General features: G+C 42.9%; 3 protein-coding genes across 6 annotated transcripts; 1 reads left to right on the top strand and 2 right to left on the bottom strand.

Moving 5' to 3' along the window:
- Window positions 1-4422: 4422 nt before the first annotated feature.
- Window positions 4423-14793, top strand: PDZK1 (PDZ domain containing 1). The gene is made up of 9 exons (XM_035315301.1): window positions 4423-4492; window positions 8305-8516; window positions 8749-9001; window positions 9910-10046; window positions 11368-11563; window positions 11812-12008; window positions 12386-12580; window positions 13377-13676; window positions 14657-14793. Exons 2-9 carry the CDS (start codon window positions 8307-8309, stop codon window positions 14726-14728), a joined length of 1560 nt encoding a protein of 519 aa, XP_035171192.1. The 5' UTR covers window positions 4423-4492; window positions 8305-8306; the 3' UTR covers window positions 14729-14793.
- GPR89B (G protein-coupled receptor 89B) lies at window positions 14253-32001 on the bottom strand. Of its 2 annotated transcripts, none has more exons than XM_035315302.1 (14): window positions 31814-32001; window positions 29997-30056; window positions 29024-29127; window positions 27528-27634; window positions 26579-26680; window positions 23465-23585; window positions 23098-23178; window positions 20398-20507; window positions 19095-19192; window positions 18636-18728; window positions 18199-18294; window positions 17539-17628; window positions 16829-16894; window positions 14253-16672 (listed from the first exon to the last, which is right to left on the bottom strand). In XM_035315302.1, the coding sequence occupies exons 1-14, from the start codon at window positions 31853-31855 to the stop codon at window positions 16466-16468; spliced, it is 1377 nt and encodes a 458-aa protein (XP_035171193.1). In that variant the 5' UTR covers window positions 31856-32001; the 3' UTR covers window positions 14253-16465. The 2 variants fall into 2 exon arrangements, with proteins under 2 accessions (XP_035171193.1, XP_035171194.1); XM_035315303.1 differs by having other exon boundaries at window positions 15610-16672; window positions 19095-19183; window positions 31814-31999.
- A 4933-nt stretch (window positions 32002-36934) lies between these two features.
- Window positions 36935-68397, bottom strand: GJA8 (gap junction protein alpha 8). 3 transcript variants are annotated; one of them, XM_035315541.1, is made up of 5 exons: window positions 68275-68393; window positions 67286-67693; window positions 66774-66866; window positions 41458-42651; window positions 36935-38150 (listed from the first exon to the last, which is right to left on the bottom strand). In XM_035315541.1, the coding sequence occupies exons 4-5, from the start codon at window positions 42639-42641 to the stop codon at window positions 38135-38137; spliced, it is 1200 nt and encodes a 399-aa protein (XP_035171432.1). In that variant the 5' UTR covers window positions 42642-42651; window positions 66774-66866; window positions 67286-67693; window positions 68275-68393; the 3' UTR covers window positions 36935-38134. The 3 variants fall into 3 exon arrangements, with proteins under 3 accessions (XP_035171432.1, XP_035171430.1, XP_035171429.1); XM_035315539.1 differs by lacking the exon at window positions 36935-38150 and having other exon boundaries at window positions 39499-42651; window positions 67286-67409; window positions 67500-67693; XM_035315538.1 differs by lacking the exon at window positions 36935-38150 and having other exon boundaries at window positions 39499-42651; window positions 68284-68397.
- Window positions 68398-71107: the final 2710 nt, after the last annotated feature.

Below are 71107 nucleotides of genomic sequence, written 5' to 3'. Positions count from 1 at the left end.
ATGACACTCACTAAACTATGTCCCTAAGCACCACGTTCAACCTCTCCTTGAACACCCCCAGGGACGGTGATGCCACCACCTCACTGGGCAACCCATCCCAAAGCCTGACTGATCTTTCTGAGAAGAAATGTCTCCTCATTTCTAACCTAAACCTCCCCTGCTGCAACTTGAGGCCATTCCCTATAGCCCTATCACTGGTTACCTGTGAAAAGAGGCCGACCCCCAGCTCCCCACCACATCCATTCGGGTAGTTGTAGAGAGCAATAAGGTCTCCCCTGAGCCTCCTCTTCTCCAGACTGAACAACCCTCAGCTGCTTCTCACAGGACTTGTGTTCCAGGCCCATCATCAGCTTCGTAGCCCTTCTCTGGACACACTCGAGCACCTTGATGTCCTTCTTCTAGTGAGGGGCCCAAAGCTGAACACAGTACTCGAGGTGCGGCCTCACCAGAGCTTAGTACAGGGGAACGATCACTTCCCTGGTCCTGCTGGGAAGCCTTCAGACAACAAAAATAAGGTGCCTCAGACATATGATCCCAAAACATCTATAGGTATAATGTTACTATACCTGATGGCCTGCTGGAAGCAAAGGACAGTGCTAACTTTTTGCTTTGGGGATTTGCTTTATGAGGACAAAACTAGGAATTCTCAAAAGCTATGAATTTAGGTAAAGTCAGAGATTCTAGTAAGCACCAATCTTAAAAATAAAGGTGCTTTTATTTTTTTACCAACAGCTGGGAAAACCATGTGACTACTTACAACTGATAGAAAATGTTTATTTCCAATATAAAACTTAACAGATAAACAAATGTCTCCTTTGTTAACACAGAGTTTCTTCTGAGTGAATATCAGAAAGGTCTTGCAAAAAGAACAACTGTATTTTGTCATTGTTACTCCTATCAAGGAAGGGAACAAAGGTCCTTATATTACCACAACCACGCTATAGATGAAGAGGAACATACCTTGGAGAAAGCATGCCCTCAAACTCTAGTCCCTGTGCTAACAGAACCACACCCCTTAAGTCACTGTGACTAACTCCTGCAATATAAGAGTCCTGCAAATTCAGAGTTTTGCCCAGAGATCCATATGCTTCAAAATTTTAAAAGATATTTATATATATATATTTTTTTTAAGTTAGGTTCCTCATTTTTGTAGCTGTGTGAATATGCTTGAGAACACACTTCCAAATGCCTGAAGGACCAGAACAGGAGATGCTGTAAGCCACCCTTAAACCACCTTTATTCTGCTCCTGTCTTAAATATTTTTTATTTTGCTGGTGGAAATGTAGGAGGTTTTGAATTTCTGGCCTCAAGAGCCTGTCAGCATTGGATGTACTAGAACAACTTCCACACAGTTTACACCTCAGTCCCACAAATGTGAACTCAAACGCATGAAGGGTCCTGTTCTTGAGCATACATGGAGATATCCTCTTTGTGACTTGTCATCAGCATCCCATCCAACTTCTTGTCCAGGACTAACCTTCTAGGACTAACCATCTGCCCCAACTCAAAGAACCTTCCCCTCCCCATTCTCATTTACCAGCCTTGGTAATTTACCTCACCAGCATAACAACCTCAGCCAACTATCACAGTGGCACTACAACCACAAAATACCTTCTGACATCATTTCATATGCTCTGCTGTTTCCTTATGTGCTGACCTGAAATCCTTGTATGTGTTCCCATCCTCCCTGTGCTTAGCTGCAAAACTGTGAGCTGCTGTGATTCCTATGCTACTGTGAGCTCTATGTTCCTCCTTATGAGATCTTTGTCTCACTTGTCTGAAAGACTGCCAAGCCACCTTATGCAGGGTCTGACTACATTTGTCTAGTGCTTACAACATTAGAGTTCACTCGCATAGGTTTCTAGAGTACAAGTTATACAAAGAGGAACAACTCGCAGTCACAACAGGCTTGCAAATCCATTTAGAGTAAGTGGATTACATTAAGGTTTTTAGAGCGTTGATGCCTTTCCTGTTGCTGCACACATAGATTATGCTTATTTCTACTACCTTTCCTCTGAATTGAACAGACAGCCATGGAAAACACAGGTGTTATTTCTAATAATCCATTTCCACAGCAAACTAATGAGGGAAACCAGTCATTTTAAAGCTTTCTAAAACTGAATGAGACTTTGTAATACAAACTTCACACCATCAATAGCTAAGTACCTTAGCATAGCAAGATTTCCGATTAGGCTTCTCCCACTTCAGAAACACCATCAGTTCAGTTCCAGTCTATCAGCATATCCTGCAAATGTTTTTGTCCAGTGGATAAGGTATTTTCAGTGGGTTGACCCCAGCCAACAGCCAAACACACAACCTGCCCCTCCACCATGGGACAGGGAGAAAACAAAAGGCAAGACTCAGATATTGAGGTAACGACAGTTTTATGTGCAGCAAAAGTTGTGCGTGCAAACAAATCAAAAAGAAAAATTCATTTGCTACTTCCCATGGGCAGGCAGAACTTTAGCCACTTGCTGAGAAGCAGGATATCAACAAGCATAAAAGTTGTTTGGGAATACAAATACCATAATCAAATACGTCCCTTCTCCCTCCTCCTTTCCCCAAGATTTTAATGGTGAGTGTGACCTCAAATGGCATGAAACATCCCTTCAGTCACTCTGTGTCAGCTCTCTCAGCTCTGTCCTCTCCCAGCAACTTGTTCAACCCAGCCTACTCATTTTTAGGGTTGAGAGGTGGAGCAAGTCTTGACAATCTGCACACAGTTCAACAACAGCCAAATCACTGGTGTGTTCTCAACACTGTTTCAACCACATATGCAAAGCACAGCACCATACAGGCTGCTAATGAAGAAAGTTAGCTCTGTCCCACCCAGACTCCACACAATCTCAACCCCTAATCCCATGCCATTTGCATCATGCTCAGGTCCCACATAATCTGATACAGCTACATGTCTTCTGGACTTTCATGCCATTTGTCAAGGACATCACTCAAGACAGAAGTATCATATTGGTTCATTGGGCACGAAGACCAGCTTGGTCTGGGTCACTACTGTACTCACACAGTTCCCTGAGAGGCTCATTCCTTTTTGGTTCAGATAGTTCCTGCTGTATTGCTTACTATATCATGTAAGTCAAATCACACATTGTTTTCCAACAAGGACAAATATCCTTGAGGTGCGCACCAAATTTCCCCATCATTCCACATTGACTACCAAGCACACCTCGATCCATGAGCAAATACAGTAACACAAATGGCTTTTCCTTTCCCCAAAGGAGAGCAACCCACACTGTCTTTCCTGTGTACCTACACGCACTACAGGGACCTCATCTCCTCCCACTGTATGAAGGGATTTTATTTTGGCAGGACCAGGACTGTTAGCAGATCCACCAGTTAACACTGGCCATGTGGCTTCTGCCATATGCTGCCATTCCCAGAGCTCAATGCTCACACCACAGTCTTCAACAGTCCATTGTATCAGTCAGTCCTTCGAGAGGTTTGTGCGTGATACAAGATGTGATTCACCAAATTAATTCCTTGATTCTTGCCCTAGGTGTAAAAAAAAAAAAAAAAGTTTGTTTGTTTAGGGTTTGGTTTAGGGTTTTAGAACTGAGTAGCACTGACTCAGTTCTTTCTGGGGTACTGTGCCATAGAACCTGACTTGCAAGGCTCAGGATGGTGTTTTAAGCAGTGGCATGGTTTACAGAGTGTGCTTCTGGCCACCTAGTAGCTGCATGCACCAGGCTCATGTAGCACGTGCCTTGGCAGGTTCATGGAAGTGGTCCTATTCAGCCAATCTGCCAAGCCTCACCATATCAATATCCCAGGCACCACCCTCTATACCAAGGACACTTTACTCACATGGGTTACTTGATTGCAATGCATGTTTTACATCCAAAGGTAACCTGTGTGATGTCTTCAGTGGTGAATCACCACCTCTCTGTACATTGCCTCTCTCACAACTACTCTCAATATTTCAGATTCCTCACACTTTTTCATCCTATTTTCTTCCCCTGTCCCGCTGAAGAGGGAAGTGAGAGAGCAACTAGATGGACATCTGACTGCTGGCCAAGGTTAACCCTTCACAGTCCTTTATTTGGCACCCAAGATGGGTGATCTGAACAGGGAACATCTTGATCTGGTGTCAAATACTAACTAGCCAGGGTCAACCCACCACAGTCCAAATGCTGCTCTCTTTTAGACATTTCTTATAGCTGGAGAAGGTTCATGCCCAGAGCAAAGATCAGGCTTGCCTCAGATCACCTCCTTGACTGAGTTTCTGAATATAGTTATGAGTAGAAGAGAATCCAAAGCTGCTGCAAAATGCATGTGATTTGCAATTCTGCAGGCAAGGACAAGGCGGCTTATCAAGGCATTAAACATATTCAGTGAAACTTGGTTAAATAAATCAGCTTTTAAATCAACCTTTGCCCAATCAAAGTCCATACCTACCTATAGGTACAGCCACAGAAGGGAGAGGAGCAAAAGAGAATTCCTGTGAAGGCTGCTCCACGCAGACATCACAGACATACAGGTAAGATATTTCTTTTTTATTTCTTTTTTGGTAATCTCTCTTCCCCTATAAAACTCCATTTTATGAACCTGACAATCTTGCATGTAAAGCTTGCATGAAGTGAAAATAGTAGTAGGCAGCCGAATGTAACTTTCTACATATGAAGAAATAATTTTCCTCTAAAAGCTTACTGTTCCTTCACCTTTGTGTACCACTGGCTTTATGTGTAAACTGCAGTAATTAATACAAGGTCCCAGTGTTTGTCAAGAAAAACTGCTTTGAGCTGTAGTTGAGGCCAATACAATTTGACACATACCAATGTCCAAAGAATAGGGCAGGCCATTCCTGTGTGGAGTTAGTCCCAATGCAACTCTGCGTGGACTCAAAACAGCACTAAACACCTCATCATGGGGAACAAGTCATGATCTGCAGCCTTCCTAACCATGCATGATGAAATTCCCCATATTCTCCAGCTTCAGTGACATCTGCGTCAACTCTCTCACCTTCACACTTTTCTATGTGCTGCCCAACCAACCTTAACAATGCACTTTTGGCTTCAAAAACAATCTGTGGCACTGGTAGGCAGAGAGGTGCTTCAGCAGAAGGCTGCTGTCTAGATCATGGAAAGACTTGATGGATTTTTCTAAAAAAAAATAATAATAAAAATAAATTCCCACATATATTATTCATATGAATGATATAAATAAAAGAAAAAAAAAATATATAGAATTGTAAAGAAATCTGTGCATGCAGACATGAATTTTCTTAGCATTCATTAGGCTGTGATTAATGTCTAATCTCTGCAGCAGAACTTTGGCCTCCTCACAAACTTCTATCTGGAGAGAGAAAAAAAAATCCACCCAGTAAAACACAGATCATCAAGTTTGCTAATTACCTGGACTTTCCAACCACAGAAAGTAGTCATCATTCATCTTGTTCCTATGCCATCACAGATCTTTGGCAGGAAGTCCTAAGACAGTGAACTTTGGAGTTGTTACTTGGCCACAGCTATCTCTTACTTTCCAAATCTAATACCTACCCTAATGATACACATCACCTAAAATGGAGTTTCACTATATAATAAAAGCATAGAATAGGTTAGGTTGGAATGGACTTCTGGAGGTTGTCTGGTCCAATACCCCATGCAAAACCAGGCCAGCTTAGATAAGGTTGCTCAGGGCCTCATCCAGGTATCTCCAAGGATGGAGATTCCACAGCCTCTCTGGGCACTTGTTCTAGTATCTGACAGCACCCAAGATTAAACAGCTGCCCTTATGACTGTCTAATTGGAATTATTACAGGCAATCTGCATCTGTTGCCTCTCATCCTATCAGTATTAACTTGCAAGAAGAATGTGTATCTGTGCTGTCTACACAATCCATTTAGGTAGTTGAAGACTACCTAAAGATCATCTCTATACTTTCTTTTCCCAAGACCGAATGAACTCAGCTCTCTCAGCCTCTCTTGAAATATCTTGTGCTCCAAAACCTAAATCACCTCAGTGCACAAGCTCCAATATCTTAATGACTCAGAGAGCTCAAAACTGGAGACAGTACTCACAAGTGCCAAAAAGAGGGGAGCAATGCCTCTACTGACCTGCTGGCTACACTCTGATACTGCCCACTATACAGTTGACCTTCTTCACTGAAAAGCTACACCACTGACTTATGTTCAGCTTTTGCATTTGTGTGTTGTCCTGCAAAACTGTCTTCTGGACAGCCAGAAGCCAGCCTGTATTGTTACGCATGGTCTAGATACAGATTTTTTCCCACTTTTCTTTGTTGAACTTCAAGAGTTTTTTGTCAGGCCATTTTTCCGGACTGTTGAGGTCTCTCTAAATTGGTCCTTCCCTATCCTCCATTCTATTGACCCTTGTCCCTCTGTTTGATATCATCCATCAGTTTGTTGAGGATCTATTCTGTTTCACTGTCCATGTCATAAAGATATTAAACGGCATCAGCCACAGTTAACAGCCCTAAACAATGCCACTAATAACCAGCCAACAGCTGGATTAAATATTACTGATCAAAACCCCCTGAACCTAATGGCCCAGCCAATTTTCTGCCCATCTAATTGTCTGCTTATCCAGTCCATATGTCACCAAATCAGCTACATTGACTGTACAAGAGACTGTCACAAAGGTGTTGCAAAAGCTAAGGAGAACAGCATCCACTGTTCTCTGCCTGTCACAGAGCCAGTCCACTCATCATGGAGTTATCAGGTTCATCAGGCGCTGTAAAAAACAGTAATACTGTACTGCATGTCCTCAAACAACTTCCTGGCCTTGACATGTACCTTGACATAGCCTCTAGGAAGATTTGCTCCTAAACATTCAGAGGACAAAGGTCAAGCCTAATAGCAGTTCAGTAGCAATCCCCAGCATCAAGTCCTTAACCAGCTGGCCTCAACTTCTCTGGGAAAGTAACACAGCACCCTGGAGACACCAACTGGAAATTCTGCTCCTAGTTTCACAAATTCATTGGGAAATCATTTGAATCAAACTACCACCACCATTTCAGCAGCCTGCCATTTCCAAAACCAAATTTAATTTCATCCCTTTCTTTCCCATACAGTGTCACATTTTTATATTGATTGACATCTCATTGCCTTGTTAAGGTCATTAGGGTTGGAGACAGAGTTTTGCAGTTAGACAGGCAGCAAACTGAAGCTTTATGGTCATTTCAGGATTCATTTGAGAATAGGAAGATAAGAATAGGAGCCCAAGTCCTGTTTCATTCCACACAGACAGACAGTATTAAATTACCTCTCCTCCAAGTGATTACCAGATGGCACATTCACACTGTCAGTAGGTGTATGCCTGAATATTCCACGCTTTTGTTAGACTTCTTAATACAAACCTACATTAATATCTTACCGAAGTCTCACATATAACAATATACCTTGGTAAAATGGCTCTGTTAGCTCCTCTTCATAACAGGATCAGTTTTTTTATTAAGATTCTGAGGCAGAGGAAAACACAGGCAACTCCAAGATCTTTGACTCTACCAGTAACTTCTAAAGAAAACTGAAATAAAAAATTAAGTACACCATTTTGTATGGAAACTGAGATGTAGAGCTAACAAACAGCTGGAAGAGCTTTGTAGCTCTTGGAGACAAAGGTCTATCTAGTTCCTTTGAAGTCTTTCCCTTCAACCTTCCAATGCAAGTCTCACCCTCATCAACAGTTAAAATGTTTTTTCCTGAAGTTTAATTTTGTTTAGCTAAAATAACTAAGAGAAGTAATGCCTCGTTAGTATGAGGTCCTTCCTTTATTCCACCTGCTCTTCTGTCTGCACAGGTTGCCCAAAGAGGTTGTGGAGTCTCCCACCTTTGATATATTCAAATGTCACCTGGACATGGTCTCGGGCAACCTGCTTTAGGTAGCCCAGTTTGAGCAGGAGTTGGACAAGATGACCTCCAGACACACCTTCCAACATCAATCATCCTGTGAAATCCCAGTCTGTCACTTCTCTATAGTGTTCCAATATTTTTGTGTAGCCATTAATTTTCCTCTGTAAGACTTCATTCTGTTGTTAAATTCTCACCTCAGTTTTCACCATATTACTACAGGCAGACAACTGCTTTCTTCCAGCTCTTCATCTTGCTTAATTTGCTTTTAGATAGGGAGACACGATAAGTGAGGACCGGGATGGAAAAAGAAGGAGCGGGAGGGAAAAAGGATTAATTTCTTCTCCCTTTGCACAGTTGGAATTCTAGGGAAACAAAACCCCAAGAATTCTGAAGCAAACCGTCTCGGTATATATTTAGAGGGAACACATCTAGGTCAGCTTGCTATTTTTGCTCACCCTTACCTTTTCCATCCTGTTTGGTAGAGATGACTTCTGTTCTCCACCCCCGAGAATGTAAAGTGACCAGAAAAAAACAAAAGAGCTACGGATTCTCCCTGCGTATTGAGAAGGACACAGCAGGACATCTCATCCGCAATGTGGAAAAGAACAGTCCAGCTGAAAAGGCTGGCTTGAAGGATGGAGACAGAGTCCTCAGGGTTAACGGCTTGTTTGTAGACAAGGAGGAACATACACAGGTACATCTCTGTTTAATCTGGGATCACCCCTCCATGACCCAGATCTGCTACCACTATGGAAAGCCTTCTCTCCAATTTTTATGGCATTTTCAGCTAGGAAGCCCAAGAGCTGAGTGATTTGATCTGGCTATCTCCCTGCATCATTTATTGCCCACCATGGGCAATAAATCTTTCAGGTCAATCACTCCAATCACTCTAGCACCTGCTTGACATTTCACCTTCTTCACTACAGGTGGTGGAGATTGTGAAGAACAGTGGGAATTCTGTTGTACTTCTTGTTCTGGACGAAGCATCCTATAAAAAGGCAGAAAAGGAGGGAGTGAACTTGGAAGACCTGGGTCAAAAGGTGTCAAAAGGACAGCAGCAGAAGCAGCAGGCCACACAGCCCATAGCCAATGGAGCAATCACTCCAGCTCCACAACCCCGGCTCTGCTACTTAGTGAAGGAGGAAAAGGGCTACGGCTTCTCCCTGAAAACCACAGAAGGTGAGTGCTGAGGGAGGGGAGATGGCATATATATGACAACAGAGACAGAGGAAAACACTGTTGTAGGAGCATACAAACTGTTATTGCTAGCAGAGGGGAAGTAAGCAGCGAGATGGTTTCAGATCCATCTCCAGCCCATTTCTGTACAGCATATGCTTTTTTTTTTTGAGGACCACATTTTTAATGGGGTGGAGAAACCAACCGCTGCAGCACAAGCTTGAATACCAGACATAGATTAAAGCTGCTGCTTTAAGTCATGTTCCATTCCTCCAAATCACCTCAAAAACTACCACACAAGGTTCTAGACAGCTGTAATAGAGGGAAGACCAAATGCTTTTCCTGATTTATTTCATTTAGAAAGTGAGGAGTTTTCAGTCTCTTTCACCCATGCCTATTTTTCCCCAAAGCCAGTCAACAGAATAGGTAAGCCTTCTGGAAAGCATCAACTCTATAAAGAGGGTATTTCAGAGCACAGTATAATTGAAAGACCAAACATGGAAGCCTTCCAAACACAGGAAATTCTGAAGTGTATAAAACAACATTAAAAGCAGCTCCTCACTTCAAAATGTCAAAGATAAATAAATAAAATCCCTTTCAGCTATCTTCATCAGCCCTTTTGACAGAGAAATACATGTGAAATATATGTGAAACCATTTTGGTAGAGAAATAAGATTATTTGAGCTGCAGACAATGAAAATAAAATGCTTTCCTCCCCCACAGAAGTGATTTTTCCAGGGCAGAGTAAGAGACAGAGGTGTGACTACATTAAAGGTTTACAGTGCCACTATAATTTGCACATAAGCAGAGATCAAAAGTATCTAAGGACATCAGGGCTAGACTTCCTTAACCATCAAATGCAGCCATGTTTCAGTGAATTACCCTGTGTGCTGAGTTTTCATCTATTTCAGGTAAGAAGGGGTTGTTCCTAGTAGATCTGTCATCACAAGGAGCAGCTGCAAAGGCTGGTGTCCAGAATAACGATCGCCTGATTGAAATCAATGGAAAAAATGTGGAAAATGACACACACGAGGAAGTGGTGGAAAAGGTATTTGTTTGCATACTGATTCATCTCCTGTTCTGGCCCGCTTTCACAGCAACTTGTCAGGGTTACTGAGGAGGCAGATCTGGCTAGTCTAAGTGTTTCACACTAAATCTCAGAAGCTACTGTTTGTGTATCATCAGCACGGCAGAGTACCCCTCTGCTCTGGTTGTGCTGTCATGCGGCCTCTTGAATTGACTCCGAATGAATACTGCCATCAAAACCGGCCAAAAAAAGCTAAATAGGAGAACTATACTGTTGCCAGGAATCCTGTTAAATAAAACATGTTCTGTTCCTAGACGTCCTGGAAATACTCCCAATAGTAAGAGGGCAGGACATCAAAAGTGGCTTTCAGGGCAGGAAGAGGGGGAACTCTCTGATGATACAGTAAGCATGGAACAGGGTAAATTCATGTTTTTAGACAGCAATTCCTTTCTCCTACTAAGTCTAAGATTAATGAAAATTACACTGCAAGTAATTTCACTGCCTGGCCTCAGCTGCAAAGAACATTGCTAACGAGGTTTCCAGCTTCCTCCTGTTGGCACTGCTAAAACACAGCTGGAGCTGAAGAGATTTCAGAGGGCTGTGAAGCAGGCAGTACATGCTCTGGCATGCCAGAAACACCATTCAGTGCACACTACTATGGAACCATGCAACACTTGTGATTCTTGGGCTACTACAGCATCAGCTGCAGAGTGATGTCGGTTAAGATGAGTGCAGAGGGCACCCATTAAGCTAGAAAGGAGCTGGAGAAAGATGGAATTAGAGAAAGAGGTTGAACAGACCCAAAAAACTTCAGAAGCAGTAATACAGGGACATGGAAGAGGACCAAGAATGTGACAGAAACTCAGTGCCATGGCAAAGACTGCTTTGCCACAAAAATCTGCTTGTTGCCATTGTAACCCAAAATAGTGATATAGATGGCACGGTATGTTGATATTGTAGAGGTCCAGATCTAGATGAGCGACAGATACTAAGGCTCATTGGATTTTATCCAGCACTGTGTGCCACCCTCGTGGCTATTCACTGGCTCAGCTCTACAGAAAATTCTCCAGAGACCAGGAAAACAGTAAGAAATGCAGCAAATTTCCTCTTATATGTGCAGGATCTCACATGCCTGAGATCTTGGCATGTTCCAAATTACTAATTAATAATCATCATTAAAAAAAAAAAACTATAGTAGCCTGGCCTAGACACCCTTATGGCTGACGTATAAACTGTACTCACACCATTAGCCTATCCGTACACCAGTTACTGAAGTAGCTACAATTCCCACACGTTGTTGAAGGGGTCACATCTGACTGAGGCTGTACATGTCCTTATGCAGGTAAAGAATTCTGGAAATCACATAATGTTTCTACTTTCAAATGAAGAAACAGACCACTATTACACAAGCCACAAGATGACACTGAACAGAGAAAGAGCCAACCTAGAACTGCTTCCCCTCAAACCACGGCTTATTGAGCTCCAGAAAGGAGAAAATGGTTATGGCTTTTATCTGCGTATGGAACAAAACACCGGTGGTAAGAACCAAGTTAACAGACAGGCCATGACTTTTGCTATACAGCTTATTCCTGTACAGGGTTTGCAAGCCTTGTCTGGCTTCTTAGTGCTCACCTCAAAGAAATCTTCAATAGACCTGTTGCAAATAAGACTACACTGGGGAAACTGCTTCAACCCTCAGTGAACAATTAGCCTTTGCTGTACAAAATAATGTTACACTTACCAAGCATACTCCTTCACATTCATCTTTTTTCTTTTCTGATCTTAGATCATGTAATCAAGGATGTTGATTCCAAGAGCCCAGCAGCCAAGGCGGGTCTCAAAGATAATGATATCTTAGTAGCTGTCAATGGTGAGCGAGTGGATGCTTTGGATCACGAGAGCGTAGTGGGAAAGATAAAGCAATCTGAGAACAAACCCACACTACTGGTAGTGGATAAGGAGACTGACGCCATGTACAAACTGGTAAGAAAATGCAAGTTACTGCTAAAGATTCATAATTCATCATTAAAAAGAGACAGAAGCAGCAACAAAACAACCGGTCTGCTCTGGCAGAGTTCTTCACCTTGAAGCAAGCGCCTAAGAGATACCCATCCCCATACCTTCAGCAAAATCAGAGCTACATTGCTGTGTTTTTTTGAATAAAACACTTAACAAGGCTTATCACATGGATCAACATTGTAGTTTTCTACCCAAACAGAACGTAACAGCAAAAAGTAGTCCATTGCAGCTTAAATCTGAGTCATCAGAAAAGGTTTCAAATAAAATATAGTTAGCATAAAAGCTACAGATTACACAACAGAAGTTTCTATATTAAACTTTCCTTTGTCACTGTTTTTCAGGCTCAGATTTCCCCTTATTCATACTACAACAGAGGAAAAGATCCAGTTCCAGCTAAAACAGAGGAAAAAGTGGCATTGCACAGTGAGCAGAAAGTGAACCACAAACCAAGAATCTGCAAGATGGTGAAAGGGCCTAATGGATTTGGCTTCAGTTTAAACATGGCCAGGAACAAACCTGGACTCTTTATTAATGAGGTACTAATGCAGGATGACAAACAACAAAAAGATTGGGTAGTCTGTTGGGCGGTTTCCTACCTTCCGTGCTGTAAATGCATTCACAAAATGCCACAAAGACGAGACTCTTCTCCAGCTCGCTTTGATATGAGCTGTAATTGTTAAAGTTAAACCAATATTGTAGGACCAAGATTAAAAGTTAACACCAAAACCACCTCATTCTGTTAACCCTCATTCTAAAAGGAAGCAGAATCCAGGTATTGCCTCATTTTTGTTTTTATTCATGAGCTTGGCATGCTAAAATTAATTATTTTAAATAAGTATTTTTGAGCTATAGGATACCCTAAAGATGTAAGAAGTGTCACCTGTGGAATTCAGTGTGTCTAAGGATCAAATTTCTGTTATCTCAAATTATATCTATGCCCTTAGTTTTCTTGAGGAGTTCCACTCATTAATAAAGAAACTGTCAAATATAGTAAAGTTAAATTTAAGTTACAGCCAATAATACAAAAATTGTTTTTTTTTTACCTTGTCTTTATGACTCTACTATGCCATCTATAAGGAAAGTTTACAAAAAAATCCAGATGCATCTTAAATCTCAAACGGATGGGTTCTATGTATATTATGTCTAGGCCTATTACTTCTTCCAATCCACTTGTTTCCTGCCCCACACAACTCTCTCACCACACTTCCTTTGCTGTTATGTAAACTAACAACAACAAAAAACGAGCAGTAACACAACAGTCTAGCTAGCCATAAGTTGCTCGTGCATCTCTTCAAGTTTTATGCTAATATCAATTTGAACTTGCCTTTGCAGATACAAAGCAATGGGCCAGCTGACACAGCAGGTGTAGAAAATAATGACTTTTTGGTTGAAGTGAACGGGGTGAACGTGATGAATGAGTCCTATGACAAAGTGGTGACAAGAATCCAAAGTAGTGGTGACAAGCTAACAGTACTGGTGTGCAGCAAAGATGCTTACAAATACTTCCAGGACCAGAACATTCCCATCACAGCTTCTATGGCAGATCCAATCCATGACACTTCTGAACCTGCTGCTTATGCAGAAACCATACCAGCAGAGTCGGAGCGAACCTCACCTGAACCAAGAGAAAGGGTGAGTAACATTGTATTTCACAGATGTTGAGAGATCACCTGGCAAACAGGAAAATAACTTTTTTACCTACTATGTATACCTGAGCTAGGATCTTTAACTTGTTTTTTTAGAGTCAGTCTGTTATTAATAGGGAAGCTGTGATTTGATTATTGTAAACAACTCTTCCTTTCCCCACGCATAATGCAAGTGAGTATCTTTAATGCAAGATTAAATTGCAGAAAGAAAGATACAGGGGATTTTGTGAAACAAAATAATTCACACATTGTGAGCCTTAATGAGGTAATACAATCCTTAAAGTGCAGAAAAAAAGTGCTTAAATACACCAAAAAGCATAACCTGCTTTAGGGTAAATGAGGTGGATTATTTCAAAACCAATCATTTGTAGAAGAAAGAGCAACTGATAGGTTATGATAACAATTTCTTGGAAGTGTGCAGACTTTAAATTATTTTGCTCGCATTATGATGGTAGAAAGAATCTGAAGTATGACAGAAGTCAGAAAAGCAGCAAGGTATTTCTTTTTGAAAGTCATTTTGAACCCTCTGGGTAGTCAATCTTAAATACTTAATTTTATTTTATTTTTTAATCATGCAAGAGAGACAGGGAAGAATAAGCCCAATACTGCCTTCTATCTACTTCTCATTACCATTGTCTGCAAATGTCCAGCTGCAAGTTTTTTTCAAAAGTTCCTTAGTCACCAAGCAGCGTTTTGCAGATCCGAAGTTAGCAGCATTTTTGTGTGCAAATTCAGCAAATACAGGATTTAAACAATAGGAAATCTCTGTTAAACAAATTTCTCCATTAAACATAAGTAACCAAAGAGCACTTCAATGACAAAAATCCCATTTGCTGGCTCATTTTGTCATCCAAACAAATGTATGACTAGTACAGATTAAAGCATGAGGCCTTCATAACACTGCAGACTACCCAGCATGTTTATGAACTAAAAATAATTCAGAACTTATTTGTTACTCCTCTGCAGGCAAGCTCATCCTCTTCTTCACATTCAGTTGCCTCAGCAGGAACAGACAACAGCGACGACACAAGGTTCTGAGGAGTCAAATTATGATGAGAACAAATAAAAAGTCTTCCAAATACTCTTTCTTCAATCATTCTTTGTTACTACACCTCCAGGACTTGACTACCCCTAGGAGTCCTTCATACCCCTAAGGGACCACAATAACTTGCTGAAATAGAGCTGCCTGAAATAAGCACTTCAGTGTAACATGCAGTCATTTAACATCCTGCTATTGGCTTTCTGCTTTGTAAAGTGGGGAGTCAGTCATTTACATCCGTAAAGGCTTTAATAAGTAGAGGTATACAGTTAAGTATGCTGTAGCAAAGGGAGAAAACATTTCATAAATTCATAAGTATCTGAGCCTTTTAAGGATAAGCTCTTAATAAAGAGCAACAGTTTTCTCGCCATCTCCCAGGAGAGGCAGTTCCCTTTCTAATCCAAGGCCGTTAACTCGATCTCGGTGGCGACTATCCGTGCTAAATGTATGGCAGTACAACCGCTCTGAATATGTCATAAGCTGATGTATGCTGTCTATTACACTCCTTTCTCCTACTAACACTGCAGAAATTTCTTTCAAACATTAAGGTAACTTCAAAATTTGTAATGCAAAATCTTTAAGCACTATTCTCTCTGCCTACAGTTGTGGATCATGGTAGTTAGAAGTGTAATTCAGTCACGCAAGCTTGTCTCACTCCAAGTTAACACCACATTGTCTTGGATGTGACATAAATGGCTCTGTAATACTGCTATTGTATGCTTTGCCTCCTTCCTGTACACCAAAGACAATACAGAAATAAATTGTTTATAAAGTGGCTATTTTTTCCCCCAGGTCTTACCCTTATCACCTATGAGCTGTGTTCCAGAAGAATCTTATAACAATGTCTGTGAGAGTGTCTATGGGAAGCTACAAGTTCAAGTCACATAAATAAAATTTACTTTTATGCCTTGAATAACATCAAGAAGGGGAAACAGGCTACTGTAGAAGAATAGGCAGGTAATGGGGAATACCAAATTTACAGCATATAAGGTAAACACATTTATAACACAGAAGGTAAACAAGGCATGGCTGTGATCTTTGACTTCAAGCTGAACTCAAGCAAACAGGAATCCAAAGCCTCCGTTCCATTTACACAGACAGGGAAAACAAAGTTGAGATTTAGCAACAGAGAGCTAAGCTCCAGCTGATAACGACAGCAAGTATTAATGATATACAGATGTTCCTTTACCTTCTCTCCATTTCACTTCTGCCAGGCAGTAAACCCCAGCCACTTCCAAACAAATATTTTGGGCTGACAACAAACAACTCTGATGCTTGCATGAGATATTACAAAAGCTTATTTAATTCCACAGACACCCACAACCAGTTCGGGAATTATCATCCTCTGAATCCCAATTATGAGTTGCTTTTCAAAAAGAAAAATCACATTTCCTTGGTGCCTTCTGTGAAGATGTTCTTCTAAAACCAAGAGGTCTTATATCAGACAGCCTACTAAGTAAATTCTGATCTCCCTAGATACTGGTGTACCATGGATCCCCCGTTATTCCTTAACAATTAATTATCTCACATTCAGTTGTGCGTTCCCTTTCCTTCATGCTGTGGCACCTAAACAAAATGAGCCACAGGGCTTGATTGAAGATGTGGAAGTTCAAAGAGCCAGTTACACTGCTGGAATGCACAGAGCAGCCATGGCTCTCTTCAAGTTTTGCAGTCCACAGGAGTTGCAGCAGTCCAGCAGAAAGGACAAAAGAGCAGTGAGTGACTGCAGTCCTTACTCAGAGGGCCATATGCTTTTCTGGAGCTTGTTTGTGTGCTAGGTAGAGAAAGAGGATACTGGATAGTGCACTAACTAGGAATATCACATCAAACCAACGATGATAGAAGTTGAACTGGAGCTCTCCCAGGACTTCTGTTATAATAGTGCGATACTCTAGAGGCATACTCATCCGAATCAGGAGCACTGATGATACAAAATACATACCCTGTAAATTAAAAAAGATAAACTAGCAATTGCTTCACAGCTGGCTATGTGGCTAAGATGGGTCAGCACACAAAGACAGTATCTCCATACGTATGCACACAGATGTGTACATACACAAATGTATACAGGTGGTATATGTATGGTTCTGCATACTCACCATGATCTGTGCTAAAAGCAGTACAATAACATTGGAGGACTTGCTGCTGGAAATGGCATAGAAGAACTAGAAAGAAAATAAAGTACTGGAAATAAGTAATTTAACAATGATGCCTTAGGATATCATGAAAGCAGCATGCCATTTGGTAGGTTTTTCATTTGTTTGTTTAAAAAAAATCATAGGCATGTTTTTTGGAGAGGTGCCTGTACCTACTTTCAGAAACCTGCATTCTTAAACATGAATCTCCTAAGCCAGTGGAAGGCACCACATGATAAAAGTTACATAAAGATATATATTAATATTTAAGCTTAGGCACCAAAAGTCAGGTCACCGTGACTAGTCACACGTTAATGCCTTCCCAGTTCAACAAAAAGAACTAGCAAATAAAATTAGGCAATCATTTTAAACACCATCTCATCAACTTTACTAATAAACCTTGGCTATAGCATCATTTTGAACCCATGCTTACATTTAACATCATATTGAACATCTACATTTCTTCCTGAGAATAACAATAAAAACTGAGTGGGGAAATACAGTTCAGGAGATGTTTTTCCTCCCTTCCTCCCCTCTGCACAGATTTACATTCAGATATTAAAAACATTAATGTGTACTGAATGTTTACACATTATATGTCCTGTCTAAAGTTAAAGACACGGTAAGAGCTTTCCTCACCAAAAAAATTCTAAGAGAGTCTTGGCCAAACCTACCTTTGTAAGTGTAATTAACAAGCCTCTGATAGAGGTGACAATGATTATTCCAACGAGAATAAAGGAAATGTGTTGAGACCAGAATTTCACCTGTATCAATGAGAGAAATATAGTTAAATCTCTAACACTAACCCCATTTACACCACATTGTACAGCTGCCAATTCTTCAGAATCTTTTTGTTTACTTATTGTACCGATATCCATTGCAGACAAGTTTACATAACAGACATTTTCAAAATTATAATAGCAATTGATTACTTTTAACACACAAGAAATATAGATATAACTTACACAAATCACAAAGAACCCTGTATTTATAGGGATAGATTTAAAAAGCGCAAATTACAGAACCTCTACATGTACAGGCAAATGTAATTAATTACTCTGCAGATAAATGTATTCATCTAAGCAAGACAACTAGCATGTTTCTATTTGCCCAAAACAAGCAAGCACATCACTGCCTCTCTGGCAAGACCACATTACCCTCCCAGCATAATATCAGTTTAAAAACAAAGTTCATGGTGCATTTTCCTTTCCTCTTCAATAAGTTGGAAGTCAAAGATGCATTCTCAGGGCTCTATGACTCCTACATAGTAGTATGATTTTGTTTACTTAAGGTAAGAATTACTGAAAGGGGTGTAAGGATTAATAAATTCTCACATCAAACTGGATTCCCAAATAATTTACAGTGATCTCAATTCCTCTTGTGACTGGATCTGTCTTCCCCACACGGTCAAAGACAATATTGATAGTTGCCTGTAAGACAGAGACGGATTTGCACATTAAAAGCGCACCTCACTGCTACCTGTGAGGCTCTTGCTTTGCATCACTAAGGAGGGGAGGAGCAGCTGGGTAGTCTAAGAAGCTGCAAAACTACACACTAAGAAATACTTGTCTAGGGTTCTCCAAAAAGACAAATGCAGAGCTTTATTAAAAAAAAAAAAAGTGTTATTTTGTTATTTTCATTCAGAATTCCCAGAAACAAGATTTTAAGGAGACTAAAGCCTTACTTAATGCAGTGCACATAAAGCATAATCTATATGTAGGGGGAGACACTTGCATACATTCACATAAAACACAATAAATCATTTACATACCATGAAGATTTTCCAGACACAGTAGATGGAGAAAAAGTAACCCAGAAAATTAAAATATTTTCCCTGGAAAGTTTTGGAGTACTCTATTCTCTCCTGAAGATACAAAAGGGAGAAGGGAGAAACAGAGCACAAAGAAAAATATAATTACCATGATCACCCACCACACAAAACCATACGTTTTAATGGTGTACCAACAGTGGCAACTACAGCTTTATCCTTCTACAGCTCTTAATTCAAAGGTTTCTGAATGACTTTAGGAACAAGAGGCATGCTCCAGTGTATATCAAAACTGGAAATAAGCTGCCATCTAGACCCCAAACTAAAGAAACAGATTCTCACTCCACTGCATTAAGTTTCAACATTCACCTGCTAAACAGCTTTCAATTTCTTGTAACATACATTCTCTTTCAAGCCACTCTGGCCCCCAGTGCCTATCTGTGCAGTTACTTTGGTCTGTACCTTTGTTGCATGCAGGTCAGCAGTCTCCAGAAAAAGCTGCTGACTCAGCTCTTCTAGGGCATCCACTTCTTGCTGGATAAGGGACAGATCTGGCAAACCAGCACAGTCAAGGCTAGAATACATCACAAATTCTTAATTAAATCGACAACATTCCTCACCTTTACCTCAAGGGCCACATCTAATGGTTTGACTATTTTTTTGATCCAGATCAGTTTTCTGATTCAGTCTTACTGCTCCTTGCACCAAGGATCCTAGTGCACCCAAAGAAATCTCAAGGATACCTATCTTGCACAGTACTCCATTTTAAGAAGGCAGGTAACGGACAGCAGTTAGGCAGTTACACAACAAGCTCTTTATTCCTCTGCCTAGGGAACACAGTGCAGAACCATAGCTCTGTAAGACCACTGCTCCAAAGTGATGAGTATCCCTTGCCATCAGAGTACGTTATACATCACTCTCCCATCATGTTCAAAACCAAAACCACTGAGTAACTGCCCCAGGAAATTAGTGATTATTATGAAAAGTCTAGTAAAATTGCAAAATTTTCATTTTAACAGCCAGTGGAAAAGGAGAAGAAGAGAACTCCTTGGCCTTAAATATGCAAACTGCACACTTGAAATGGTCTGGCAGAAATTCTCAGTAGGCAATAGCAAGCTAGAGATATACAGAGCCTTGTAATTGCCCATAAATTCCTTCTACAACTTCTGTTCACCTGCTCCTATCCACCTTTTTGTAAAATTGCTCATGGCTTGCCAACACGACCAAAAAGCCAGCTATAGGCTAGGTAACTTGTTCCCGCACCTCAGACAGTGCTGTTGTTTTGCCCAAGTATGCCACAGATTCTCCACCCTGGAAGACTATATTTCAAGTTATGAAAAAAATAGGCACGCAGGTAAGTCATATGAGCCAAGGATACATCAGAGTAGAAAACTGCCTCCCACTCCAGTGTTGTGACAGGGTAGACATCTGCAATGTGATACATACAGCAAGTGCGTACATATGTCCTGCAACCTGCTGTACACCTCGACTGTGGTGATGTAACAGCAAATTTATATGGTCGGGCAGCAGCACACTACTCCTGAGTGTCTCAGTAAAACTGTGTGTTCAACCCCTGGACAACAGTGAGGCAATGCACTGCTAGAGCGCAAACTTCCCAGGAGCCATAAAACCTTTCACTCTGACTTTAGAATGTGTGGAAACACAAGTGCTTCATAACCTGCTTATCTAAGGCTCTTCCTTTCAAAAGGAATGAAGCCTTGGAGCCGCCTGCCAAGGCAGGTGCCAGCATGCAGATGAAGGATACTTTCACTGCCTGCAACAGATGTTGTAACACTTTTTATCATTCCCCAGAAGCCAGTGGGTTTGTTGTGCACTTCTCCTCTCTGGAACATTGTCCTGTGAGCCACTGCTATCCTGCAAGAACAGAAAATACAAGTCTGTAGGAATAAAGTATTTTTATAGAAAAGAAAAAGAAAAAAAATCATCAACAACTGAAAAAAACAGTTCCTCAGAAGACACTGTTAAACTAAATTCACTGCAAACAGATGCCCCCTTTTTATTTCCCTAAGCACCAATCTTGCTTCATAACATTATCTTGATTAGCTCTGGAATAGAGCCCAGATCTAATCAAGCAAGATTCAATGAGACACTTCCTAAGACTTCTATTCAGAATTCTGCTTCAACGCTTAAAGGGATTTACATCCAATTAAAAATAAGTATTCAAATGGCTTTCTCAGTCACGTGATTAGTCACTTTCTTCAACACATGACTGTGCTATCTCAAACTTAGGAATTGGAAAAATTCTCATGCTCCTCTCTCCCCTTGGACACCCCTATCATGTTCCATCTCCTCCACAGAAGTGTGAGCAGTGGGTGGTTTGCAGCAGCACTCTCTAATACGCTGTCACTCACTACTAGCTGCATGACAAGCTCTTATGAAGCAGAAACACATAAATCCATTATTGGACTGAACCACTGGACGCTCACAGTGAACTGAACATGACTTCTAAAACTCATCCAATACTACAGCAGCAGCTGCATATTATCCCTCAAACTCTCATGTGCACTGCAGCGTAATTCCTAAAAGCAGTGCTGGTTTCTGGCCTTGTTACCTCACATTTTTCTCCATGGAGATTTGTGAGCCAGTTATCCATCCACTCCTTAACCGAAACCTATTCATAGGATGGTCAAGGCAATCCACAGTTTGACAGTGTTTGGCCCCTTTTTTTGTAGCTGCAGCCAGCATCGCTAAATTTGGCACCAAGCCCTCTTCAAGGTTGTTGATAAGCAGTGTAATAAAAAAGAATATTAAATCACTTCTTCACACACAGAAGAAACACCCATGGGGCACTCCTCACAGCACATATGCCCATAGGCTGCAAATAAGAGAGATCTAAAATAATCTAATTCCTCGCAGTAGCTGCAAAATATAAGCAAGAACTGCATTTTTAATCCTTGTTATCTTCCCAGTACGTGGTTCCCCCTTTCCATCCCAAATGAACAACAGCTTTGCAGCAAAACTGCATCTAAGTCAAGGTGCAGTATGATACATGCGATATATCCATTTCAGGTGCTCTGATTTGACTTTGATATGAGGTAACATACAGCAGCGGTGTCACATAACTTAGGCATTTTGAACTTGAGCCTTAGTTATGCAAAGTCTGCAAGGATGAGCATAAAGAACCTCCAAGCTTAGAGGCAAGTTTCCAAAATGCTTCCATTGAGTACACTCAGGAAGGACAGAACAGTAATTCCTGCGCAAAAAGGATTAGTGAAAACAACTTTCAACAACTATCTCCAGAAAACGCTAGTCCCAGACATCCTTACTTTTAACCCAACGTGACCCTCCCCCGATCAGAGGTCCAAAAACACTGTACAAAAGAGCAGTTGGAAGCAGCACTACCCAGAAATCTTTCAGCTCCAGTGCCAGTATGTTATTATGCTCCCAGTCAATTATATCAATCAATTAAACCTCTCCATTTAAATAAATTCTCTCTCTACTTACTGTCTCACACATCACCACACATACTGAGTTAACATTTGTTCACCACTTAACATTTCCAAAAGGGAAGAAAGAAGATCTGCTTTGACTACACTTTCATATGCTAATACTGATCAGCACATATGCATGCTGGTGACTAATTCAGCAAGGTTATGCTACCTTGTAATACGCTTGTAATACGTTAAAAGGTTCCATTAAAACATCAGTGCACCAAAAGTAAAGATTTGGGGGTTGCTGTTGAGAATTCTATGTCAGACATCCAGACCTTCAAAGCGACATGGATAATTGTGTTTATTCCATATAACTGCTAAGGAGGCATGGAATATGCCGTTTGTAACAGCACTCAAAAATTATTTCAGTGTAAATGCAAGTACAGTGTTTTCTGAAAGTAGCTTTTTCACTTGGGGTACAGGGAATAAGTTAGATCAACAAAAGCAGAGTTCTGGCAGCATGCCTGCGCACTACGCTACAGTCACATTAGCAACGTTTTGCAATGACACTAAACTTAACTAATATTTTTGCAAATGGCAAGGTTTACATAGCTGTGTCCACAGCAGCTCACTAGCATGCTTCAGCTTTGAGCAGGAGACTTCAATGTGTGTCAACCAATGGCTGTACCAAAACTGCCAGTAAGAGAGACCGACTGTGGTGGATGAAGAGTCCTTTATTCACCAGGAGAGAAAGGTACACGTCTTAGACTAGTCAGATTGCCATCAGAGAGTTAGAACTTGTCTTGGAAGCCTAATCTGTGCCACTGCAGAAAGAAAGGGTGATCTTTAGAGCACATGACTGGGAAGAAACCAATGTTGCATGCCAGGCCAAAATACACAAGCCAAAAATACAGGCCAAAAACCACACAGCTCCCACCTCATTCAGCCACCTGATTCACTGGAACATCTAGCCCTGACAAGACTAAAAGTTTTGGTAATTTGAAGATTACCTTACACCATACTGACTGCAAACCCTTGAAATGAATCATTTCATGCTACTGCTGACTTCTCACCTTTTTTTCTTGCTAACAATCATGTCCATAGTCTGAAGGAGTCGTCGCTCCAAAGCGAGAATATCTGCATCTGTCACATTCCTGCAAAATGGAGACACCCCGTTAGGCCTGCTATCCTATTTCAGGGGAAACATGCATATGCTCATGGAACAAGGAAGAGAGAAACTTGTATGAACAGAACACACTCCAGTGATGGAAAATGGCAATAGCTAGAGTCAGCACACTTAGACCACGGAAACAAAAAGTTGTCACAAATCCCTGAAGGACAGGAAAACGGAACAAAACAAAACACTTCAGTCAATCCAACGGGAAAAGCAGAAGAATAATTTCAAAAGGCGGACAAAGCATTTCACAAGGCTGCAATTACCTGAGAAAGTAGGACATGTAAGTGTATGGACAGTTGACAGCACCAAATCCTGACAGCAAAGCCATGAGTGTCACCCCAATCACACCCACACGGCTGATGAGCTGTTCTATAGACAGAATTCCTGCAAAATGAGAAACACAACATCAGTAACCAGTTGCTCTCTTTATTCTGCTCCACAGTTGGTGCCTTCATGAAACCATACACATACAGAGCTGTCTAATGAAACCAGCTACCTTCACACTGCAATGACCAGAGGTAATATGAAGTATAGGCAGTGAGTACGAAAACAAAGGTGATGTTTTCTGATGGAGACCTTCTACCATGCTTAAAAACAGGGATGGGAAACTCAGACTACAAAGAAACTTCAGAGAGATCTGAAGGAGACTAATGGTCAATGCTGTGGTCCTGAATTATTAAAACACTAGTGATTGGACTTTGAGGTGGGAAGACAGATCATCTGCCAGACACTATAAAGCAAGCATCTTCAGCAAAGCCACTTCTGCAAAAAACAGGATTAGAGTTACCAAAGGAGTTGCTCCTGGCAAACTGGCCCCCAAAAAACTCTCTAGACCATAGCGAGGAAGCCCTATCCTGCCAACCATCAGACATCCTCTCTGTATCTGCTGTAACTCGTGCTTGTAAGTCAGTAGAGGTGACCACAAAGAAGGCATTCTATCTGAGCACAAGGTGAACTTTAAAACATATAGTAACTAAACAGCATGAATGTCAAGCCTGTGCTGCAACCAGCAGCAAGCACTGAGATCGCTTTTATTCTTCCCAGCCTACACAGAGCTCCACTCGTCTTCTCAGGACACAGTGCCATGTGCTATTAAGCATCACTCACTTTTTAGAGAGCTACTTATAGAGTAGCTGCTACACACAGCACATTTGGAGCTTACATGGTTGCAAAGCTGAGATGGCCAACCGCCAAGCCACATTTCATGCTTCAGAGAAAGGGAATAAATGATGAAAACACAGCAAAAGGACTTGACAAAGGGAGACCGAGACACCCAGTCATGTGCAGCTGCACAGAGATTTACACCAGCTACAGAATGTGCTACAACATACTGGCCTTGTGCCCCACACACTGTCAGATAACAGCAGTTAAAACAGAGGTGCCTTCAAAATGATATGACATTCCACCAGCTAAAGCAATGCTCCCCCGTAACACTCACAGCACCCATAACGCTCACAGCACCCCCGCTCTTGCGATCAGGTCACTTAAAACACATGCTTTATAACCTCAGATGAAGATAAGGGTCTTATACCAGTACGTAATCCAAGTAAAGAATAACTTTCTCTCTGCACTGAGCTCCCAAACTCAAGTCTACAAAGTCATACTACACAAACTGCATACGAAGTCATGCTACACCATCTAAGGCTCCCAACACAGAGCCATGGTGCCTGGTGCATTTCCCAGCTGCAGCACACTGCCAATGCCATCCCCAGGTAAAGCAACTCCGACTCAGGAAGCACTTCATGTACTTTAAAGGGCCTCCACAACAGGATCCTACATGTCTGAATCCGGACAAAGCCCTGCCATAGCCTTGTCAGTACACATAGGACAGCAGCACCCCAGCAGTACTGCTGGAAAAAAGTTTAGAATCCTTTCCTCTTACTTTCTGTCTACACCTGGTAGGATAAGGCACTGTATAGTTGCTAAATGGAGGTACTATCTTGTAAAGCAGAAGATAAAAAATAGGAACAACAGAGAAACACTACCAGTTCTGGAAATCTGCAGTTGTTACTCAGTTCCACAAAACCTTTTCAGCAGTCTGAATTAGGATTACCTAAACCCTATGGCTAAGCTCCCATTGGGTTATAGCATTCTGCTAACTCAAGCTCCTTCTGCAGCTGAAGTGGATACACTTTTTTCTTGGCAATGAAACACTGTGCAGAGTGATCTGTGCTATTTACAAGCTACTGTACTTCATTGGCAAATGACACAGTTATAAAGCACAGATACACACTTTCTCTTCGGTAACTTTTCGGATCTCAGAGGAAAGGGTGACCAGACCCTACAGCAATTGGTATCCTTTGATTTTTAATCTCATAAATGAGTACCAAATAAAGTAGCTTCACAAAGAACAGAGAGATTAAGCTGATGGATATCCATGCTGACAGACATATTAACCAATTTGAGTGAAACTGTCTGAATCTCTCCTGTTGAGAAAAACATAGAAACAATTCTCCGGCACTGGGGATAATGGCAGGATAAGTTACACAGGAAATCCAGGTAACAACTAGTCCTTTCTACAGTCTCGTAAGGCACACCCAGGTGCTCAAAAGACTCAGTTATGCACATGCTGACAAGATCTGTCGGACCCCAACTATTCCAGGTCCACACTGTATCTTCCCACTATAAATATCCTTGGTTCCATGAGTGCAATGCAGAGATACCCAAGCTAATTCTGCATATAAATAGCTCCGGTATCCAGCAGGACTTATCAACTCACATTCTAGTACCATGCAATTGTGCTGTCTTTGGACTCAGGTGGTGTACAAAGCTGTACCAAAGCTAATATGCCCTGCCAGACACGTTGCTAGCTACAGTCTAAATAGCTCTGGTGTTTGGAACTCTGCCATGTTTCGTCAACTGGCCTGTCAGCCACCTCTGCTAAATTGATCTGATTTCAGTCACAAGGAAAAAAGGATAATCAGACTGACAACAATCAGATGAAGGATTGCTTGTCAATTCTATTCTTAGAGTACATTAGTCTCCACAAGAGAAAAAAAAAAAAAAAAAAAAAAAAAAAAGTGAAGAAAAACTGTGATCAACTTGTAACCACAAAACGTCATAGGTTTCGTGGAGATGAAGGAAACTCCTCAAAAAGTACAGCGTTTCTGCACACCTTAGGCTGTTAGGACTCATTCACTTCCCTAAAGTTTTCCTGTGGTACTGGAAGAAAACTTATGCAAATAATTCAGGTATATCCAACTACTTCTGTCTGACAACCTCCAGATTCCATATTTCAAATCAGACCGAGCTGCAAGAACTACTTTCTACTGTGCAAATGTAGAGCTAAGACAACATGATTAAAGCTCCAAGATAAAGGTGAGGTTAGCAAAGACTGTTTTCAGAAGGAAAGGGGTGAACAAGAATGTGCAACTCACCATGTTTTGGGCTGAGGATGGGAAACGGATCCCCCAGCTTCCAGAAGAAATACATGAATGTCAACCACAGAACACATGCAAAAAGTAGCTTCTGTCTGCGCACTAATGGAAGGGAAAAAAACAAAAACGACACTTTGAAGAAGTTCTTCCTTTAAGGCTTTTTCAAGCTTGCAAAATCACCAAACAATGGTCCAAAGGCTGCTTTGAACACAGGCAGCCAAAACAGGTGCCACCACACAAACCCAGAGCTAGCAGTATGCACCCCTCGCTTCCTGCCAAACTCCTGCTGGAGACACCACTACTTTTTGTAAGAGCTAACACAGCAACACACCACTTAGGCTTTTCCCTAGGGATGCACAAAGATGGCTGCACTGTGAACAGGGAACCACTTGGCTGCATCTTTCTTGTGTGACGCTGAACATGAAACTTGGAAACTTCATCTTAATGCCAATACTCCCAAGCTACATACCTGAGCAGGATGAATAGCAATAGCTCATGGTTAAATGTGCATTAGCACATGGAAGATGCCTCAACCAGACAGCAGTAAGCAAAAAGAAAAAAACAAAACAAGGGTAATGTATTGAGCTTTTCTGCCTTATTTCTTTCACCCCTTAACAGAACAACAAAGGCTTGCCAAGGTCTCCAGGGGTTGGCTGCAAGCTTAAAATTGTCAAGGAACAAATTCCCGTAGCATTAGTCCCAAGCACCAATCTTTGTCAAAACCCAGAATGAAAAGCTGCACGTGTTGAGCTCAGGTAAAGTATCCCCTAACTATTCAATAAACAATCAATGCTCAGGCACTAATTTCCAGACAGAAGTTATCTACCCAGGACAAAGTTAGGGAAAGGATGGAAACACAGGTACAGTGACACCTCTCTCTCAAAAAAAAAATCTTATTTGTATGCATAGTCTCAAATTAGGAGCCCCATTGCATAAACCAAGTACTCACATAATCTGATATTGCTCACAACAAAGTAACCGATGTAGAAGGGTACCATGAAGACTAGGATGAGCAAAATGACACACAGGTTCAGCTTCCAGTGAAAATATCGGGAGCTAAAACAAAGCCAAAAGACAGATCAGCACACTATAACACAGTAAATTTCTCAAAGAATCACATCTTAGTGAAATCCTTGCAACTAAATCATACATTGGATGATAATGGCCTAGCATGTAGCTTATTCTGCTGCTTTTTTTTTTCACCATACACAGCTCAAGAATGCGTATTTCGAAACTATCAACTACACAGAAAAATCCACTGAGCTATTTTCAAAAATACTCTATTTTCTAAATTGAATAAAGCTGGTTGCATCATGATTCATCTGGTTTACTACTTGTCTAGTTGAACATTAGGTCAAAATGTGGTATAAGAAATAATTAATTTTGTAATGAATGTCTGAGTCAAAAAGGGCTAACTCAGATTGAAAAGATTAAAAATACTTAATGTTCATAACTCGGTATGTTTCATTTCAAAGTGAATTTTCTCACATCCAAGACATTGCAAAGAATTTAAAACACACACACACACACAATACTCCTCTGAACAAAAGAGATTAGCCAAATTGAGAAGAGATTCATCTTAGCTGAACTGACTTTTCACTTGGCTTTCACAGAAAAATGTATGTCCCATTTCCAATACACACCCATACCCTGTTCATTCCTCAGGGACGAAGAACTTCAGAGGATCCATGTCACCTCTCCCCTAGCTAATTCAGAGGCAGTTTCATCTACACTGATTTCCAGCCCTTTATTGAAACTCATTAAAGCATTATCCACAGTGATCTCTCTGGCTGCAAGCTCTACAGAATAATAACATGCAGTCAAAATTACCACCACCTTTTATCAGTTTTGAACTTCGTGCCTTTCAACTCCTTTGATTGCTCTCTTAGCCTCGTATGATGAGAGACAACGAACAGGAATCCCAGATAACCTCTACATGTTACTGTTCTACCTTCTCTCTCCTGGTGATTTCTGAAGTACTCAGTTTTTAACAGCCCCTGTGTCAAGGGAGGATGCGCCTTTGATTCACAAGGACTGTAGTATTACCTAAGTACAGTTTTCACTCCACACATCTTACTCATTGTTTTGATCAGTGCAGAAAAACAAGTGCTTACAGTTTTTATAGTCCTTAACACCTGAAATGTGCTCTTCAGCATGATCTGAAGCTAAACAACACTCCCATGAAAGAAACTGTTCTTTCATTTCACAAATAGAGAAAGCCAAAGATTAAAGCCTTGCTATTAGTCCACACTAATAGTGACTGCATGGAAAATCAGGAATTTAGGGCTTCTAGTCTCATGTTCTGACAAACAAATCCAGTTCAAATATCTTTGTTGAGTTGTTGATAATTTTCTCACACAATTTCTGCAACCAAAATCTAATCTACCCATGAAGCTGTTGCTGAACACCAGGCAGGCTAGTCCTTCAGTCAGCTCCCGAACTCACCTGCTGTTCAGCACCCCCAAAATCTCAAAGATGATGAGCTCAAACATAGTACAAGAGAAGGCAAAAGTCACAGAGAAGATCACCTGGACAACATATTGTCGCACCTGCAATGGAGAAAACAAGCCAGAGATTTCAGGCATTTCCCCCTACATAGAACTGCATCCTGATATCCCTCAAGTAAAATAAATAAATAAATCACAACATACAATTGCACACAAATCTTGCTTCAAGGTACCTTGCATTTTATCAAAATGGGAAGAACAACAGCCTGCTAGAAACCAGAGGGCAAACCAAGAAGTTGCTTGGTATTATGCTGATTGAAACTATCATCATATTTAACAGAGATGCCTTACACAGAAGGGACATCAAGTGTATAATGCCCTAGGGCAACTTGACTAACAACAGGCCCTTGCTATTGAGCTCCATGCTCTTTACCTTAGATTTTAAAAAAAAAAATCTGTATCAGAAAAACTTCTGGGGGTTGAGAGTGGCTTGCACTTAAGCCACCTCTTGCCTAGACTGTATTTTCTCATAGCTCTCTAGGGATAAGAGAACATGACAGTTTTACCACAACCAATCCTCAACAATTCAGCCACAGCAAACACATCCCACCAAGGTTAAAGTTAAATTTGATTTTGACTCAGAAATTCTACAATTCTATAAGGCAAGCTTACTCAAGCAAAAGGGAAAGCCTTCTATTACCCCAGCTCTTCCTCCACTTGTTTTTTTAATTTAACAGTTTCCAATACACAAACTCTCAGTGGCCCCAGAAAAAAAAATACATTTCCCTAGATACCAGGAACCTTTTAAATACAAGTACAGAGGAAATGAAAAAGAAAGTAACTGTAAAGACAACTAGAAATAAGATAAGAGAGCTTAAAGAGAGGAAAAAGGCCAGAAGCAGTTTTAAGGATATTGCAATAACAGGGAGTAATTTTAAGATACAGAATTGTAATGAAAGGCCCCTTCTTACCTCATAATCCTTGAAGAGCTTGCGCATGAAGAATAGCCATCCAAATCCAAAGAACAGCACCTGCAAAAGAGGTGAAGCACTTGGCATTTATATCCAGCAACTTGCAGAATATGAAGCTGCTCAACTCCTGGCTACAGATGAAAGAAACAGAAGGAACAGAGCTGGGCCAACACACCCAAGCTCTACGGAAGATTAACCCTGCCACGGTACCATATAGAGAAGAATATTTTAAATATTCAAGAGTAGCAGGCATAAAAGCCTATGACCTTAAAGAAGATTGAGCCAAGATAGCTTTTCTCTGTATTCCCAACTTCTCAGTTCCTCAGATCCTGTCCTGCCGAAACCTTTGCACTGTTGTTTCTCGTTTCACATTTCTAATCTACAGAATCAAAGCTTATAGTTTTTATAGGAAACACAGTAATGGGGGCAAAGTAAACACCTAAATGCCCACATTACATATCTTCTAGTGATCAGCAAATCTTATAAAAACAGTTATCTACTTCCTTGAGATGGCACATGCATTTGGTTTTTCTGAAGAGGTCTTAACACTAAATCAGGCTATGCTCTGACAGAATGTGGGAAAAGGGTGTTAAAAGCATCTCTGTGGTAGGAAAAAGGCAGTGCTGAATGGGTCAAATTTTAATCTGGAGCTGCAGAAAGCCACACAGAAAAGTTAGTTGAAGCAGGACAAGCTTTGCTTTTCAAGGGATCTCAGAGCACTCTCCAGGACTTAGTTATGTTTCAGGAAACACCAGAGATGGACTTAACATCACAGCTATTTTGCAGAGTTTTGCAAACTTAAAGAAAATTAATACAAGTTATGCAATGCAGCCCAAACTGTAATTACCCTTCTTAAGCCAGAAAAAGGAGACTGTGTTGTCAGGCCTTGGGTAGCCACGTCTAACTAATCCTCAGAAGACTGAAAACAAGTGTAATGATTTAGAAGAACCCAATCCAAGAGAGAACTCACAAAACATATTTTAAAAATTTATCTTTGAATGAACCAAAGAGAAAAATCATTGTACGTCAGTATGTATGGGACAACGACAGCATTTGGACAGAGCACGTGGGAAGGCCAGAGCTTTCAAGGACAAAAACTTAGGGATGCACATAGGTGACTTCCTCGTGCATGAGAGGTAACCGGATCCCAGCAGTGGCACAGGAGAACACGATGTAGGTGTAGATGGAGATATTAGATGTAGAGCTTAGTGATACGTTTTATGGAGGGCTTGTTAGTGTTAGGTCAGAGGTTGGACTTGGTGATCTTGGAGGTCTCTTCCAAGCCAAATGATTCTGTGATTCTGTGATCCACAAGCAAGGAACACCTGGAGAGCTGGGCAAGCACCACCACTTCCGTTTGCCTTGAGAGCAAAACTGGGATAGGACTGAGGTCTGGTGACTGACAGCAGGTAGCAAAGCTGGTTCCAGGAGGGCTGCAGACTTTAAAGGAGTTGACAGGAAAATGATGAGAAGAGGTAATTTATTGCACAAGCCTCCTGTAAGTCACAGCATGGTAAAACAGTGATATTCACATAAAGTCGATCCACACTTAACAGCTGGGGAGGAGAAAGGAGAGGCAAACTTATAAAAAATAAATACATAAATGAAATAAAACTAATAGATGAGAGGACAACCAAGCACAACGAAAACTGAGAAAATTAGATATGAATATTAGATTGAAGTAGAGGCGGCCGCCAGCATTGCGCATGCGCGCCCTCGCGCCCCGCCCACTCCCCCCCGAGTCCCAACGGCCGCTTCCGCAGTCGGCCCGGCCCGGCCCGGCCCGTCCGGCTCAGCCCCCCCGCCCGTCCCGGTACCTGGGAGGTGACCATGATGGCGGAGTCGATGAGGAAGCTCATGGCGGTCCCGCGCCGCCGCCGGCCGCCGCACCGCTCCCGGCACCGCGCTCCCGCCGCTGGCTGCAGCGCGCAGGCCCGGGGAGGGCTGAAGGGGCGGGGCGAGGGCGAGCAGCCGCCCCCCTGCCCTGGCGGGGGTGTGGGGAGTGCCTGGGGACATGGCGGCGTCGCCTCGGGTTGTCCTCGGGAGAGGCACCCGGCGCTGAAAACCTCCTCAAAACTGATAATAGGGGTGTTGAAAAGAACGATAGTAAAATAAGCGTAATAAAGTTGTTTATAATAAAATAAAAATAAAAAAGTATAAATAGTAAAATTTTAAAAATGTGTGTCCCTCACATTTCTATTCGGAGGAGGGAGTCCCACCAAAGATGGCGCCCCAGAGCAGAGGCCACGCAGCCCCACCTCCAGCTGTGGAGAAGGGGTTGAGCGTGAGCAGAGGGAGGCAGCTGGGGGACCTCGCTGCAGGCAGCCTTGGAGCCCCCAGCCAGGCGCTGAGTTATTTCCCTGCCCGCGTCCCACCCGCTGGCGGAGGTGCCTGTCTGCCCCCAAGAAGTGCACAAAGGAGCCAAGGGAAAGGGGCTCCCGTGCAAGGGCGATGGTGGGCAGTGTCAGGGGAGAGGCCTGTGCGGCTGCACGGCGCCATGTCCCGCGTCCAGCCCTTCCCGCTGCAGCCCCGGCCAGGGGTGTCGGTCAGGCCTCGCAATCATAGCTGTCAAGGAACGGGGCCAGAAGGGAAGTAAAAGTTCAAACATGGAATTTCCTGATGCCTATCGGTGTGAGATCCAATCCTTCTTGTCACAGTCCTGCCCTCGTTTGAACCTAGTGGTGTCTGTGTCTTTTTTTCCTCTTAAAAATATGTCTAACCTTTGCCACTCAAAACTGACTTGGGGTAATAAATCATAGGGGAAGAGAGGGAATAAAGCAGGGCAAATCAAGAGTTCAACAAAGCACAGAACACTTGCTGACTGAAAATCATGAACCTTTACTCATTACAACTCACTTCACTAGGAAAGTGGTTCTGCGTTTGGTTGCGTTGAGTCACCGGATTAGTCCCACAGTCTCTTTGATAGTTTGGCTTTCTGTCTTGCCAACAAGTCATCTTGTTTTGAAATCTGTCTCCTTGTCTTCAGCATTGCAAAGAGAAAAAAACCATTCAGCTTTCATAGGGAAATGAACTGAGGGAGCACGTTGCCCTATCTGATCTGAGGCCCTTTTTTACAGCTTCTGGTATTGCTGCCAATTAATGTCAAGCTGAGATCAGAACTTCCCTGTTTGTTCTTTCTGTGCCTATTGCTTAGAAACTGATCTTTCCTAAAGTGATGGGCCTGTTGAGCTTGGAGGGACCCGTGGTGGCTCTGTTCTGCATTGGCAGGTTGTAGGGCAAGGTTGGTTGGTTGCTTGGTTGGTTTTTAAAGACAGAAATTAAATGGAAATCTTGTAAAGATTAAATTGTTCAAAGCCAAATTCTGGTCTTGTTTAACCCTGGCAACTCTGCTCATTTCAAAACAAGGGGAAAAACAAGGCAGAGTTTGGCCATAGCTCATTAAACTTTCTTCATTGTGTGTATTTATAAATAGGCTTGAAACATGTCTGTGCTAAGCTGTAAATTACTGATCCCTGAGCCTTGGGAGAAACACACAGGAAAGAAGATGATTCCTGTTGGAAACCCTCACATCCACCCCTCCACCCCTGCCCCAGGACCTCTCCTGTAGGGAAGACAAAAAGTATAAAAGGAAAATGGGAAATTTATCCCACGTTGCTCCTCCTTTGACAGCCACTGACATGCGTTTGTGGGGAGAAGAGTCTGTGGCACGTCATGGACACAAAGGCAGCTTCCCAGCTGTGACAGGCCAGTAGTTTCGCCAGACGAAATATTGATGAAGGTGGCTGGAGCGGTGAGGCAGCACCCGAGGAAGGAAGGCTGTTTAGTGCATTGCAGGCTTTTGCTTAGCTCCATCTTTTATTCTTCCACATATTGAAGTGTGAATGTGGGTATTTTATGTTCAGTTCATAGCGGGAACTAGATTAAAGTCTTTCAAGTAAAACGGAAAGGTGGAGCATATTGAATTAAAACAGTTTGTTGGGCTGGAGTATATTTAGAGATAGCATAGGTTTCCAGAAGGTGCTACAGGGCGTATTCGTGACAAATAGGCTTAGCTGGCAGCTGGCCATCCATTTTCTTTTATTTTCTCTCCAGAGCTTTTCATAAACAGGAGCTCTGAAGCTGCGAGTAATCTGACATCATTCTGATTTCTGAATTTCTTTTGAATTTATTTGTGGTGAGTTCTGGGTCTTGATTCTCACCGGCAATAGATGAATTCCTTTGTGGGGTTGTCTATGGCTTTTCTTTGAAATAATATATGTATAAAGAAATGCCTGAGAGTTTTTGTCCCAGAAATTCTTCATACACCCTGGTTGAAGGATTTTGGAAATAAATAAATAAATAAACTTTACCTACACTAGCTCTTCTTCTTGATTTGGCCAGATAAACCCAGGATCCAGGACTTAAAAGTTATATTATTTTAAAGTCACTGACCTTCTTAAAATCCAGCAATACCACATCTGGTAACAGGCAGGTAACTCATTGCTCACCTTGTCTTGCCATACCCTTGCCATGAGGTACTAAGACTACGAGCTCACAGGCCTCTTAGCATCAGCCTTTGTCTGCAGCTGCCCCTCAGCTGGTGCCCTGAGCTGAACCTGCGGTTCCCTGCTGCCTTCCAGCAGGGCCTCTGCTCAGCAGCTGCTTGCAGCCCAGGATTTTTTTGTGTGCTCATTTGTTGAGCACTGAAACGCAATGAAACTGGGTTTCATTGTTCTGGTCATCTTTCCATCCAGCTCTCCCCTGGACTTCAAAGAAACTCAATAGGAGCCAAATTTTCTGTTTAGTGTTTCTCCATAAAGTCTTTGCTGTGTTGACTTATGTTTTCTGGTAGGCTATTCCATTATTTTTCCAAGCAATATAGCCTTTCTTCCAAGGGGAAGGAAAAAAAAAAAAAAAAAAAAAAAAAAAAAAAAAAAAGGCTTATTTTTCTTTTACTGGACTAGGCTGGATCCAGCAAGGTGAAGGCCAACAGTCTTTGTTTTTTCAAAATGTTCTGTCAGTAGCTCTGTAATCACCTTTTCTATTCAGTTCTGTTTCATCACAGATCAGCAAGCTTTAAAATGTACTTTTTTTTGTTGACAGAACACTAAAATGCAGTCCTCTACACTTTCAGATAGATTGAAAGGCACGGTTGATACTGAAGTTAAAGGGAGCTAGCAAGGTCTAAGCCCCCTGTATTTCTGTGATTTTCTCTGTTGACAAGCTTACTCATTTATTTCTAATTTCGATGGTCTTCCCAAACCAGTTACATGACACATGGTTCTGGCCCCTTGGGGCTTCTCTAGCTACCAAACATCATTTGGTTGTGTTTGTGCACTGGCCTCTGCTGTGGTTAGTTGGTGTTGCTGGCTGAGACAATCCAAGCAAACTCTACGAGAGCACCCCAGAGAGGCAGAAAATGCCCCACACCATTTGTTTTGCCACACAGTGGCTTTGCTGAGTTTTCAGCATCCCATGGGATAGGTAGTTCAGGCTGGGAGGAATTAGCTGGTCCAACCTCCAGCTCAATGCAGGGCCAACTTCAAAGTCAGACCAGTCAGGTTTCTTACTCTAAGGGTGGAGATCCCACCATGACTCTGGGCACCTGTTTCACTGCTGAACCCCTCTCCACCTGAACAATTTTTTCTTTGTCAGAATTTTTAGTCAAAATTTTCCTTGCTGTTACTTGGGATCGTTGCCTCTGGCCCTTTGCTTTGTGCTACTGTGAAAAGTCTGGCTCCATCTTCCCTGTAATTCCCCATCAGGTAGCTGAAGACAGCCATGAGAGCTCCCCGTCCCCTTAGCCCTCTCCTCTCTAGGCTTCAAACTGTCTCTTAGGACAGCTGAGAGAACAAACTGCTGAGAGAAAACCTTGTGTTGTTGACAGAGACACGAGTCTTGCCTGTTCTACTGAAATAGGTGTATGCCAAGCTAGTTGCAAGGAAAGAACTGTGTGCCAGGGTATGTCTTGGCAAGTCAACACACATTTATTTGCCATGGTTGCTACCCAACTGTGTCATCACATTTGGTGTTGGCAAAAAGCCTTTCCTGAGCCCTGTTAAAAGGTGTAGCGCACACAGAACCTAAAAAATGGTGCTATCATTCTGTTTGGGGAAAATAAATAAATAAATAGAGTCCCATACTTAGACGACTTCCCTGATTTTGGTATGCTCATCCAGCCCTGGCCCTCAGGAAATCTGGCACCATATACCATTTTATCGCAGCAGCCTTAGGCTTATGGGAAGGCTTTGGTCTAGTTTTCATGGGTATTCCTGTCTTTATTAAAGAAAACTATGCTTAGGCTGGGATTATTCTCAGCTGTAAGCCTGGAAAGCCATTTTCTATACAAACCAGCAATCTGCCACTTTTTTCAGCATTGTGTGACGCGGCTGCTCTTTCAGTGTAAAACTGCACAGTCAGTGAGTTACCGAGCGGCAGGAGCGCCTAGGCTTTCCTCCCTCAGTAAGTAGATTTCATGCCCACACAGACCTGGACAGCAGAACTCCCCTCAAATCCCTCCCCTCTTACAGGAGAAGTAATCTGTACTTCATCATTTTTTCAGCACTAAGAGATTGTTGGTATCTATCTCACTTACTGGAAATAATCAGTGTAATATGACAATATGTGTTTTTACATTTGTGAAGGATGGTTTTTCCTGCATGCCATAAGCAATTGTAAACTCTTCCATAGAGTTTCTTCCACAGAAATTCTGAAAAATTCACTTGGAGTTTGCATCGAGTGGTTTTAAACAGAAGCCCAGCAATATCGTGCATTATACAACCCTCTCCCAGATGCCTTGGGAGGCTCTTAAAATTGCCAAAGCTTCACCAATTTGCACCCCCCCTCCAGAAACTGGCTTATTTAAGCATAAACATTGCCACAGAATGATGCTGGGATGGACAAGATGGGTCCATGGAACCTCACTGTCACCACAGCTTCATACAGCCAAGCCAAGGCTAAGGTGGGAGAAAGGGTTGGGCAGTTAACAGAATCTTCTCCATTCGTGGCAAATCCACATCGGTGTTAATGGTGTCTGTGCAATGCAGTGTTCACATTTTCAGCCTACTGCCCTTCTTAGTCAAGGAGTCATATTAACCAAGTGAGGAGTTCTGGCAGGAAATAACAAGGATACAATGCATTTCAGCAGTGCTTTTCATCAGATCATTCCTACTTACTTTACAAACAGAATTAAAGAAGCCTCACAACATCCCTGTGAGGTAGGTGGAAATTCTTACACCCATTTTACAGGTGGAAAAAAAACAGGCACCGAGAGGTAAAGTGATTATCACAGCAAGTCAGTAGCAGAGCTGGAAATAAATCTAAGATCATTATCCTAGGTCTGCTGCTCTAGACACTAAGAACACCAACTCCCACATGCTATTGTAAGCTAGCACTACCTTTCTCTTCTACTTTCACCTCCTTTGGTGAATTTGACACTTGCATCTTGTGCTCCTTCCAGAGAGCCACGTGATCCGTTAATGATTTATTTGCACAGGGAGCCAAGGGGGTAGTACACACCTTTAAATGATCAGGCATGGCTCTTTGTCCAGTGACTTTCCCCTTCCCAAGAAGATAAATTTCCCTGTTCTTTATATTTATATGTTTCGCTTAATTATTTTTTGAATACACTGAATCCACAGCTCTGAGGCTGCTATGCTACTTCACTAGGAATTTTTTGAATAAATGATTAAATCTGTCTTACTGAGGGGAGAATAAAACACATTTATATGCTATGACATTCAGAAATAATCCTTTGCTCATCTCTAGGGCCTTCCATCCAAGGACCTCCCATGCTATAACTAACACAATATATTGAGCCTCACATCGTCTTCGTGAGGTAGAAAATGATTCCCAATTGTACAAGAAGGAAGAATGACTTGCTGACAGTCCCGCGGTGATTTCACTGTAGAGATGAGGCTGAACACCATAAAACCTGACCATTAGTTCCCTGCCCAGTTTGCTGAGAAGTGCTGCTTTGATGCCGTGGCTCATACTTGGCAGCTGCAGCTTCTTCAGCAGCCTGGCAGGGCACTCAAAAACCGGCTTGAAAGAAATCAACAAGCAGCTGACGGGATGCAGGAGGAAAACATTGGCTTAATTCATTGCACTGTCATGACCTGGAGGAAGAAATGAGCTTTCCTGCGGCAGCTGTGAAAGAACTACAGAGCGTCCATTCAGTATGCTGCATGTAGTGTATTCTACCGAGGCACTCCACTGAAAAAGAATGATGTACTCAACATCTAATGATTAAAGACGGGACTGTCTGACAGCCATATTATGAACCATAAACCTCTGATGAATAAGCACTCATATTTAAGTAGTCCAATGATCTAATGAAGGTAGGCATGTCAGAGGTCAGGAACAGGGATGGTTATTAAAATATTTTGCAGGTAAAAGGACTTTTCAAGTAATTAGAAGGAAATGGGGGTTGGGGGAATGTTCCTCTAGTCTGGTAAATTGGTATCTGGAAGGGTCAGATAATCTGAAGAAAGTGGAAGATACCTCATAACGAATGGTTACAGGTTACTCTTTTCCCTACTGGGAAGTGTTTCCAACACCCTTCAGTGAGTAGGTTCTTTTATGCCTAGACCTATTACAACTCTCTTTTATCTTCTCTGTGGGGAAAAAAAAAAAAAAAAAAAAAAAAAAAAAAATTAAAAAAAACCCATAATTTTAAATGGGTTGCATTTCATTTGCATTCAATCCTCTTTCTAGGATTCCAGTAGAGTATTGGGCACAGTGGAATCTTCTCATAGAACCACAGAACGGTTTGGGTTGGAAGGGACCTTAAAGCCCACCCAGTTCCAGCCTCCTGCCATGGGCAGGGACACCTCCCTGTTGCCCAAAGCCCCATCCAGCCTGGCCTTGAACACCTCCAGGGATGGGGCATCCATCCACGGCTTCACTGGGCAGCCTGGTCCAGGGCCTCACCACCCTCTGAGTAAAGAATTTCTTCCTAATACCTAACCTAAACCTGCCCTCCTTTAGATTAAAGCTATTACCCCTTGTCTTGTCACTCCACCCCCTGACAGAGGGTCCCTCCCCAGCTTTCCTGTAGGCCCCCTTTAGGTACTGGAAGGCCACTATAAGGTCTCCACGGAGCCTTCTCTTCTCCAGGCCAAACAGCCCTAACTCTCTCATCCTGTCCTTATGGGAGGGGTGCTTCAACCCTTTGATCACCCTTGTGGCCCTCCTCTGGACTCACTCCAACAGGCCCATGTCCTTGTGTTGGAGGCCCCAGAGCTAAACGCATTTTTCCTTCTGAAAAACTCTTTCCTCATTCTTGCTTGGCTAGGTGCTTTTCATTTGTGTTAACTGTTCTCCTGTTTCTGTATTAAGAGAATGGGTAAATGGTAGCTTCCAAATTCTCCCCCTGCATGTTCCTTCACATATCTTGCTTTGCCGTATCTTTTCCCAGAACTGAGGAGGTACCTTCCAGTCTTCCTTCACAAAGAGGTCTCTCAAAAACCTAGCAGCCTTTCTCAAAGGAGCAAAGATTATGACCACGGGCTGCAAACCTTGGGAAAATACACAGTCCCAAGGGGAGCAAAAAGATTAATTGTGTAAAAAATACATGGCACCGCTATGGTGCTGAAGAATCCCAACGCATCCTACAAACTTTCTACATATTTACAGCTCACTTCACACATCAGTGAAGTTCAGCCACCTTTGTGATAGAACATGGCAGCTGCGAAACAAGGCATGGGAACTCCACCAAGCAGGTTACATCAGTGACAGGGGTGATTGTATGGGGGGTTGCCTGGGCTGGGACGCAGTAGAGCAGGACTAGTGAGAGTCCAAGCCCTCTGGAGATCCATCTCAGACACCCATTTGACTTCAGTGGGCTTTGAGTCAGCCCTGCTACAATGGGAGTCGGCAGGGGGTCTTTTCTAGCTAATGGCAGGATGAGTTTTATGCATTGTGCCAAAGACTGTTTTTTTCCTGACCTGGATTAGAGCCTACCCTGGGAACAATGGAATGGGCTGCAGCCCAGCAGAAAGAATTCGCTGAGCTGGCAGGGTCTGAGGTTTGCAGAGCAGAGCAAATGAGAGTGCATACCTGCACTTTTCTGGCATGAGGCTCAGTTTTAGGAGGGACACAGCTGGTAACCTAACGCTTTTCAATGTACTGCTGCACTGTCCCAGCCCAAAGGTGCTGCTGCAGTCATAACAATAGAAATCCACAGACATTTAAACATCTTCAAGCATATACTTTTCTGCCTTTTGTAACCAAAAAGATTTACCAAGGCTCTGAGAGTTCTGCACAGACCTGTTGTCACAAGAGGTCTAAATGATCTTTTGAAAGGTCTTGTTTTATTCAAGACTTTGGCATTTAATAGCAACGTAGACCACTGGATGGCTCCGGTCTGTCAAATTAAAAACAAAGGATGTCAAAAGACTAATATCAAACTTTTCAAACTAGAACAACCAGTTTTATATTCAGAGGTTTAAATTGTCACATAGTCACCCAGACCTGTGGTTTAGGTTCACAGGTGCCTTCAGGACACCATACCTGAGATTTGCTGAGTGCCTGTAAGTCTGGGAGCTCCAGGAACTGAGCACACGTCAGGATCGTGCCGTGAAGGCTTGTATTTGATTTCATGCTCTGGGGACTGTAGCTATCCCTCCTTTCACAGAAAACTTCCCACGCTTGCTTTGCTAAATCGAGTTTCAGATCTTTAAGTCACGAGACTACAAGTAAAAAATATATCAGTTGACTTTATTCTTCCCAGTGCTCTGAAGTAGGCTTGGGGCTGGATGACCCTCCTGGGAACAAATAATCCATCTGTGGGCATCTGCTAAGTCCTAGAAGAGAGCTAGCGTTAACCTTGCCCACTGTCACTATTACTTGAAGAGTAAAAATATTTTTGACAAAGGGAAAATATTTTTATCTAACTCAAATTTGCATGTATAAAGAAGTTGTAGATATTTTTGGCATTTACTTTCTGAATAGAGAGGGGAAATAGTGCTTACTATTATAGTGTGGTGGCGCTAAACACAGAATTCACTTTGTAAATTACATAACTGCAATTCCATGCCAACAGTGAAGGGGAGATCTGCTCAGTATGCAATAGGTGAAAACAGAAAGAGAAATACTAGATATGGTCGTATATCAGCTGTCCCCCTAGCTGGCTCATGAGACAGATCCTCCCCACATTCCTAAAAAAAATTGGAACACAAAGCTCCAGTAAGTACATTCACAGTGGTGACATTTGGGTTTCACTGCTACATTTGGTCTTAAAAGATATCAGTTATGTTTACAGTGTAGATATTACTGTAAGGAATGAGCTGGCATGTGGAAACAGGGAAAACATTCATTTTCAAATGGACATATGGGGCAAATAAGGCACAGTTACCATGATAGTACCTTTCCAGTTGAGAATCTCAAGTGGAAATAATATTCAAATGACCATTTAGCACTTTGCTTAAAATATCTTTGGATTATTTCTCTCTTCTTTTCCTCCTTTTCCTTTTCATGTGCTCCCCGTATCCTGCACCCTCATACAGTCAAATCGTCTGACCTGGCCCGGCTGCTGGCTTTACTTAGCCTGCTGAGGGGTCTCATATCAGTGGCGAGTTCAGCAGGTGCTGAAGGCCCTTCCACTTCATCGCTCGCCACCTCCTCCTCCGCTTTCTTCACCCCTGGCTCTTCCTGAGGTCCTGGCTGCTCCTCTTCTTGTTCTTCTTCTTCCTCCTCTGCTCTTACCTTCTCCTGTTCCGGTTCCTTTGCTTGTGCATATGATGGTAACCTCTCATCAAATGCCCTGGAGAGATCTTCCAGTGGCCCCATCCCAATCTTCTCCTCGAACTCGTTGAAGGCAGACGGAAGGGGAGTGGGCTCAACTCCTACTTCTGTGAGAGGGAAATAGTGGGACACTGGCTTCTCTTCTTCCAGCAGCTTGTAGCCTTTGGCCTTTGGGATGGAGGAGACTGTGATGGCATGGAGGGGCTTCTCTGGCACCTCCCCCAGTTGCTCTTCTGTTGGTCTTCTCAGAGCCCTCCGGATCCTTTTCAGGATCAAGTGACTGATCTCCACCAGGTTGAGGAAAAGGGACACAGAAGCCACCACCAGCATGAACATAATAAAGATGGTCTTCTCTGTGGGCCTGGAGACAAAACAGTCCACAAGATTGGGACAGGGCCACCGCCCACAGCGGTAAAGGGGGAGAATTCGGAAGCCATAAAGGAAATATTGGCCAACTATGAATCCTACTTCAAAGAGCATTTTGAAAATGATGTGGGAGATGTAGGTTCTTAGGAGGGTCCCCTCCAGGCGAAACTTCTTCGTCCCATCAGGGTTGTTGCCTTTGTTTTGATTTGGAGCCAGGGGCAGCTTCTCTTCATCCACCTCAGCTTGCTGACGCCTCTCGGCTTCCTCCCTCTCTTTCCTCTTCTCCTCCATGCGGACATGGTGCACCGCATGCCCAAAGTACACTAACGAAGGCGTGGATACAAAAATGATCTGTAGGACCCAGAGCCGGATGTGGGAGATGGGGAAGGCCTCATCATAGCAGACGTTCTCACAACCAGGTTGCTGGGTGTTGCACACGAAGTCTGACTGCTCATCTCCCCATACGAGTTCGGCAGCCGTCCCCAGGATCAGGATGCGGAAAATGAAGAGCACTGTGAGCCAAACTCTCCCGATGACAGTGGACTGCTCGTTCACCTGCTCTAAAATGTTCCCCAAGAAACTCCAGTCACCCATTTCTTACTGTCTAAGGAAAGAAAAAAGAAGAAGAATGACCACAAATTATGCTAAATTTAAAAGATTTCATGTTTTCCCACTGATGCCTGTTGTTGCTCTCAACTAGTATTTCCCTAACATGCTTTGGAAACAGAAAGGAGGATGCTTGCTTGCCCTGATCACAATGATTTATTAGCAAGAGAAGTTCTGAGAAGCCAAAGCAAACTGCTTACCAAATTCTTTCTTCCTTGGCTCTAAACAGTCACTTACTTTTGAGCCAAGGAGTATATTTAACTCCTTTTCCAGATAGGAGTATTCTGTGGTCTCTTGTAAGCTCAGCTGTGTGTGCCTGCTTAGATTTTATACACGTACAGACACTTGCCAGCAGTACAGAAGAACACATTTATCAGCATGCAGCTGCAGCGGTTAGATGGAGTGAAGCTTTCAAGCACCCAGGCTCTTCTTCAGCAGAGCCACACATGGGTCAAACAGATCTCAAATTGGTGCCCATTTTGTATGTATACAAACCTATAGGCTGCATATATTAAGTGTGCATTAGAAATCGCTCTGTTAGGTAATAACAGCAATAGCAACAGCATTACCATGTTAGTAATATTTTATAAGATTAATAACTACCGTATTTACTAGTTTTGCTATACAATATGCATTATATACAGTGTAATTATTTAGCATTATTGGAGTTATTGTATCTGCTTTTGAAGTGAGTTGCCTCACTGACATTGGAACCAACCTGGAGAGAAACAAGAAGGTCTATCACTGGGACCTAGAATACTAGTTTCTCCATAAAACGTGTGTTGCTATCCCAGGCTAACACAGAGATGGAAGCCAGCTACAGATATCCTGTTGGAAAGCTAAGAAAGTAGTCTGTTTTCAAGAAAGGCAGGTCAAACTTTACATCCCTCAATATTTTTACACGATAAGATTATTTCTGGCCACAACTTCATCCCACGTATCCAAAACTTTCTACTGTTTAATTTTAGGTAAGGGAAAAAATCTATGAAAGAGGGAATAAAGAGGAAACTTTTTAGGGATTGTCTGATTTAATGTATCACCGTAGTCTGAAGTCTCTGAGGAGTGCAGAATATTACAGTGACCCAGAAAGAGTGACTCTTGGACAACACCAATAGAAACAGCTAACGTTATTCATAAAATAGCTGTTCACAGGGACCTGGAAGTCCTTCTTTTAGATGCTACCTCCATCTATAGTTTTCTAGATGCAGACACACATATCCACGTGCTGGGAAAAAAGAATGTACAGTCAACAGTATGGAAATCTGAGTATCTCAACTTCCCTCCTCCTTCAGATAGCACTGGGATATATTTGTAATGCCATATGTTATGACACACCAACGCATACCAGTCTGTTTCAGCTACTCTGTGTACATATTCACACATAGACAAACACATAAAATATTGAGAGTTCTGTGACTCTGGGGAATTTCACAAATTTTCAACCAAAAATCCTTGTGATGTCATTTTTCTAAAACAAGATGGACTGATTATTCTCATCTTCAAATACCACAAAATTTTAGCCCCAGACAATCACATTAGAAAATGAAGAACAGAACACAGTCCTTCAGCTTGCACAAACACCTTGCAAGCACAAGCAGCAAACATATAATTTAGTCACTGAAGAAAATTGCTACTTTCTCAGTCATTAAAGTTGTGTAAAGGAGTGTGTTAATGTCAGCACTTACTTTAACAAGTCTAGCAGAAGATTATGCTGTTTACATACATTATCTAAACTGATTTAAACATTCTCTTTCTGCAGATTCACAGAGCAAAGTACACCAAACAGTTACCAATCATGTGCAACTCTGTAAAAAACATGACTGCACAATATAAACTCCGTTGTCCCCAGGCACTGCAGTGAACTACCTCCCTTTCTTTCCTTGTGAGTCACATTGCTACCCACAGCTACCAGTTGAACATTTCCATTACAGCATAGAAGAGCATTCTAGATGTGATAAACCTTATCACACAGAAAACTCACTGTAGAAGAGATGGAAAAATGTTTCCTGATTCCTTCAGATGCCTCGCTTGTGGCTTGCTACTCTTGGCTAAACTCCTCCTGCGATCACTTCTGAACTAGCCACATTTTTCAACGCTCCGTCATGACCACCCTATTTTCTGCAAGTGAAGTGATTCAAGGTTTCTTAGTTGGTTCAAGGAACAATTTTGGGTGGACTGGAGATGAGTGGTACAACCAATTCAGATGCCTAGGACTCCGCCTGCAGTCAGTCAGCTCCTCAAATCTCAAACAACAAAAAAAGATGAAAGAGATGAATTTACACAATCCCCTTTTCCCTTACATTGCCTGTCATGAGGAAAAGGGCAGGAGTCCACCTAAGCCCACTCAGAGTTGACAGACTCTTATTCTTAGCTCCCATGGGCTTACTGCAGACCCCCTCCCTGCAGTTCCAGACACTGCAATCTGAGCATGCTACCAGCAAGAAAGATGGTATAGATTAAGGATGTTGAGCAAGCAACTTGCCACTGGGAAAGGTTCCACCGAAGAATTGTGTCCCCCTCCTCTCTTGGCACTCTGCAGTGAAGAGTGAACTTTTGTCTCTCTTCTTCCCTACCCTAAAAGTCCCAATCTTGTCGCACGACTGAGCAGATATGACTGAATTGGCTCTGATGGCAGGTTTTAGTTGCCCTGCAATATTTAAGCTCCGAGCCAGACGGCTTTATGAAGTGAGTGACAGTTGGTGACGTGGGGAACAATAGAGAGGGGGAAAAAAAAAAGAGAGAGAGAAAGAGGCAGAGACACAGAGAGGAGAATCCACTGAACATGAAAAAGTGTGGAGGGGGGAGAGGAGCAGGCAACGGGCAGTGAAAACCTGATACATGCATAAAGGAGAGTTTGTACAGTTAAACGGGGAGTGAAGCATCTCTGCAGATCTGCTGTGGTTCAGCACAGCTCTGTGACCCCACTCACTAGTCTTTGGGTGTCACGGTATGACAGGTGGAAAGGGAGCACCCACATCTCTGATGGTGGCAGAACTAATTGAATTAATTTATTACCCTAGCCCCAGCTCTGACAACCAAGGCATACGGCTGATTTCCAGCACAGGTGGTCACTAAGGCACTGCCTCTGAATTTGGCATTCTTGGATACTTTGGTCTGCCCTTTAACATCTTTTACTAGGAAAAAAGAACCATCAGTCAACCTTAACCAAAGCTGAGAAATACTAGTTTTACCGCCTAGCCTTTCAGTGTCTTTGTTCTGCTTAGTTTTTCTTCCAAATGCATTTTGCACATGCACATGCATCAAAAATGTCTAAAACAAACTGTTTTGTTAAGGAGTGTAGCCGAATTCCATCAGCCCAGCAAACAGGAATGTTACCTCAGGCATACTTGCCTACCCTCAGCCATCTGCAAAAATGCGGGAGAGCCTGCAGAAGAAATATCTCACGTGCGGTAATGCATCCGCAAGGACAACTGCACTATGAGTTTTGATTATGAGGCAAAGGATATGGCTTTATGCTGAGGTGGTTTTTTGTGGGTTTTTCTGTAAGAATTGCTCAGAACATGTTCTCATTGCCCAGCTCCGAAGAAAAAGAAGCTTATGGGGTGCAAGATCTGCTAAGCAATGACACAGGTACCAAGCTTATAAAGTGACAAGCCAGCAAGTCGCTCTGCTCCCTCTTTACACAAAATCATCACGGAATTTAATTACCCAGAATAGCTCTGGGAGACACTGTTTCTAGAAAAGCTGTCATTTGAAAGAGATATTATAACTTGAGGGACACAAAATTATTATATCTTCAAACCAATCATTCGAGGCCTCTTTTAAGCATTTCTGGGCATTTGTGCCCAAGTAAGTTCCGAGCTTCAATTCAACAGCTGTCTTCCCAAGCAGCTTTTAAGCTGAGTTGCACAGTCCCAGTATCTAAGGCACGAATGGAGGCAGAGAGGATGGTATTCAGGCTGAATTTCAAAGGAGCTAGAGATGGAAGAGAATCAAATTTTGCAAGAGGGACCAGTTTAGAGACAAAGAAAAATCAATCTCAATGCATAAAGTTGGATAAAGGTCATATTCTGAACACCTTAATAAATCACTCTCTTAATAGAGAAGTAGTAGAGGCCTGGTGCATGACATTTTCTGCTCAAGCTATATAAAGTATTGGAAGAGACTTTTCTGGCAAGAGGACACACAGAGGAGAAGATACGGAGCCCAAGAATATGCACTGATTAAGAACAGGCACAGTTTGTTCATCGAGAGGAATAAGGATGGTAAGGAAGAGTAAGGAATTATTTTGTTGCTTTGTTTTTCTAGACACTGCTGAGATAAACTAGGATTAGTACATGAGTCATGTGCTAATGGTCATCACTGCCACCCTCATCTCCTCTTTGGGAAGCAGTAAAAGACAGAGGACTGACTGATACAACCAGGAGCTAACATCTTTAAATAATGCCTGCAAGCTGCCGTATCACAGAGGCCAAATGGTTCAGACATTATACTGCCCGTCCCTTTTCAGATTGAAACTATTCTTTTGAAAAACAGCTCTGGCTGAACGTGTATATCCCTTTTCTGGGCCCTATCTCTCTAATTAAATAAGCCAAAACTGAGATCTGGTATGTAACTACATGGCTACAGTCCATCTCTTAATTACATCCAGCTACTGTCAGAGACATTTCCCATTAACTTCCTATCTGCCATTTGCAAATACTATCCAAATATCAAACACTTTCTGGCAAGATGCAGAACTACTTGCAAGATGCAGCTGATGCAGAAATTATATTCAAGTTACTCATCTTTGGGTACATGCAACCTTCTCTTGAATGATCAGGGTGAGTTTTTTTGATATCATTAGATATCATTTGATATCATATTCCCTAATGTGGGAACAGTGAGCTTGCTGGACATTTCTGTTTTGGGGAAAAGCACATGGTGCCTTTAACTGGATTACTGAAAAAAGGCTCTGGTACAGATTTTCCAGCTCACTAGGGCCTCCTCTTCCTGCACACGTATGGAACATATCCTAAATAAAGATGGCCAATGAGGAATTCCTCTTGTATTGGGACTACACAGGGACGTGTTTGAGATAGGGATGGAGAGGAGAGGGCAGAGCAGAAAAAGAACAAGAAGTGGCCTTGACTCTCTCAGTCATCAGGGAAGTGCTGGAAGCCAGGGCTACCCTTGTAACATGAAGGTAGTGGCTGTGAAAAAAATTAGTTGAGACCATAAAACCAAAGGTCTAGAAGACTGGACCTCACAGAGCACGGGGCATCTGTGTGAGTCTGCACAAAAACTGCAACACTGACAGTGCCAGATGAACAATGGCCAACACTTCCAACCTGTGTACCTGGCCTAATTTTTATGCTTTCATTAAGTAACCTGTAGAAGTGCTGAGTGCATCCATCACCAAATACCAGAACAAGAAATATTTGTGTCTAATGAGAGTAATACTGTTACTAGGACTTCTTCTTGGCTTCAGAAGAACCATGGATGTCTCCAGCACTTTTAAGACATTATTTACTTTGGAAAGAAGTTTGCTTCATTGAGGAGAACTCATAGCAAGCTCACTACCCTGTACTTCAGGAGAGCAGACTTCGACCTCTTCAGGGATCTGCTTGATAGAGCACCTTGGGATAAAGCCCTGGGGGGAAGAGGAGTCCAAGAAAGCTAATATTCAAGAATCACCTCCTCCAAGCTCAAGAGTGATGCATCCCAGCAAAGAAGGAGTCAGGCAAAAATGACAGAAGGCCTTCACAGATGAACAAGAAGCTCTCAGACAAGCTTAAAAACAAAAAGGAAGCCTACAGAGAGTGGAAGAAAGGACAGGTCACCTGGAAGGAATACAGAGAAATTGTCTGAGCAGCAAGGGAACAGGTTAGGAAAGCTAAAGCCCTGATAGAATTAAATCTGGCCAGGGATGTCAATGTCAATGCAAAAAGTCACTTTAAGTATGTCAGTGATAAAAGACTAAAAAAAAGTGGGGCTTCTCCAGTAGGAAGCAGAAGACCTGATCACCCAGGATCTAGAGAATGCTGAGGTACTCAACAGCATCTTTGCCTCAGTCTTCACCAACAAGAGCTCTAGCCATGCAGCACAAGTCCCAGAAGGCAAAGGCAAGGACTGCTAGAGCAAAGAACCACCAACTGCAGGAGAAGATCAGGTTCAAGACCATCTAAGGAACTTAAAGGTGCACAAGTCTATGGGACCTGATGTAATGCATCCAAGGGTCCTGAGGGAACTAATAGATGAAGCTGCTAAGCCACTATCCATCATATTTAAGAAGTGGCAGCCTGGTGAAGTCCTCACAAACTGGAAAAGAGGAAACATAACCTCCACTTTTAAAAAAAGAAAAAGGAAGACCATTCAGAAGAGAGCTGCAAGGATGATCAGAGGGCTGGAGCACCTGTCCTAGGAAGACAGGATGAGAGAGTTGGAGTTGTCCAACACAGAGAAGAGAAGTTTCTGGGGAGACATTAGAGCAGCCTTCCAGTACCTAAAGGGGACCTACAAGAAAGCTGGAGAATGACTCTTTATAAAGGAGGGTAGTGATAAGATAAGGAGTAGTAGTTCTCTACTAAAGCAGGGTAGGTTTAGATTAGATATGAGAAAGAAATTCTTTACTCAGAGGGTGGTGAGGCCCTGGAACAGGCTGCCCAGAGCAGCTGTGGATGCCTCATCCCTGGAGGTGTTCAAGGCCAGGCTGGATAGGCCTCTGGGCAACCTGGTCTGGTGGGAGGTGTCCCTGCCCATGGCAAGGGGTTGGAACTAGGTGGGCTTTAAGGTCCCTTCCAAGACAAATCGTTCTGTGATTCTATGACTTCCCATCCTTGAGCTGCTTTGAAGTTGGTCACTGAGCTCCCATCTCCTGGCGCCACTGAGACTGTAAAATTTCCACTATAACTCAGCTTTTTGCTCACAAACTACGAGGTCACTTGGGGAATGTGAGATTTTTCATTCCAGATGGATTTCCAACACAGACATGATGTCAGGACAAGGCAGGGCCATGCTATTGAACAGCTCTGTTCATGCATGATAGCAGATTGTGCAATTATATAGCACATAACCCTGGATAATGATACCTCTCCCTCAAACAAAGTTATCTTCTCCTGATCTGCTTAGCTAGAAAGTGGCACATGCTTCCTGTTCTTCTGCTGAGCACACAAACCTTTCACTCACGGCTGAAGCTGAATACCGGATATATTCATTCTCCCTACAAGAACCTGGGAGCTTTACCCAATGCTCTTTGCTAGATGACCACCCAACTTAGCAGACAGTTGCATTCTAGTAACATGCTTCTTAGTCCATCCTTGTGCCAAAGCTGTCAATCAGTGTGATCACTAGAGATGAGACTCTTCCCAGACTTCCTCTTCTCTCTACCACCTATTGGCCTTGGAAATCATTTAAATGTAGCTAGTGCTGGGCAAATCTTTGGGCAGAATTTGCCAGGTCCCTGCAAAACTGGCAAATGTCAGGGTCCCCATTTTAAGGGCAGAGCTCTGAGACTTTTCCAGGACTTGCCCAAAGTTCAGCATCTCTTCAGAGCCCTCAGGGAACTGGGGAACACATTTCGCTGCAAACAAAACTGCAAACAAAATAGAAAGAAAAGAGAGGGAGGAAAAAAAAGCATCAGGAAGGAGGAAAATTGGGGAAGTATGCAAGTAACAGAAGAGGCGAAGTCAGGGTTGGATTATGCTGGGGCTCAAGTAGAAGATAAATACTTATGAGAAATATGTTTTTAATTTAAGGGATGGAACAAAACTAGACAATGAATAAAGATAAGCAGAGCAAAAGTGGAATGCCTTTCAATATCTCTTTAACTTAAATGCAGTTCTGCTCTGCAAATTACTGTTATAAGAGGACCTGGGGAATTACAGGCCAGTCAGCCTGTGATACCTAGAAAGATACTGGAGCCAATTATGAAACAATCAATTTATAAGCATCTAAATGACAATAAGGTGATAAGAAACAACCAGCAGGGAATTCTGAAGAACAAACTCTGTCAAACCAGGCTAATTTTCTTCTTTGACTAATAGGTCTGGTAGACAAGAAGGAAATGGTAGATATCAAGTATGTTGACTTTAGTGAGCATTTCAGAAATATCTAGATCACAGACCCCCCAGAGCAGCAAGCATACCACTGTGCAGCACCTACACAGGATGAAGTACATAATCAAGGGTAATTATCAGGGCTTCACTTTCCCAGCTGGGAGAATCGCCTTCCCGACGTTTTGGCCCCAGGGCTGCTCTGCATTTCCTTGAGTGATTCAGACTACAAAACAGAAAACAAAATGGAAAGGATGTCAGCTGGGCTGGGGTCTGCCATTCCTTCTGAAGGTAGAGGGATGGGAGAGATCTGAAGTTGAAATGAACAGGAAACACTGGAGAACTGGCGTGCCCTCCGCAGAGGTGACTGTATCAAGATATCATTCAGAAATGGTGAGGGCATAGACACCAAACACACTGGTCCAAAGTAGATCACAGAATTACAGAATCAGATCATAACCATTTTGACAACAGTGCAGCACAGAAAGGGCTGAGGTGGGACTGAATACGAGTCTGTTAAGTGAAATTCCCACAGAAAAAAAGACAAATCTCATTCTGAAGTGCTTTAAGGGGAGTTTTGTGTATAAGACAAGGGAAGCAATTATTCTGTGCATTTACTTGCTATTGCAGAGCTCTCAGCAGGAACAGTATGTCCAGTTCCAGGCACTACATTTTACAGAAGATGTTGACAAATTGGAGAAAGTCCAAAAGCAAACAACAAAATGATAAGAGATGAAAAAAAAAAAAAAAAAAAAGACTTATAAGGAATGGATAAAATAACTGGGTTTGTTTTTTCTAGGAAAAGAACAACAGGAGGGGAAGCATGGTAACAGTCTTCCAGCACATAAACATTTGTTATAATGGGTGGAAAGACTAAGCAGTTGTCCTCCACATTCACCAGAAGTAGAAGAAGAAATAATCAGCTTAATTTGCAATAAAGATGATATAGCTAAACATTAGAAAAACACTTTGCAGCAGTAAGAACAGCAAAGCACTGCAGCACACTGCTTGGGGAGGCTGTAGAATCACAGGAGGTTTTTATGAAGAGGTAAACAAACATCTGTTAAGAATGATCCTATCTCATAAAAAGGAAAACAATTGGAAGGGAAGGGGGAGGCTTTCTGAGGTCTTCGGCCCTATGTTTTTATCATTTCTTGGCATTTGTCTCTGAGAAATACCTTCAGAAAATAAAAAGTATCTTGCCACCCACCCTGAAAACTCAGCCTGGACATCCTGAGTTGCCTACACCGCACAGTGCAATGCTGAGCTGGGCAGATATCAGCTCAGGTCTGAAAGCAGGTCTGCTGTGTCAGCAACATGTTCCACTTGAGCTAATTATCTCCTCTAGAGTGGGGCTAATGAGCTGGGGTGGTGTGAAGCACACTGATGCTATGCTGCTTCCCATGCTGGAGCTAGCTCGCCCCAGGCTTGTGGAGGTGTCTCCACACCACTCTGCCTGCCTGACCTGCACTGTCCTCGAGGAAGCTTTGGGATGACCACTGCTTTATACCTCCACTTCAGTAAGCAGTGATAGCTCTGAATGTGCTGTGAATTTAGAGCTGCATGCTCAACATAACCACGTTTCGAACAATTTGTTCTCCTACTATCGCAACTGTAAGATTAAATGCCATGCCTTATTTAGAGCATTTCATCTGGACATTAAAGCTAACCATGAAAAACAGCGTGCGAGTGACCCACGGCACTGCCAGTAAGAACCTCTTCTTCTCACACAGTTTAGCGCTGACCTTTTCCAGAGATGCTGATTTTATCTTTGGGCAGGAGGAATAAGAGCCACCCACCTCATCTCGGCAGAACCGCTGCAGCGGCATCAGCAAAGCAAAAATAGGAAACAGCCTCTGCCAAGCGGTCTCTCGGGCTCCTGCATCCTGAACCACTAGCGGGCGGTGTTTTCTCACTCATGCACTGCACGGCGCCAGGGGAAGCCGAGGGATGCGACGGCTGAGAAAGAAGGCACAAGGCGTCTGTTAAGCTATTTCTGCACTCTACCTTTCTCTTCCCTCATTTCTTAGGCTTTTTCTGCAGATACAAAACTAGGGTGAGCACAGGAAAGTTAAGATGATGCAGTTGATCTTAAGATGATCTGTTTGGAATACAATTTTTACAGTACCTTTTTAACTGTTAAATAGATGTAGACAAGCTGATGTGAAGATCACTTCTTTATGACGTTGTGATGTATACCAACTGACCTGCATGATTTCCCCTTTCATAACAGCAAAGTTAATAATAAAATCTAAGCTCACAAAGTACCTGAAAGGCAAAGGAGATACGCTGTCAATGGTCAAAGGTAGGTGTCGTAGTACCACAGCAGAAGCACAAACAGCACTAGGAAGAGAAGAATAGTCTTAGACACACAATTTCACTGCTCGGCATGACTTCACTTAGAACTTGACTGAGCTTCACAGACCTTTACAACAGCACCACGTTAGAAATTCTAGGTTCTCACCCTAAAGCAGATGTTATTTCTGAGTAGGTGTACTGTGACAGGGCACAGAGCTTGTAGGCAAGGTATAGCATGTGCATTACAGAGCCATCATAGAGAAAATACCTTTCCTGGGTCCCCATATGTCCTCTTATCTAGCCCCTTCTCTTGCCCCGAACCTGCCCTGGGTCAGACATGGAGATGCAGCACATCAGCTGTAGGGCATCACTGAGAAGACCTGAGAATACAGGCAGCTGCATCCTTTGGTGGCCCCTGGACTCAAATTTCTCTCTACATATTTTCTAGGTTATATCCTTTCCACTGCTGTTGAGATCCTCCTTAGAGAGGCAGATTAACTGCTACCAGGAGTTGTGAGGTATCAGAGCAGTCAGGGAACACGTTGCTTACCGCCAATCTGTACTATATAAAGCAGATCCAGGGATGGCAGGAACATGTACCTGATAAAACTTCTGGTAATAATTGCTCAAGGCCTGGCAGTGAAAGAGGGGCTAAAATCTCCCAAACCTTTGTGGGGATCTGTGTGTTTGTTTTATCAAGGCTTTTTGTATAATCTCTTCTCAAGCACAAGATGCTGGAAGGGACCAAGCTTCTGAAGGACCTGAACAAGAGGGCACATCTGGAAACTTCTTGTGTTACCTCCCTGTCCACAAGGTTTGTTGCCTTTCAGTTTCTGCTGGGGGCTCATTCCCTAGTCCTTTCTCCCTTCTGGGCTCTCCTAACACCACCAAGGCCTGCCTTGCTGAGTGGTAGTCTCAGGGCTCTCAGGAGCGTTGTCACCACCCACTCTCCACCTTTATCTCCCTGCCTTCATTTCCACACCGCATCATTCTGCGGTGGAGGTGCCCCATGCACATAAGGCGTGGAGGTGGCTCGGGAAAGCTCATAAGCAAGACAGAGCAGTGGGAGGAATGGCAGAACAGGCCATCTTCCCTATTTCTCCCTGTCCCAAGAGATGAGCATACCTGCCGTGCACTCTGGCTGACCTCAGCGTCCCATTTCCCACAGCAGAGTACGTTCCCAGCCTCTCTGGGGAGGACATCCGTGGGGACGGTTCCTGTTTCCCTGCCCTTTCAGTCATTTGCCTTCCTGAACCTGATATGATTGTTTCTTTGGGCACAGTGTAAAGATGCCAGCAAGGAACGGAAACCTCTCATGCCTCAGCAATTTATTAAGAAGGATGTTATTGAACTTGGAAACTGTTGAGCCAGTCGTTCTCTTTTCCTGATTAAGGAGATAACCCACTCATCCAGATAAATCATCCATCCAAAGGTCTTGGGCATTCCCTGAGATAATTTGGCTTCAAATTAATAAACAGCAAGGTGGAGGGAGGCAGGGACTGTCTATGTACAGACATGCCAGAAAATGTAGATGCTAGGGCTGAGGGGCTTCCAGTTTGAAGAAACGTTTTTTTCATTATTTCCAGCAAACTGCAATCCTGTTACTACTCAGATTAAATATTAACAGTAATGTGGTTTAAAGCATTATTAGGATCCTTGTAAAAGGAGCATTAAGACTCTTTGGGTGTCCCCCCTTCTGTGTCAGACCTGGCAAACTTTCAGCAGCTACTACTGTGGGAAGTCCCGCTTTGGAACAGCGGCTGTCAATAACTCTCCACTTGCTCAGCACCATGAGCCCCCATTCTTGTCCGATTGATAAATACCACCACAGTGAATGCAGCTATGACTACAGATGGTTCCTCAGCAAAACACAGGCATGTATTTTAATGGTTTGTGACTCTCCAGTCCCTTAAGAGAGGGAGAGTGTCCCTGAAGCTCTGAAGAGAGGACACAAAGAGTCATATGTTGGCCACCCTGCTCCAGCCCAGGAAGCAGTAGGTCTCGCTTTCAAACCCCGCTGCTGTACATCAGCTCTGCTGAGTGGTGTTGGGTATATTCAGCTGCAGCCCCAGCTTTTCCTTTCAAAAGCACATCCTCCTTTGCAGAAGCACAATATAGAAGACGAGTCTATTCTAATACATCATCTTGGCTTGTGTGACTGAATGTTAAAGTCAGTGTCTATAGCCCTAACAAGGATTGAGATGACAGAAGCAGGCTAGAAAAAGAAAAGGTATTACCCATTCTCTTGCTCATGATTTTGAATTCTGATTTTCTAATTAGCAATACTGAATATTTGAGAATCACTATTCTAATAACTGGAGTGATTACTTAGGTCTGCAACAGACAGCTTAGCAACACTGGCATATGGGAGCATTGGTTATTCAGGTCCTACCTAAAGAAAAAAGAAACCTCGGTGATTATTTAGTTTTACACATGCTGACGTTGCTGACTCAAAAACAGCTCTAGGGATTTTTAAACGTTCTAAGCAGTTTCCTGATTTTACAAATCTTAAGTCTGAAATGATCAAAACTTGTATTTCACCTCATCCAATTGGGTAAAGTGAAATGAGAGACTGGTAGTAGGCTTACAACTTAACTGCATTGTTAAATGAAAGCAAGAGGTCCAAAATGGTAATGCAATGCCTTCAAAGACACAATGCTTTAAAAAGATCTGTTTCCTAGCCCTGAAGAGAATTGGAATTTAAATAAGAAAATATGAATAATGATTGAGAACTGCTTAAAATAATTTACTAGTCACCAAAAATACACAACCCCCCAGTAAAGAACAGCGTAGTGATTAAAAAACTACAACCAGATGTAAAGAGGATGTGGTGGCGGCTTTAAAATAAGTCAAATTCATATGGCAAATAAAGGAGAAGTTGAATATAAACCAGAAGATAGAAATTACAGAAAACTGATGATGGAAGTGAAATGGGAAAAAAGACTGACGAAGCTTTTTTTTAAAAAAAAATAATTAATTAAATTAAGATTGAAATGAGTCCTAATCATGGTATTGATCCTTTATCAGTTGGAAATGTTAGATTGTTCAATAATAATGCAGACAAGACAGATGAAATCAATAAAAACTTCTGTCCAACTGCCAGGAAAAAGAGTAAATGAAGACAACGTTTTTGATGACATGTCTATTCCTATAACATATCAGAAGAGTTAAATACCAGCTACTAAAACCAGATATCTTAAAATCAGCAGGACAGGACACTTCACACTGAAACTTTCTTTAAAAAAACTGCACAGGAAGTCTTGCACTATTTGTATTGATTTTCTGTACCTCTTGGTGCAAAGGAGAAGAAAGCCTGCAGTCTGGCATTTTGTAAAGGCTATGCAGAGAGGCATAATTGTGGTATAATTATGTCATAACTGTAATTATTCATAGCTAACTACAGACCTGTGATATGATCTCAGTCCTAAACTAAATAATTAAATGTCTAACACAGAACACAGAGAATAAAGACAAAAAGGAGGGAAATATAACTGTGGACCATCACCCCTGAGTTTATAGAAAATTCATGCCATTCAACAACATTGATACTTTTCTCTGAGGAAACTGCACATATCATTGTTAAATATTGCAAAGCTGGTACAGTATACTTAAGATCCTGGAGGGCACTTTCCCTCCTATCACATGGCAATTTGATTAAAGAACTTGCCTGACGTAAAAATAAGATAACAGTCATTAAATGGACTATAAATGGCCTATCAGACTGGTCCCAAAATACAATTGAGAACCAGAAGTGGTTAAGTTTGCAGTATGTTTGTACCAAGATCCTGCAGGGTTTTGGTCTTTGCCCTCATAATATTTTTAGTCCATAACCTGGAAGAAAACAGTGACATTTGCAAAATATTTGTTAAGTCCAGAAAACAGATATATCATGAAAAGGGGGACAGCTGATCTAGTGCATCCCGGATGACACAGTTAGTTGGGAACACACAGAGAGGGCTCGCTTTAGCGGAAGGAAGGTCACGTCTTGCACAATCACAAGGAGAAGAGCTGTAGCTCTGCTATGGAGAACTTTGTCCAGGGAAGCAATGACTCTGCAAAGAACTCTGATCTCAGGGCAGCTGAGGAGCTGCACATGAGCTCACAGCATAACTGTGTTTGAAAGGGCACTTGATCCTTCAATGTACATGTAGAAGCAAGGTCTGTGTACCACCTCAGTCCTGTTCCTGGTTTAATCTCCAGTTTTTGTAACAGTCCACCACTGCAAAAATTATTTTTGTTATTTTTTTTATCACCATTATCCCTTCTTCATGACCCCATGACTCAGCAAATTAGAAAAAAAAAAAGTGCTTATTTTCTGATTCAAAAATCAGCTTGTTTTATGACTACCTGCTGGTTTGAATGAAGAATGTACCTCCCAGGATCGTCTTCTCACCTTGTACTGATCATTTGATATCTGAGCTCTACTCTTCTTTAGTACATCTCCCAAAAATAATTTATGATCCATGAGGAAACCCAGGAAGCATTATCCTGTGGATTTTTGCTCATGCATTTCAAAAGCTGGTCTCATCTGCAAGCCATGTCTCATCTCTCCGTTCTGGAAAGCTAGTGCCTATCTTTGCTATCCATACAAGAGAAACAGCATGAAGGACAAAAGCAAGACCATGTAAGAAACAAATGGAAAGTGAGAAGACTGGAATTACTGGAAAGTAAAATGAGAATATCAAAGAACACTCAGCAGAAAAGAAATAAAGGAATAAACATGCTGCCCAAGGACAATACATATGCCAAAGTACAGCTTGCATCCTTCAAGTTTAATACAGAAGATGCCCCACAAAGCTTTTAGGGGCATTTGTATCAAAGGCTATCGTGTATCAACACCTCAGCTGCCCATGACAGACTTGTATCTATCCAGCATGAAGACGCCAGCAACCTCGTGTTTGTTACTGTACTGTTTCAGCTCTGTTGGAGTACAAACTCTTGTCTTGGCAAGCTGTCAGTAAACATACAGACAGCCCTGCAAAGACTTATGAATGGCCAGCTGCTGATCATGTATCTAAAACAGAGACACAAAAAACCTCTTGCAAATTCCCTTGAATGCTGTTTGGAATATACATTGGCACACCTGTTGGGAGCCGCATGACGCTCCTACAAGTAGATATTAACTTAGCTGGGAATTGGCACTTGGGTTAACAGGTCTCCTCAATGCCAAAGACTTCAGTCACTGATGAATCTCAGATGTCAGAGGTTGGAACCGATTCATTTCCTGCAAACCAGTTGAAAGAGCTACACTCTTTGAATGTATTGCCTATCCTGCCAAAGCAAGGGAAACCTGGAACTGTCATAGAAACATCTGTCCTGGGAAAAGCAAGGCTGCCAAGGAATTAAGGAAAGGGTATTGACTTCTGACTTTCTTTTCATGAAAGGATGCATGGAACACAAGCCTGGGCAAAAAGACAAGCAAGGGGCAATAAAAATCTTATTAATGGAACAACAGAACTTAAAAAATAAAAATAAAAATAATAAAAAAAAAAGCTTTCTGCTAGTGGTAGGAAGAGAGTAGGCTCAGACTGCAAGTTCTAGAGGCAGCGCTGACCTAGCTCATGCCCCAGAAAGAGAGAAGATAAAATTTCCATAGACTGCCATGGAAGGAGAGCTGTGAAAATGCCAAGTGCTTCTGATGATGTCCCTTTTAGGCAAGATATTTAAACAGTGACAACTTAGAGATGGCCACACACAGACCACACATCCCTGACCCACAAAACACACTGCTGCAGAACTGAGCCAGAGACCCAAAGGACTACATCTATCCAAGAGCACACATGGGTTCAACCGCTGCATGGGCTACAGAAAGGGGAATGAGCTTCTCAGGAAGGGTTTCTATCTGAACAGCATAGCCATTGCGCAGCAGGGACCAAGCGTCCCTTCCGAGTCATTAACTCGGCTATTTTGCACAGCAATAAAGGCTAGATAAGGAAACAGCCAAGAGCAGCGCAGATTGCCAGAGAGGGGTGGGGTAGAGCAGAGGTCCCTGTTTCAGTTCCTGACAAAGTGGTTCACTTTTACTCCCCACCACGAGATAGCTGCCTCAGTGGCACAGGTTATCAATGACCAGAGGCAGACCCAGTAGAAGTGGAATAAACCCAGGGAGCGAGGACATGACATGTTTCTGACAAGACCCTCTAAAGCAAAAAACTATAAGGACTGGAGAAAGTCTCCCAGGGCCCCAGCTGCGCGAGCACAACCATCCTGACCATGTGCTGGCTTGCAGTGATAACATTGTGTGCCGAGGTTGGCATGCAGTCCAGGTGAAATCACAAGTGGAAAAGCTTCCCACCCCATGTGCCTTTGTGGTCACGTTCACAGCTCCTCGCCTGCTCACCATCCCTCGCCAGGCTCCACCCAGCACTCCCCTGCACCCGAGGGAACACTTTGCCCTGCCTGGCTTTCTTCCACTAGGTTGGAGTAGCACTGGCTCAAAAGTGGCCATTGTATTTTCTTAGCAAATACTGCTACAGCTAGTACCTGCTCATACTGCACATGAAGGCCCAGAGCCTCCACAGACATGCCTTACTGTTGCCCCAACCTCCGTCTGTGACAGCATTCATCTTCCCAGCACTTCTCTCAGAAGATTATAACAGCTACATTGCCCACATCAACTTTTCCACACACACACCTATGTCACAGTTTAAATCTGTGAGGAGAAAAGTAAGAAATAAAGCAAAACCCTGAAATCGTGAATATCTGGATAGGTTAGATCGACGGGCTGAATCCAATCACACGACATTCGACAAGGCTAAATGCCAGGTGCTGCACTTGGCTCGTAACAACCCCATGCAGCAGTACAGGCCTCGGGAAGAGTGGCTGGAAAGTTGTCCAGCAGAAAAGAACCTGGAGGTGCTGGTTAACAGCTGGCTGAACACGAGCCAGCAGCATGCTCAGGTGGCCAAGAAGGCCAATGGCATCCCGGCCTGCATCAGAAATGGTGCGGCCAGCAGGGCCATGGAAGCAATTGTTCCCCATACTCAGCTCTGGTGAGGCCACACCTCAAATATTGACTTCAGTTTTGGATCCCTCACTGCAAGAAGGATGTTGAGCTGCTGGAGTGTGTTCAGAGAAGAGCAAGAAGCTGGTGAAGGGACTAGAAGACAAGACACATGAGGAGCACCTGAGGGAGCTGAGGTCATTTAGTGGAAAAAAAAGGAGGCTGAGGGAAGACCTTATCACTCTCTAAATACCTGAAAGGCAGTTGCAGAAAGGAGAGTGCCAGTCTTTCCTGCATCTAGCCCATGCCCCCTTCTCCCAGCAAAGAAGGGGTCTGGTTGCTCCTGCTGGGGACACTGTCTCCTCCCACCCTGCACAGCAACACAGACCCCAACCCACAGGTGCCACCATGGATGGTGGAATGGGGCTCTGAGGATGAGGAGCTGGTGGCAGTGGCAGCTCCTTTTTGAAGTGTTGGTGCTCACCTTCACCATCCTCAGTGGCAGAGTTGGCTTCAGATCCCAGGCAGTGGGATCAAGGTAGGTGCTTATACAGGAAAAAGGAACAAAGGGAAAGCAGAGAGAGCTACTTAAGCTTCAAGTAAATGAAGATTTTTGCTTCAGTAGAGGAGAGCAATGGGACTTGACTATTTGCAGGCTGTTTGCACAAGGCAGGGTGAAAAGGAGTAACAGCTGGGGTTGAGAGGGAATGCCTTGAGGGAGTCCCAACTTACAATCCCTTGCATGCTAGCAGAGAGCCAGCCTCAGATTGTAACTCCAGAAAGAACTACCATGACCATTGAGACTCACATCTCAGAAACTTGGGTAAGACGATTTAGAAGATATCCTTCCCATCTCCTCGAGGGTCTACTTTCTGACAAGAATCCAGCCAGATTTAAAAGATTCACCTGTGGAGAATCCTCCACAACCCTCAGTAAGTTTTTTTAGTGATCGACTACAGAGAGTTTTTTTTTTTTAAAAAAAAAAAAAAAGTGCTCTTTTCATACCTTTTTTACAGTTTCAAATTCCAGTTATTGAATCTTATTATACTTCATTCTGCAAGAACATAACTTTGTTCCTCATGTAAATAGATATAGACAATAGAAAAGTTAGCCTTCAGCTTTCTTTTCCCTTCAATTCTTTGACCTCTTTCACTGGAAGGCACACTTCCAACTCTAACATTCAGGAATTTTCCCTGAAACCTCTCCCATTCAGGAACCACCGACAAAAGCACTAAATAGAATACATGGGAAGTGACAATGTTAGTACTAAATGATACGCACACCCGGCCTCTCCTAGAACTATTCATCCTGAAGTTATTTACCGAAAGCTGCACACTTTCCCCCAGCTACAGCATCATCCTGTAATTCTGTTGTCAGCCAGTGAGCCACTCCAGCCCTCACTCTTTTCTTGCCACTGCTTCCCAAGACAAACTTGCTACCTGATAAGCATAGCCTCTATTCCTTATTCTTTGGCATGTGACTTGCAACAGCTAACGTTATGCTTGGCCACATCTTTCCAAGTGATCCAGACTATAGCAATAATGTCTTTTTTCCCAATGCTTTAATTATTTTTCAGACATTCCTACCAGTCAATGACCTTTGCTGTCTTTTAGACGATTGACAGAGTTCAACAGCACACAGCAATAAGCGACAAACTTCGCACAACTTACAGTTACACACCTCCATCCATTTGGGAAGTGACATGTTTCCTGTAAAGTTCTAATGCCTGCACTGGAAGAACTACTACCACAAAACCACTGAAAGCACTACTCCATTACTACCTATTCCTAGTTCAATCTGCCTTTTTTTAATCTGATGTAAGTGCTTTAGAGTAAAAGTTACTATCTGATCCACATGTCCATAGTGCCTACCAAAAGCAGGCCTCCACTTAAGAAACATCAGTTTTCCCTCTCCGACTGGGACAAAAAGCAAATGATTTATGAATCTTGAACTGCAACTAGGATCTTGTCTATTTAAGTCAAAATCTCTCACCAGAACACTGGAACGTGAATAACTTGTTCCAAAGTGTCTGCAGTGCTAGTCCCTCGTCTGGCATAGTGTGCACACATGATTAACTTCACTCTCTGTCAGAGGAGCTAGTCACAATGCACAGCAAAACACAGGGTTTCAGTTTTTAACGGAACTGGGGCCCAGAAAGAGGCAAAAGGGAAAGCAAAACGGGAGGTTAGACAATGGAAGCTTTTCTCTATGCTGTTGTAAGTACAGACCTCTTCTCAAATCTTTTCAGTTGTTGCATACACAAATACAAGTCTGAATTCCCGCTGCCTGATTGCCTCAGGTGTGGTACACAAATTACAAGTAAGTAATTCCCTTACTTCCAAGGGTTTTTTTGAAGATTAATTACTAACCCTTAATTATACCTATGTTGGCTGGCTAACAAATGAGTTGAGGCAACACCCTTGGCTGGTGAGATCCACAAGGGAAAAAAAAAATGGATTATTCCATCCATGGAAAAGGGCTTGCAGGTCTGGCATCTCAGTGTGCAGGTCTCCCATATGGGACAGAGTTCCTTCCAGGAACCTGTGTCTACAGCAATGTCTATTCTTCCCCAATTTATTGTGGGATCACAGTATAAGAAACAAAATCCAGTGGCTTTGTTCAGTGTAAGCTAACGGCGTGAGTGACACAGCTCCTTCCTGGAAAGCCCCCATCCCCTCCATCTGAGCCAACTAGTGCAAGAACAACCCACCTCCTAGAACATTTAACTTGAGCTGCAAGGAACACTTTGATTTCCACATCATCCAAGCAGCTTGTCCCTTTCTGTCAGGCCACACACCAGAGAAGCTAGCACACTACACGCTGCTCAAGTTTGGTGCTTCTGACTGTGAGGACAGGTGTAGTTATAGGGTAAAACAGTAGCCACAAAACACCAACCCTTACAACAATCTAATAGATACTAAACCTTTATTAACATTCGCTTTAGTCACTTGACTGGGACCAGGAAACAAAGCAGTGTCTTACAAGCACTTCCAAGTACCAACATCTTGCACGCTTCGTACCCCAAGGTATAAAAGAGGCCTATGGTAAGAGACCCATGAAGATTTCTAATGTGAAGAGCCTACACGCCAAGAACTTCAGAGATCCAAACTGCAGTACCACTGCATTCAAGATAGCAAGAGGGGCAGGAATTTACAGAACATCCATGGCTACTGCATGCACTTCTTACCCTGTAAATCACAAAGTAAAATAGCAGGTATATTCCTTTGGTCATATATTCCCCCAAAGCAATCTGATGATTACAGCATTTTTGATAGAGATCTGATACAGAATATCCAGACCATGATAGAGACACATTCATCACTGTCTCCTGTTCCCACCCACATGAATTCAGGATAGTTACCTAGGGGATAAAATCTGATTTTGTTGAGTTTGGAGAAAGCAACAGGTCTTCGGGACTTACCATTTGATGTACTTGCCCCCACAGAAACCCTTAGCCTAGCTAGCTGAAAAAAATATAGTATATATGGTATATATTCCATGGCTAGGAAATTTCTCCATTGTACAAAACATTTAGTAGTTTTCTTTTCTTGCCTCTCCCTCACTATTTGGCTTCCTCTTTTTCTCTTTTTGACTCCTTTCCCTTTGTGTGACCTTCTACTTCAGCTTGACTGGGCCTTTCATTTCTTCTTTACTTCATGTTTCTTCAAGGCTGATCTTCTTGGATAAACCATACCAGTAGCACTGGGTTCTCCTGTCCCCCCCCCGACTGATGGGGTTCATACCCCTCACAAAGTATATCCCAGTAGAATAGGCCTGTGTGGAAAAGCAGGCGTCCTAGGTACTGTTTGATCCTTACTGCTTCATACAGGAAGAGCCTGTTTATAGCCTTCAGCCTGCAAGGACTTCTGGAATTCGAAATCCTTTCTCCTTCCATTTTCAGGGCAAACAGCTGAAGAGACTAGGAATCCTGCCTCCCCATACAGATATCTTGGCCTTCCAGATATCAACCTTACCTTTAGATCCTGCAGCTCAGCAAATGTGCTATCATATATCCCAGTGTTTGCCCAGCCTATGCAATCTGATAGGCCACCTATATTGAAGAGGGTGATTAACGTCTAAGAATGGATGGGAAGTGATCTTCCACACAGCCATGATATATTTTTGGAAGGGCAAGGCAAAGTCAGAAGGGCTTACTGAACTCTTTGATCATTTAAGCTTTTGGTTACTAAATAGCCACCAGCATCCTTTCCATAAATCCATTTATTCTTAGCTACATGAATCCCCATCCCCATTTCTGGGACACTAGCTTCTACTCCTAAGCTACATCTTTCTCTCAGCTACACCATCATCTCTCAGCAGTTCCAGTAACTGATTACCCAAGTGTTCTCCTTTTTCTGGTTGATGACATGGCCATGTACCGTACCCTCCTATCACCTTCTGCAGCATCCCAATCACTTGACAGGAGCAAGCACTAGGCCACAATCTGAAGACTACCACTTCTAAACCTTCCTAAAAACTTGTAAGAGAATCCACTCATTTCATGCATTTTTCATAGCTCCTCTTCTTCCCCTCTCAGTTTTTACATTCACATCTGCTGCTAACTAGCCTCATTTTAGCAAAGCACAGCAGGAGCGAGAGAAATCTCTAAGTCTCAAGGCATTACAACATCAGGAGTACTCCCCCACTTCCATTATCTCCATGCCCTGCTTTTTATTTTCTCTGTTCCCTTTTCCTTCTCCTCCTTTCATCTTCACTGGCACGATGTGAACTGTTACACTGGGTCTACAGCAGAACTGAGCTGCTTTGTGCTGAGCACAGCAGCAACTCAGCTAGTAGCCCACATCCCCTCACTGCTGCACACTGGACAGAGCGGAGGTGGCTGGTGTTGGGTGCCTCAGAACACCCCCAGCAGACACCAGAAACCTGAAAAGAAGCTACACATAGGTTGTCCATCAGTAAACACTGGTGGAGGGCATGACTTCAGAAGGACATGGACATCTCACACCTGCCTGTAGCAGGAACATTCATCTCAAAGTAGGACTCACTACCTTGTTTTCCTTCCTGGCATAAGTGCATGATTGAAAAAAAAAATGCAGTAAGTACACTGGCAGTGACACAACCCAACAGATTATCAATTAGTATGTTTTGCAAGATTGGGTGGTAGGGAAGACTCTTGGTCTTATGTGGGTAGATTACCCAACAGACAGGAAGTACATTGCCACTTTTTTTTTTTTTTTACCCCCGTAGCAGCTTAGCTTAGCATTTTGTTCACTTCATTTCATATGTTCTGCTGATCCACTGAGCAGACTTCAATGTCATAACTACCACCATCGCAAAGAACAGCACATTTCAGGTAGTAATAGGTATTCATTTCAAGGAGAACTGGGAATTTGTCTCCCAAGTTGTTGTTGTGGTCCTAATCCTGCTTAGTATGAACAGGTCAAGCTAAAAAAAAAAAAAAATAATAATTAAAAAAAAAATGTTGAAATGCAGGAAAAGAAATTTTGAAACCTTGGAAAAATGCATGAAGGTGAGTGAGCAGACAGAAAGATTCAATAGGTGGTAAAACACTGCTCAGGAAGATGGTAAGTATGAGGGGATAGCAGACAGCCATGAAACATGAGCATACATAGTCCACATGGAGAGGATGAAACCTGACAAGAGAAGCCACAGAAATTATAGGAAGCTGAAGAACAAAGGTAAGGCAGTAGGACTTGGGAAGTAGTGCCAGACAGGCAGGAGGCTGGGAACTGTAAGCAGCACAGCAATAACTCAGGAGATCCAAGCTTTTCATTTAGAGGATGTAGGCAAGAAGGCAGGTTTTGGAGGGGCAAGACTGGTGGGATTTGACAGGTCCATGTGCAAGACAGAGCTTGGATACAGTAAAATGTAGTAATCTGGATGTCACTGTCAGGAAGAATAGCAGAAATTCTAGGGGGTGAAGAGAGGTCATCTTGGGAAAACACAGTTTCCCACACATCAAGTTCCAGATGTTGGTACAGGATGACGGAAGACTGGAGAAATGGAGAGAAGCGGGAACAAAGATGTTAGTACAAAGTGTTGGACAGAAACAACAGAACAGGGGAGGAACAGGGGAGGAGGACAGTTCAAAAGCACAGGAAAGATCAAAGCTGATGGGAAAAAAATTAGACTCCTAGAGGTGGATGGGACAACACTAGATATTCCTGTGAGAACAGATTTGGGATTATGGTATTGAAAGTAAACTTCAAGGTATTCAAGCAAGTATTGGTGCAGAAGAACTTGCCAAAGATAATGTGAATGCAGAAGATGCGGAAGTTGTTCCATCCTGTAGAGACTGCAGAATGTGGAAGTGATTACAGGGATGATTGTAGGACTAGTGATATGTAAAAGATACATAATTATAAGCCAGTGGATAACAGTACAGAGTAGAACCATAGTCCAAGAAGAATATGCTGAGAGCTCCACAAGATTTTCTTAATAAGATGGAAGAGTAAGATGGCAAGTCAAATTCAAGTTTTTCATTGATTTCCACTGGAAATTAAACCTCTGTTGTCAGTGTTGATTGCTTCCTCTAAAGGAGGAAGTCCAATCTTCATCATTTAAAAAACTTGGTCCAGTGAAACTGAAATAGCATCTTCAGCCATGAAAGACATGAAGGACTTTGGCCCCAAGTTCTTTGATAATGTCTTCGGCACAATTTCATTTTATTTTCTTAAGTCTTTCTTCAGGAATTTTAGCACCATGACTTCTCTCCAATTCAGAAAGAAGGGCAGTAAGTCTACAATTATTATTGTTTTAAAAATATTTAAAGCACTCGAATTTCCCACTCAGAAGGGGAATTCTTCTTTCCAGAAAGCTGCATTACAGTTTCCATTGTTCTCCTCTTGTGGTGAGAAGTTGCACAGCAGTCTAGCACTCATTAAAAATTCCAAAATGACATACCTGCTCAGTAGTTGCTTGTGGTTTTATTTTCAGGGGTCCTTAGTTAAACCCGTAAGGAGAAGTGTCGCAGGAGTATCCCAGTTTGTTGCTTGCCTGTAAAAAATATTTTATTTTTTAAAGATTGCTGAGGGCCTGTAGGTAGAAATTAGATATTCAAAAATAGTAAATACTTCTAGCAATAAATCATAGTAGTACAAAAACTACTTGATACCCCAAGAGAGAAATACAGAATTTCTGTAAAAGAGAAGTAGAAAACCATTCCTTCCCACTGTCATGGTGTTTATAACTCTAAGCACTACCATACTGCAATCACTTCAAACAGCTTACATTTCCAACTCCACGAGGTACTGAAAAGCAATAGCTATCCCAACTTCATCAAACCCCTATTCTAACACAAAATTCCTGTGCTGCCATGCCAATCATATCAGTAGGTCAACACATCTGGTGTTCAATACGCCTTGGAAGTTATTCTGCCCGAGTCTTGCTTCAGGTTAGAGCCTTTGCTTTATTACCGTGGTCTGGATCAGAGTCCCACACCAGTTGTCGGCTGCAGGCAATTCAGGCTCTCATACTCTGCAGCGTTTTCTGCAGAGCTGCTCAGGAGATTACACCAGCGATGGCATTTTATCAGTACTGCTATGAGGTGAGTGCAGACATGATAAGGAAGTGTTAAAAGTCAACGAGGTGCCATTGACAAGGATTGAAGCTGGGCTCACGCTTCCCCACCGATCATGTGTGCGCTGATGTTGTGCAGTCCAGTTGCCTTCTCACCAGCTGCTGCTTTGGCAGGCAGCACATTTCACCCTCCCTTTTTGGTACGCAACCTCCTGCCGAGTCAGTCAGCTCATCTCCACTGGAAGTGGTCACTGCATCAGGTCTGTAGGGAACAAATCCTTTCTTAAGAAACCCATAGAGGTTCACTGCTGAACATTAACGAGAATTTTCATCATTCAAATATGCTGATAGAAGGGTAAACCAGTTGCTTTAGTCCTTCTCCACCACTCCCTCCCAGAATGGAAGCCTCCCTTTGAGGGATCTGCTTTCCCAGGCAAGCATTCACATGCTCTGCCTGGAGCTGAGCAGAACCGCCTGGCATTCAACCCACAGAGATTATCCCCACGCACAAGCAAACCCCAAGGCTTAGGAAACCTGCTGTGATTAATGGCTTGATTGGGACCTAAGACTTTCTCCTCCAGGTTTTCAGGAGCAGTTGAAGAAGCTCATAAGAAATTCATTTATGTTGTGCAACTATTGGCACAATCCCCAAGGTGCAAACAGCCAACAAGCCATAGGCCATGCACACCATGCAGATGTCATAGAAAAAAAAAAAAAAAAAAAAAAAAAAAAAAAACAGCTCCATCCTTGCCATGGCGACCATAGCCTCTGCAGTGCGACAACAGAGTTGGCCTAAGTAGCCAGGCTCTGGTCAAAGTATTTCAGAACAACTTGAAACTCAGCAATCTCTCCCACAAAGATATATAACAAGGATCCACTCAAATACCAAGGGTACCTCCACCAGAACTGACACAGCTGATATCCAGAAGCTCAAGCAATAATACTCTGGGGAAACAACCAATTTGCAGAAATAATACAGCACACTAGCACACAGCAAACGCCAACAGCCATTACAGTGAGCTAAAGGACTCCATTATATTCCCGTGGGGCAGGTGTGTTTGCCACAAACAGCCCCCTTCCCAGCTGGTACCAATGAAATCCTTACCAGCAGCCTCAGTGCAGAGGCCAAGGTCTGAAAGAAATCCTCAGCTCACCTCCGGAGGCCCTGCCTTTGTGAGGCTGAGGCAAACTGAGTAGATACAAGGAATGCTATATCTTGCTGGTTCTTTGACATTCTGAATTTACATTCACAGGGAGAAGAGAGATGTTTCTTCTAGGCATGTATTTGCTGGAAAATGCCTTCTGAGACATCCATGCTTTCTGTTTCTTAGATGCTAGGGGCAAGAAGAGTCTTTCACTATTCCTCAAGAATCAATAAAGTATTCCACCTTGCAAGCACTAGGAAGCACAGCAGAGCCCCCTTTTCCTGATCCTTTCCTTCTCACTGCCAGGAGAGCAGGCACACAGATGGATTAGTGGTGAGACCTCGATGTCACGAACAGCCCTCACCATGCTATATGATGCTACAAACTGGGAGTCCTGGCCCTTCTGGCAGCCGGAGGGAAGACAGTGGTAGGCACTGCTCCCTGGACACTCCCAAGACTTACAGAACCAGGCATATTGCTAAATGGGAATCTTTCTTTCCCAGGAGAAACAGATTTCCAATACAGAAAGTCAAAATTCACCGTGAACTCCATCTAAGGCCACAAGCCATGGCTGTAGATGTTGCTCTGTTTATATTTGCATAGGTCGAGGGAGAAATTCTGACAGTAGCTGTAATGTATATCACTCGGCCGCAGGCTTTGTGCACTAAAAACTTTCTCAGTGGCTCCAGGTAGCCATGGCTGCTCCAGCCTACAGCAAGAGAGGGGTAGGTGGCTGTGAAGTCCCCTGGTGCCTTCTCTGTGAAGGATGCAAATGCCATGACCTCCATCCTCCCTGTCTCTGAATGCAAGCCTGCCTGCAGGAGCAAGCCACCAGCCACGTTTCCTCTGCCACCTGATAGCGCTGCGCATCCCATGAAATGAGCCTTCACTGTCCAGACTTCCTCTCTCCCTTCAATGTTATAAATGTCCCAGAATTGCTCCAGAATTCAGCAATTTCAAATGGATATATATATATATATATATATATGTGAGGGAAGAAGAATTTATTGAGATCAGTTTCTCTCCCCACTGCCAAGGCAAGCTAGCTGTGGCTTGTGCCTTGCCATGGCAGCCCACCTCCACCCTACCTGACCCTCCCCGCCATCTTGTGTCTGGCAGCCATTTTCTATGGCCTCTCTGTGGGCAGGGTATGGCTTGCACAGGCAAGCAGTGAGCTCTGGGAGGCTGTTGGCTGCTGAAGATGCAGAGAGGTTGCTGGTTGACACAAATGTGTCTTTAGCTTGCTAGCTAGCCCTGCTCACTGCTAAGGGAAAGGCTGGTCTGGGTGCCCCCGCACTGGCTGTTCAGACACTGGCACCAGTCTTACGGTGCTGGCCACAGGGAGCTGGGCTTTGCTGCCCTTGTCCTGGCTCAGGGCTCCTGGTGGGCACCCTCAACTCCCCTTTGTCCTTGTCACTGGTCTTCAAGTGATTTAGCCTGAGACCTAGCAAGCTCTTGAGAGCATGTGACTTTGTAAAAATCCTGCTCCTTCCTGGTTTTGTCTGGAGCAGAAGCACCTCATGTAGGGTCGCTCACAACATGTCTGCTCCCAGCCCTGGACAAGACCTGCAAGTTTGCTGGTCTGGCAGGTTTCCCCGACTGTTTTCCCAAGCAGTTGCCCAACTTTGTTTGAGCTTCAGGGAGTTCAGTTTGGGGTGAAGGGTAGGTCAGCTCTTATCTCGTATCTACATGTGCAAGTGTAACCCTTACCAGTTCCCTTTACAGCTCCAAGAGTTCCTGCCTGGCGTCGCAGTGAGGACCACACTTTCCCTCTCTGTTGGGGCCTTTCATCAGGAGTCAAGCAGTGCCAAAGAGCCACAAAGATTTCCTTACAGACTCACCAGCTTTAAGGAAAATCCTGGGGGTATCTATGACTTTCCTCCTTGGCATCTTTCGATGCAGGGCTCAGGGCAAGGAGAAAGCTCAAGGCCACCGGTTCCCTGTTTCAGGCTGGCCAGTGCAGCCCAAGGGTGACTCGGAACTATGACAGGAGCTGAATAGAGCCTTCACTGGCCTGCGGGCCCCATGAGATTGAGAGATTACATAAAGCCGCCCTGGCCTCCTTCTCCTTCTGGAAAATGCTTGTAGTGCAGCTGAGGTGGATTCAAGAGCTTGAGCTACAGGATCTTGCACAGTTTGTTTTAGCAAATACTGTTGTTGTCAATTTTCCAAATGTCTGTTCACACACAGACTGTCCTAGCACCCTGCCAGGGCTCCAAACATTCATCTGTGAAAAAAATTACTAGGAAACTGCCTGCATTCTTGCCTGTCCTTGTGACCATTTTAAGACCAATCACATAAATGGGAGCCCACATGGAAATATAGGTGTCAAAGATTTAGTTCTCCAAAGGGTTGTAGAGGTATGTGACTATGGGAATCCTGCTTAGACCACTGCCACCTTCTTCTAACCACAGGATATCATGCTCAGTAAAAAGTCCAGACCAGCAAATCCTATTTCCATCCCCCTCTGGTAGAGGCTACCACAGGACAAAGACACTGAAACCGAGTGGGAGTGGATGGGAAGGGAATAGCACAGCAGGCAGAGACAGTTGGTCCCATGTGTTTTCTTTCCTT

The sequence above is a fragment of the Oxyura jamaicensis genome, chromosome 1 (assembly GCF_011077185.1).
Source record: "Oxyura jamaicensis isolate SHBP4307 breed ruddy duck chromosome 1, BPBGC_Ojam_1.0, whole genome shotgun sequence".
Taxonomy (NCBI): domain Eukaryota; kingdom Metazoa; phylum Chordata; class Aves; order Anseriformes; family Anatidae; genus Oxyura; species Oxyura jamaicensis.
The sequence above is the reverse complement of the archived record's forward strand: the minus strand, read 5'-3'. Positions and strand labels throughout refer to the sequence as shown.

What these genes read in the sequence shown, in the direction of transcription:
- PDZK1 (XM_035315301.1), top strand. Translation starts at nt 8,307, where the DNA reads ATGACTTCTGTTCTCCACCCCCGAGAATGTAAAGTGACCAGAAAAAAA. An exon ending in ACAAGGAGGAACATACACAG is followed by an intron (nt 8,517 to 8,748) that starts GTACATCTCTGT and finishes TCTTCACTACAG; the next exon opens with GTGGTGGAGATTGTGAAGAA. An exon ending in CTGACGCCATGTACAAACTG is followed by an intron (nt 12,009 to 12,385) that starts GTAAGAAAATGC and finishes ACTGTTTTTCAG; the next exon opens with GCTCAGATTTCCCCTTATTC.
- GPR89B (XM_035315302.1), bottom strand. Translation starts at nt 31,855, where the DNA reads ATGAGCTTCCTCATCGACTCCGCCATCATGGTCACCTCCCAG. An exon ending in TTGGGGGTGCTGAACAGCAG is followed by an intron (nt 27,635 to 29,023) that starts GTGAGTTCGGGA and finishes GCTTTGTTTTAG; the next exon opens with CTCCCGATATTTTCACTGGA. An exon ending in GTGTCTGGAAAATCTTCATG is followed by an intron (nt 18,295 to 18,635) that starts GTATGTAAATGA and finishes TCTGTCTTACAG; the next exon opens with GCAACTATCAATATTGTCTT.
- GJA8 (XM_035315538.1), bottom strand. Translation starts at nt 42,641, where the DNA reads ATGGGTGACTGGAGTTTCTTGGGGAACATTTTAGAGCAGGTGAACGAG.